This window comes from Nicotiana tabacum, chromosome 3, assembly GCF_000715075.1.
Source record: "Nicotiana tabacum cultivar K326 chromosome 3, ASM71507v2, whole genome shotgun sequence".
NCBI lineage: Eukaryota > Viridiplantae > Streptophyta > Magnoliopsida > Solanales > Solanaceae > Nicotiana > Nicotiana tabacum.
The window spans coordinates 152,984,876-153,056,964 of NC_134082.1; the positions used below are offsets into that span (position 1 = coordinate 152,984,876).

At 38.6% G+C, this 72,089-nt stretch overlaps 2 protein-coding genes and 1 long non-coding RNA gene across 21 annotated transcripts; 2 read left to right on the plus strand and 1 right to left on the minus strand.

Moving 5' to 3' along the window:
- Window positions 1-8,147: 8,147 nt before the first annotated feature.
- On the plus strand, window positions 8,148-17,309 carry LOC107813980 (protein NARROW LEAF 1-like). 2 transcript variants are annotated; one of them, XM_016639301.2, is made up of 7 exons: window positions 8,148-8,415; window positions 8,802-8,861; window positions 8,960-9,511; window positions 9,846-9,989; window positions 15,156-15,396; window positions 15,508-16,008; window positions 16,133-17,309. In XM_016639301.2, exons 3-7 carry the CDS (start codon window positions 9,032-9,034, stop codon window positions 16,531-16,533), a joined length of 1,767 nt encoding a protein of 588 aa, XP_016494787.2. In that variant the 5' UTR covers window positions 8,148-8,415; window positions 8,802-8,861; window positions 8,960-9,031; the 3' UTR covers window positions 16,534-17,309. The 2 variants fall into 2 exon arrangements, with proteins under 2 accessions (XP_016494787.2, XP_016494788.2); XM_016639302.2 differs by having other exon boundaries at window positions 9,015-9,511.
- An 838-nt stretch (window positions 17,310-18,147) lies between these two features.
- On the minus strand, window positions 18,148-23,856 carry LOC107813979 (lecithin-cholesterol acyltransferase-like 4). The gene is given in 11 exon segments (NM_001325915.1): window positions 18,148-18,564; window positions 19,248-19,301; window positions 19,426-19,480; window positions 19,628-19,785; window positions 20,046-20,228; window positions 20,808-20,908; window positions 21,461-21,512; window positions 21,634-21,769; window positions 22,192-22,310; window positions 23,374-23,465; window positions 23,616-23,856. Coding segments are annotated over 11 exon segments (1,608 nt in total).
- Window positions 23,857-24,521: 665 nt separating this feature from the next.
- LOC142179528 (uncharacterized) lies at window positions 24,522-31,529 on the plus strand. 18 transcript variants are annotated; one of them, XR_012707977.1, is made up of 7 exons: window positions 24,522-25,338; window positions 26,186-27,533; window positions 28,117-28,198; window positions 28,693-28,790; window positions 29,679-30,005; window positions 30,323-30,392; window positions 31,232-31,529. It is a non-coding gene; the product is annotated as an uncharacterized LOC142179528 (long non-coding RNA). The 18 variants fall into 18 exon arrangements; XR_012707964.1 differs by lacking the exon at window positions 29,679-30,005 and adding an exon at window positions 27,943-28,024 and having other exon boundaries at window positions 24,523-25,338; window positions 26,186-27,597; XR_012707969.1 differs by lacking the exon at window positions 29,679-30,005 and adding an exon at window positions 27,969-28,024 and having other exon boundaries at window positions 24,523-25,338; window positions 26,186-27,597.
- Window positions 31,530-72,089: the final 40,560 nt, after the last annotated feature.

Below are 72,089 nucleotides of genomic sequence, written 5' to 3' on the forward strand. Positions count from 1 at the left end.
TCAGCTAGGAAACCTTCAGGTTGATCCATATAAATTGTCTCTTCTAGATCACCGTGTAAGAAAGCAGTTTTGACATCAAGCTGTTGAAGCTCTAAGTCAAATTGTGCAACCAGCTAGTAGCACGCGAATTGAGCTATGTTTCACGACCGGAGAGAAAATCTCATTGTAGTCAATTCCCTCCTTTTGGCTGAAACCTTTTGCAACCAATCTCGCCTTGAACCTAGCATCTTCCACTTCAGGAATTCCCTCTTTCTTTCGGTAGACCCACTTGCATCCAACTGTCCTCTTCCCCTTTTGTCTTTTCACTAAGACCCATGTCTGATTCTTGTGAAGAGGCTCCATCTCTTCAGTCATGGCTAACCGCCATTGTGCGGCATCCTTGCAAGAAGTTGCTTCAATATACGAGGAGGGCTCCAGATCTTTAATCTCTTCTTGTGCAGCTACGAACGCATATGCAATCAAGTTTGCTTGATTTATAAGGCATTCCGGTTCTCGTGTCTGCCTCTTCTCCCTCCCCTTCGCAATTGTGTATGGTTCATTGACAGCAAGTTCTTCAACGCCTACATCTTCTGACTCATCTTTAACCTGAGTCTCTTGATCCTTTTCCTTGGCAAGCTCCACCGGAAGCTCCACCTGCTCGTTGTTCTTGTTTCCTGAAAACTCCACGGAAACTTTACGGGGATCAAGTATAGAGGATTCATCGAAGGTGACATCTCTACTAACTATAAATTTGAGTAAAGACAAATACCAAAGTTTGTACCCTTTTACTCCATCCACATACCCTACGAATATGGCCTTCTTAGCCCTTGGTTCAAGCTTTCCTTCATTAACGTGATAATAAGCTGGACACCCAAATACTCGTAAGTATGAATATTTAGAGGGTTCACCTGACCATACCTCATTCGGAGTCTTAAAGTCAATTGCCGATGCTGGAGATCGATTGACAATATGAGCAGCAGTGTGAACTGCTTCGGCCCAAAATACTTTGGACATTTTGGCTTGTAGGAGCATACAACGAGCCTTTTCAAGAAGAGTTTTGTTCATTCTCTCGGCAACTCCATTCTGCTGTGGGGTATGCCTGACAGTCCTATGTCTTGAGATCCCATGAACCTTGCAGAATTCATTAAACTCTTCATTGCAAAACTCCAAGCCATTGTCTGTGCGAAGATACTTGATTTTCCGCTCCATTTGATTTTCAACCAAAATCTTCCACTCTTTAAATGCTTCAAAAGCATCACTTTTTGCCTTCAAAAAATACACCCAAACCTTTCGTGAGAAATCATCAATAAAAATGAGAAGATACCTCTTTCGGCCCTTCGATGGAAGTTTAGAAGGACCCCATAAATCTGAATGGATGTAGTCTAGCACTCCTCTTGTCTTGTGTTTGCCAGTGCTGAAGCTGACCTTCTTCTGCTTCCCTAGAATGCAGTGCTCACAGAAGTCAAGCGTGCTGATCTTCTCACCTTCCAAAAGTTCACGATTGCTCAACATCTCCAGTCCATGTGCGCTCATATGACCCAGTCTCATGTGCCATAGTCTTGCCTTGTCATCCTTAGATAACTGCACTGTAGATGCATTTGCAGAGCCAACAATGGTGCTTCCGGCCAATGTGTAAAGGCCGTTCTCCAGCTTGCCTTTCAGCATGACTAAAGAACCTTTAGTCACCTTCATAGTTCCTGCTTCGCTCATGTACCTGTAGCCTTGTTCATCCAGAGTACCCAAGGAGATCAAATTCTTCTTCAGATCAGGAACATGACGGACTTGTGTAATAGTCCTCACGATTCCATCATGGCAGCGAACCCGAACTGAGCCAATGCCAACTATTGCACAAGTTGCATTATTGCCCATTACTACGGTTCCTCCACTTTTCTCGTAGCTACTAAACCAGTCTTTTCGGAACGTCATATGCAGAGTACAAGCAGAGTCTAACACCCATTTGTTTTTATAACTACTATTATTATTACACGATGTTGTTAGTACATAATCATTATCAAAATTATGTACCTGTTCAACTGTAGATGCACTCGCCTTTTTCTTAGACTTTGACATTGGGCAATCTCGTTCAAAGTGCCCCTTCTAGCCACAACCCCAACACTCTGTATTCTTCTTGTTCACACGAGACTTTGATCTGTGCTTTGATTTGGTCTTTCCCTGTTGGCTAGTCCGGCCTCTTACAAAGAGGCCACTTGCCTGGTCATCTCTATCTCCTTCAATGTGCCTCCGCACATCACTAGAGTTAAGTGCCTGCCGCACTTGCTCAAGCTTGATAGGCTCCTTGCTATACATCATTGAATTCTCAATATCACGATATCCTGAAGTCAATGAAAATAGCAAAGCACATGCAAGTGTCTCCTCCTCCTTTTTAATTCCTGCAATCTGTAAGTCCATGACAAGTTTATTAAACGTATCTAAATGATCTTGTAACGAAGTACCTGACCCCATCTTAAATGTGTGAAGACGCCGTTGTAACAACATTCTTGTTGTCACTGATCGGTCTTGGTATAGCCCTTCTAGCTTTTCCCACAACTGTTTGGCCGTCTCTTCGGTACCCGTACTCACTTCACAAAGCACGTTAGGTGCAAGGGATAGTTGGATTGCACTCAATGCATCCCCTTCAATCTTCTCCTTGTCGGGAGCTGATATATCCGTAGGATACTTTCCGTCAATAGCATGGATTGAACCTTCCCTCCGCAGTAACGCCATCATCTGGATCTTCCAGATATTGAAGTTGTTGCGTCCATTGAATCTATCAATTTCAAACTTCATGGAACTCATATTTGCTTGTTCTTTCTCCTTGGATCGTTAAAGAATCATGTCGCTCTGATACTAATTGTTAGCGGAAACGTAAAAGAAAGAACACAAGATTTAACGTGGTTCGGATCAAAATAATCCTACGTCCACCAGAGAACAATTGCCCTTTTAATATTAACTAAGGAAGGGGAGATTTCCCAATTACACTTAAGAGAATTTCTCTCTTAACTCTCTACTCACTACAATGTATTGTATTATTTTGGGATGATTTCTACAAGTGAAGGAGTGCATCTATTTATAGAGGTAAAGACCTCCTCTTGATGTCATTGGTGACATAAAACTACCTCCTCTTGATGTCATGGGTGACATCAAAGGAGGAAGCTTCCTCCTAGCATCCACACCAACTCTTTCCACCAACTCTTCCAATTGGTATGCCATTGTTGACTAAACATAAACCAACATTTTCAGCATGCCATTGTTAACTAAACATAAACCAACATTTCCAATATAGAAGCTCATCTTTTAGCTCATAAAGAGTTAAGAAGAAGGCAAGTCTCGCGCCGTCGTCGTCGCTCGCTTGGCTTCGGTGATTCGGATTCGGATTCAGATTTGGTTAAAGATCGGTTAATTGATTAATATTTTTAGACAAAATTCTTTTCAATTATTTAATTAAATTAATTAACAAAAATTCAATCCGGAATAACCCATGACTCGCGACCCGGTTTGATCCGGTCCATTTTCTTTCCCAACGTAATTTATCCCCACCTGTTCCAACAGTTATGGCTTTTCCGAAAGGTTACAAACCTTTTCAGAAAGAGTGCCAAATTGGCTATAAATATTCCTTCAATCCCAGAATTTTTACTTACGAAATTTTTTGATTATCTTCTTCTTCTGTACAATATTTTCCAGTGTGTTTTACGACCATTGAGTGGTTCGCCAATTACCAGAGTTTTTGGTACTAATATGCTGGTGAGTTAAATCGTTCTATCCTGGGAGGATATATTCCAGAACCTCGGGTACTTGAGGGGAATAATTTCCTTAAAGACACACTGTATTCAGTTGGCTCGATTTATTCCTATACTGTTTTCAGAATTTATTTTGACGTTCTAGTTCTGCTAAATTTCTGTTTCTGCTTATCCGAAAGTTTATTTATTTTATAGCAATACAATTTGGTTAACAAGAAGAAGTTGCATAACTAAATTAGAAAAGAGCTATACTTAAAGTTAGTTTCAATAACAAATGATGCTGGGAATTCGACTTCACCAATTGCAACTCAAGTTTAACAAGCAAGAATTCACTTTGCTCGTTCCACTAAGATATAAAGGAGTAATAGTTTTTCTTTGGTTCCATCCAGTACTCGGTATTAATTTTGGTCCGATTAATTAGGATTTGCATTAGGAATTATATTTTCAGAGTAAAGTGTTCTCTAGTAAAGATAATTTCATTTACAGGACTCAAACTCAAAATTCTGATTAATGATAAATAGACATATTTCAGCCTAGACCAACCTTCGACATTGAAAGAAATAATATTGAATAGAAAAGAAACACAGTATAGATATCACCTAGACTTATTTTATTTTACTTGTTATCTTCTAATTGATAATAATAATTGAATCCCAAGTAAAAACACGCCCTAGGTTGCGTGGTCAAGGCAATATTTTTATTTTTCCCCCCAAATTACTCATTGTTTAGTAGGGGAAAGACTTCTTCTATACCTTTTCATCAAAGTCGTCATTGAATTTTCGCCAGATAAAAATAAAGAAAGAAAGAAAATCAAATAAAATAATATGGTCGTTGGATGACCTCACCATATCACAATTTGATGGAATTAAAAATTAAAATTCTTAGACTATAAAACCAAAAGATAGCTTATAATAAATGGAAACAATTCAATTTGTGGAAACATTGCTTTTGATCTTTCTTTGGCAACTATTGCGAGATCATGATGAAAGATGAATCAAATGATATAAAAATATGAAAACTTTATGGGGCATAATAAACAAGTATTTTAATTTGGAGGAGTAGAGTGATAATGATTTGATAATTGAAAGGTACATAAAGAAGTGAAAGTGATAAAAAATGAGCAGATAATGAAAAGATAGTGACAGCTGCTTGACAGGGAGAGAGATTTTATTATTAACTTCTAGAAATTGAAATATTTTGTCAAAAAAAGGTTGGTCTACCAGCAGCAATTGGGAATAGGCTTCGTAAAGGGCTATAATGGATGTAGCATATCATGGACACGTGTACGTGAGGGAGAAGAAAGTGTACTAAAAGAGGGTGAAAAAGATAAAAAGTGCGATATTTTTGTCTGATTAGTGTTCATTAATATGCTATTGCCTATTGAGATAAAAAAAAATGGAGACTATATACCAAGGATTCGAGAGATAAAAAAAAAAAATTAAATTCTATTCTTGAATATAATTTTCAAATGACCAAATTTATTCATATCTAATTTCATCCAAATATTTCGTGGGACCAAAACTGGATCCTTATTCTTGTGATGAAGGAGTAACAGTTTAATAAATTAATTTTTATAATAGTTTGTAGTTTTTCTTTGTTACAATATGTTACATTTAGTACAAAAAAAGGTAGTGCGAAATAAAATAATTAATTCAACACTTTTGGATCCTCAAACAAAATGTCATGATCTTTTGCCCTTTTCATGAAAAGACCAAAAAAAATTGCAATGGTTGAATGATGAATATCTTGTCACTAGATAGAAGCAAAAAAGAATCATACTAATAATATACTAAAAGAAAAATATTTTTAGTAATTTAGAGTACAAAACCAGACCCCTACCCATTCCTTTCCCTTATTGATAAGTGGGAAATTGAATTATTAGACGAGTGAGTGTGCAACTTTTGGGGAGCAAATAAGGATGGGACCCTAATTTCACCCCACAAAAAATTAATACTATGGTATCCAAGAAATTATATTCTCTTCGTTCTTTCTTTTACTGGCCATATACAAATTTTAATACAAATAAATTTTTTGATGAATTTTAGGATAATAACATCGAGTTATAGTAACTGGTTATAAATTCAAATTTTATATATATTTGATGAATTTATTAATACAAATAAAAATTTCGGACTAAAATTATTAGGTTTGACCAAATTCGTACATCGACTTTTGGTTCCGCCCTAACAACAGATATAAATCTTGCAAAAGGGTAATCCACTGCTTGGAAAATTTAAGTTTTTCGTTGGAAATAGAACTTAAATCTAACATTAATAACAAAATCATCTGCACAAAGAGAGAAGCTTAACCTGTATTAAAAAATGAGTAAATTTCATGGGTGGTCATTCAACTTTGTGTTCATTACCCAAAAGTTTTTTTTTCTTTTGTTATGTAAAAGTCATTCAACTTTGTGTTTATTACCCAAAACTAACTTTTCTTTCTTTTGTTACACAAAAATCATTTTACTATACTCTAGTTATCAGAGCATCTCCAACCCTCCTCCATTTCGGGTGTCATAATGGAGCTCCAATGCTCTCTCATTTTGCCCGCAAAATAGGGGATGGATAGTGTTCCTCCAAATATGGAGTGACACTATTCATCTCCTCCATTATTATTCATGTTTATTTTATTATTATTTTTATTATTTAACTCTTTTAATTTATCTCTTTATATATACCTAATTATGTTTATGTAATATCTTTATAATGTTAATTTTACATCTTAATTTTGGCATATAATTTTGATAAATTAATTTTCATGCATTTATTATTTTTATGTAAAATTGTAAATTAATTTTGTTATAAGTTATAATGGTACAAAAAATATATAATCATCTCAAAAAATGAATGGTGCAAATATAAAATATTAAATGTTGCTAAAAGATAATAATATAATATTGAAGAGAGAGAAGAATATAAAATAAAATATTCTTTTTTAGAGTGAAAAATAGAGTAATGGTTGGCGTAACTTCACTCAATTTTGGAGTTTAATGCATTTTGGAGGAAAAAATGGAGGCAAGGGTTGGAGATGGCCTCACGATTATCAATTTGACCATATTTTACAAAACTTTCACCTGAAAAGTCTATTATGCCATTGACATTATAAATCCTCCCATTTATGTAATATCTTTTATATTATATGCTATATTATATGCTATATAATATACTTTAACCCAAGTATTTTACTTATAATTAAAATAACTTAATATTATTTTATTTATTATTTTATAATATATTCGTACATTTAATTTTTTTCTTAATATTAATTTTCAAGATATATAAGTAGCATTATTAAATTTGTCAATAACATTACCGTGAACAAATCTCAAGTCCACGTTCTTAAGCATACTTAATTTAAAAAATCAAAGCTCATTGATTTATCAGCCAAGTTATACCCATTAATTTAATAAATAATACCCACTTAGAAAAATGACTTTTGAGTAACGAACACAAAGTTAAATGATTTTTACGTAACAAAAAAGTAACTTTTATGTAATTAACACAAAGTTAAATGACACCCATGAAATTTACTCTTAAAAAAAGTACTAGAATTTTTTACTATTAAGAAGAATAAAATTTAAACTTTTGATAATAATTATTTTGCACTCTTTTCTGCCCTTTTCCAGTGAATGCAGTGTAGTGTAGTGATCATTCAAATGATGAGTGGCAACAAAAAATCAAAAGGGTAGAACGAAAAGGAAAAGAAAGAATGACAATGACAGCAAAAAGGGCAGAAGAAAATAGAAAATGGTTTTTAAAAAATAACTACTAATTAACAATAGGTACTTTTTGCATCAAATACATACTATTACTAGATACACTTGCTAAAAAAAGAAAGAAAGAAAAAATACGCCTGATAGTCTCCGTTTTCTTTAATTCGTGAAAGTAACTTCTCCTTTGTTATTTCTTTTAGATTTTCCTTTTCCTTTTATCACATTAACAAATAGTACTAGTTTTTTTTCTTTTTCGGTTGCATCATTATATCCTATGCCTTCTTTCATGTTGTTGTTAGTGATTGTATTACTATCGCTTCGTTTTGTATTTTTTCTAGTGCCAAGAGTCTATAGAAAACAATTTTTTTTTATCCGTATAAGATAAAGAATGTCTACCCTCTTCAGACTTCACTCGTGAGATTTTATTGAATTATTATTTTGTATTATATTCTTGTTAAATACATTTGGTAATACCTTTTTTCCATTTAAATTTTACTATTATTACACGCTTTATCTTTTTAGTAGATAATTTGTTTTAATTTTTGTTAGTGTTATAAATATAAACAAGATTATTTATACATATCCTGGTAGTGTAAATTTCTTTTGACCCTGTGATAGTATTAGTTAAACTAATTCCATTTTCTCAAAATAATAATAAAATCTCTTTGTTTTGGACTGTTTCCTCTTTCTTCTTTTTCTTTTTCTGACACCTCTCTCTCATTCACACACACACACACACACACACACACACAGAGAAAGACTGATAGGCACGCGCGCACAAGCACAAGGCAAGGACAAATAGAGCATTTGGATTGTGATTCTACTGCAGACGACTAAGCATATAATGGGCTTATTCAATTGAGCCAAACTATTTTCTTGGATGAGTGTGGAGGTGAAGAGGTGGACTTGTTCTTCAAGTCTTTAGGGCATCAAAATATCTTTTTTTCCGGGGATTTTTCAGTGAACTCACTCCATTGTTGCTGATAGGTCAGGTTTCTTTTCAATTTGATTGTAAAGTTTCAATCTTTATATGTTTTCTTCACATGGGTTTTGCTTAAATTCTATCACTTGACCTCTCTTGCTCAATATTGACTTTCTTGAACTGTGTGGACTTGTTTTATCTTTTTATGTGTGCAAGAGATGTTCTTTTCTGTATTTATTATTCGGTGCTAGCTTTAGTTATTGTGTTACATACTGAGGTGAGAGCAAATAAAGGGTGCATTTTGACCCATTGCTTACAAAGTTGCTTGTTGGTTTCTGATTTTTTTAATCTTGAAATGCACAAGTTGTTTTTCTCTTGGTTTTGGAATATTCTTAGCATTTTTTCTCTTTCTGTTCTTGCTAATGTTTGTTCATGTTAATGTAAATTCCAGGTGCAGTTTATTGATTGCTTTGATTTGTACAATGTTATCAGGTGCCTCGGTATGGATTTGGTAAGGTTAATTATGTTATTATGCTGGTATTTAATTTATGTTTTTTGCTTAGTCGAACCAATGGAACTAGTACTTCATATAGAACTTTTCCTTTCAAGGTTGAATCTTAGGGGGAGCTTTTGCAGCTAAGCAGATGTTTTAATGAATTATCAGACAGGAAAGTTAAAACGATGGATAGACTGGATTTAAGATTCAATCACTCTGGATCCGAGAAATCAGAGGAGTCAGCCCTGGATTTGGAGAGGAACTGTTGTAACCATATAAACCTGCCTTTGTCAAGTCCACCACCACTGCAAGGCTTTGCATCAGGTTGTCAGCTCTCTGAGAGCAATGCTGCCTACTTCTCATGGCCTAGCCACTTGGATGCAGCTGAGAACCGCGCCAATTACTTTGGTAACCTTCAGAAGGGGGTTCTACCTGAAACCCTGGGGCGGCTTCCCACGGGACAGCAAGCCACGACATTGCTCGAAGTTATGACCATTAGGGCATTCCATAGCAAAAACCTGCGCCGCTTTAGTCTTGGTACGGCAATTGGATTTCGTATCCGGCGAGGTGCTTTGACAGACATACCAGCTATTCTTGTCTTTGTTGCCAGAAAAGTTCACAGGCAATGGCTCAGCCTTGTCCAATGTCTACCAGCTTTTCTCGAGGTTTAATCTTGTTGGAACTCCTGTACTTGCATTTGGTAGTTGTAATGTAATAATTATATTGCTTAGGTGGCCCTCATGAATTAAGGTTTCCTATCAATTTTTCTCATTATCTGTCCTTGTTCTTCATAAGAACATGGTTAAATAGTAAACGAATTTCACCTAGCAGTTAAAAGTCCTGCGTCTCAATGTGGAGAAGATCTGCAGATTCATTTAACTTTTTTTTGTTCTTTTGATAATGATGGTGTCGGGGCCAACTTTGATTCATTGACCTTTTCAGACATCTTACTGTACTGCCAATACTTTTGGGCTTGATGAATCTTTTGTAATTGGGCAGGGACCTGGTGGAGTTTGGTGTGATGTTGATGTTGTGGAGTTCTCATACTTTGGTGCACCGGCAGCAACTCCAAAGGAACAGCTATATACTGAACTTGTTGATGGTTTGCGGGGAAGTGATCCATGCATTGGTTCTGGTTCCCAGGTAATTGACTCTTCTTGGTTATGAAAAAGTATATATATATTGATAAATGAGAATGTCCTTACATTACTATGTATCAAGATGGTCAAAAAATTACAAGTGCTTAGCACTGATCTCCCAGAAAGGGAAAATTATGAGTTGCCAGGCCGAGGGTCTTGAACTCCTGGGAAATGCGATTCAGCCTTAGAATTCAAGCTGTCGACAACTTCTAATTAAATGAGGTTTCATGTACATCCTTATTTTGGGTTTTCTGGCATTAAGGAAGTAAAAAGGGAAAAAACTCTAGCAACTACAGCTTTCAGCAGGTAACTGTTTGTATGTATGAGTATACCTTATGTAAAACCAGTTTCCATTTTTTCAAAAAAAGAAAGCACTGAGCTTCCAGAAAATCAACCCAACCACCTTGGGGACGTTTTCTTTACACCAAAAGTTAAGGTGAAATATTAGATTCTTAGTCCTCTATGATGATTTCCCTTAGTTGTAGTGTAAACTGTTGTAAATAGGCAGATGCAATTTTCACTATGCATCTTCTTGATGCTTTTTAATGAAGTCCCATTACTTCATCCAAAAAAAAAAAAAACTCTGTTGATTTCTCAACTTCATCAAATATTCATCTCTGTTTCTATTCGCCAGTTCGTCCAAAGAATGCATAAGCAGACTAGTCGCCAGAACTTCCTCATCTATTTCCCTATTTTTTTCAATCTCCATGTTACTATGGTCTCCTCCGCTGATCTTGGCGAGAAGTAAGAACTCAAGGAATACACTGAACTCTATAGCTACTGCAAATGCGCAACAAAGGAGCTGATGATTCATGTCCTTCCTGTTCCTTTTGCACATGCAACACCAATTCACCTTTAGACAGCCGTTTCTCTTCAAATTATGTGCTGTTAGAGTAGCATCTCTTTTTTTTTCTTGGTAACGTGTGCCGCATGATAACATTCCGTGCGGCACATCTTACCAAGAAAGCTACTTTTTGGAGCCTTATTCCACAAATACACTCCTATAGAGTTTCCTAACTTGTATCCAGACATTTGTAATATGATCTCCTTGAAAAACATTCCACTGCGGAACCTCTCCACAACGTCCTGTCACTGCCCTTTACAATGTCAACGTTGTAAACCTTCTGAAGGTCTCCACCTTATCCCATTCCTGAGTTTGGATGTTTTTCTAAGGATATGTCCGTGGTTTATCTTATGCATCCATTCATTGTTGGTTATGATGCAATTTTCCTTTTATGCAAGTCTTTATCCCATTGGGGTGGACTTGATTTCCGCTACACCCATTAGAGTAAAATGATATTGCTAGGTGTGCTAGTCTGATAATGAGAACGTGGTAGACATTTTGTCTTATCACTAATGACTAATCTAGTGAGAATTCCTTCTTGGTCCTTTTTTTTTCATTCTCAAAAAAAGGACGAAGAAGAAAAAAACAATTAGCAAACGAGAAAGTAAATTATGGGAGTTGGTATATGCATAACTCAGAAAAGCGGCTTTCACTTGGATATTTTTGATGCAAAAAGAAAATAAATAGTGTTTTCATGATTTATGTAAATGATTGGTTTCAAAAACCAATCATGGTTTTATAAATATAAGGTGATTAGCCATGGGAAATTTTCTTGCTAATCTTAGACAAACTCGGGATTTCTGATCCCTGGTAAGAGCGGCTCAGGATCTTCGGATCCTTTTCTATCACATGGGGAGTGTTGTAGCACAAAATGTAGTTATTAGTAATAGCTCCAGTAGATCCTATATTTATCAACATGAAGAAACTAAGTAATGGAGGGGATTGATCTATTCTGTTAACGTGAAATCCATCAATGACATAACTATGTAAGTAAAATCACATCTCTGAAAGTGTAAGTATCGTATCAAGGGCATCAATCACAGGATATCCTTGTCTCTATAGTTCAGGAATATACTATTTGTATCGACAAACTGGTGCTCGATACAATTACTCTACCAATATAACACATTCAATATGAATCTTCCAAAACCTTCATGAACTGCGAGCATCAATTGCTGTAACACTAACTGCTGGCCTTTTGAGTCAATCTATCTGATCCGTTTCGTCACTTTCTTCTGGCACTACCTACATAGGAGAGCACCAGCTACCATAAATTTCTAGATTTCTCTATAGTCTATCCAGTATCCATCACCTTACAGCACCATCTTAAGACTGCTATGACACCTCATTTTTTTAAAACGTCAAGTGCCCCTGCAACATCCTCTCCCCCTTCTTTAGGTGGGCACAATCTCCTCATCCGGTGGTTTAGCAGACCTATAATATGTATAGGACTCGACTATGCTGTAATCATCAAATTTCAAAACATTAAATAATGGTTTCCTAATGAGCAGTATACAAATATTTACATAATAAAGAGACTGTCCAAATGAGTTTTGTCAAATTGAGATATTAACATGTAAAGTAGGCAAATATTATTTATTCTATGCTCGACCTTTTGAGGAACTATTTTTTCGAGTTTTCTCATGTCAATCAGAACGAGAACCCTGTTTCTTCCACCTATTTGTTTGTTCGTTTTTTTTTTGTGCTTTTCTTATACAGTTGGAAGCATATTTAGAAGACTCTTTTGGTTACCTTGTTTCTAAGGGATGGCATTGATACAAGATAGAAGATCTTTTAATTCATGAATCTGGACATTCATGTGTATTTGGTTATTATCTAAATGTTTTGAGATAATTTCATTCTATCTTCATTAAGAAGAGTTATCTTTATCGAATCAATTTTTTTTTTTGATAAGGTGGTTGAATCAAGAATTATGTGTATTTAAATTCCTGACTCAACATGAAATAAAAGCGTAGAACTATTCTAGAGTGAGAATCTCCTTTCTAGAATGCCGACTAGAGTTCAAGAAATCAAATCTCTTCAAATGACTAGAAGATGAAGAGCTTTAAGTCGTATAAGGACGTAGTACCTTGGCTCTCCTTCACGCCATATGTGATTTTCTGGAGTAGCATAGTAGGGAACTAAAGGATGTTCAATCTGGGTAGTGGAGGAGCGGACAAGAGGAAGGAGTTCCTCAACACTTGTTTGGTGCGACATTTCAACTGCCAAACAAGGTCGATGGGAGTAATCACCAACTTGGCTATGAGAGCTTTGAGGGTAATGGCGGAAGGTGGCCTAATTTGGCAATGCTCTGCGCAGTTTTTTTGGGTCAAAAGGAAGCTAGTCGTGTGTGCAAGATATGTCACTTGCATATAGGTAACACCTATTCAATGCTTAACTGATTGTCATTTAAAGCTGGTTGCTGCACTATGAGAAGAAATACAATGTATTGGTGGTGAGTCTGGTGGGATCACCAATTCATCCGTGGTGTCTTAATATGTTTTGACAAATAGGCAATGCTTTAGAGGCTACTTGGATATCGATCTGCTTTTCTGATTGAAGCTGGGCATTATTCTTATTCCTTACTGGGATTTTACCGCAGAAATGAATTGAACTCATAACAAATCCTAGAGATGGAGCACACAGAAATAAACAAAAAGGTGGGAGACATAAACCATGGCCGATGCAATAGATGAAGAACAATAGCACCGATGAAAACGTTGACTTCAACTGTTCATTCACCTAGGGTGGTAAAGATCAAGACCAATTTGACTTAGTTTTCACATATATCAAGTTGGGCTATAATTGGGTCAATTCCGAGGACTTTTTTCCACCTTCCAACGGGTTAATAACAAAAAATATGATCAAACACCAGGAGAAAAAGGGGAACAATTTGAAAGAATATGAGCTAGCCCATTCTGCTGAAGTAGGGAAGAAATAATGCAGCTCAGACAAAAATCATTTTTATTTGAATTCAAACATCTCTACTCTGCATTTCTCGCTTCTAATCTGACTTTAATCACTTTTCTCATTGGCATGGCTTTCATACTGGACATCTAAGGCTAAGAGACAAAGAGTTACTGCTCTTCGAATTAAGGTTGTTAACTATCAAGAGGCTTTCGGGACTAACATACTGTCATTGCGGATTCGATCTTCATTACTCCCCTGTCCCATTTTATGTGACATATTTTCCGTTGTAGTATGTCCCAAAAAGAATGACATCTTTCTATTTTTGGAAATAATCTAATGTTATCATCCTTTTTACCCTTAATGAAATAGACTTGTTGGGACCCACTTAGTATAAAAGTTCATTCTTTTATGAGGAAAGAAAAAATAAAGGCATGTGGAGCTCTCACCACCAGGGTAATTTTGGTACTTTGAGTGTATTTGCCATACACGTCTAAGTTTTTTTTTTTAAAGTTCTTAAACTTCATTGCCCAGTCAAAAAACACTTAGGCGTGTATTCACTTGTTTCTATAACATGTCTCTTCACCGCAAACCTATTTCTATTTCTTGGACCTATCACGTGAAATATTTTCTTCATGGGTGGCAGGGGGATTTGAATGTAGGATCTCTATCTGTTTTTTTATATTTTAGTGTTAGACATAATAATAAAAAGATAATTATGCAATGTGGACAAATGGTTAAATGGTTTCTCGGTTGATTGATCTGAAATGGATTGCTTTTCTAGCCTCACCAACGTATGCTATTTTTGTACTTCTAATCCTCTTTTCCTTGCATATCTAATCCTAGTCATTTTTGTGATTTAGAGGCAAAAAGTGGATTTGATGTCAGCCTACTGTGAAAGTGATTGATTTGACTTTAAAAATATTCTTGAAGTTTGCAGTTTCCTCCCTTACGCTTAAATAACTTTTTAACTTCAAAAATACTAATACGCCTCTACTGTCTTTTGTCAGACTCAGTATTACAGCACTAAATCTTGTACTTTCTTTGTCCTATTTTTTCCCCTGTTTAGAATGGACCTAAATTTTGTTAGTAGAGTTAAAATTGCAAGTAATTTGAAGAGAATGGGTGCTCGAGCTGGTAATAGAGGTACTTTTATTGATTTAGAGATTTCATAAACTTAACAGTGGGACCAGTGTAACTTCTGAAGTTAGTTATAATTTTTAAAAGTTAATTCATCGTTAAGAAAAAAAAATTCTCTTTAAGAATGTTGACACCAAGCCCATGTTGAACAACCCAAAAAGGAAACTAAGATAGATGGAATAGTTACCTTTCTTGATCATGCAGATTTATTGTCTTAATTGATTTGGCTTCACATAACATTGTATTCTGAAGCAACCTTTTCTCTTTCATCTGTCTTAGGTTGCTAGTCAGGAAACGTATGGAACCTTGGGAGCAATTGTTAAAAGTCGGACTGGAAACAGGCAGGTCGGTTTCCTTACAAATCGTCATGTTGCAGTTGACTTGGATTTTCCAAGTCAGAAAATGTTTCATCCCCTGCCACCTAGCCTGGGGCCTGGGGTGTATTTAGGTGCTGTGGAGAGGGCTACATCCTTCATTACCGATGATCTTTGGTATGACATATTTGCTGGTACAAACCCAGGTAATGTGAAAAATGTCAGTTTGTACTTTGTTGTATTGTTTACTTTGAGAATAATAGTAGTGTTTCGAATTGGGTCCTGACACCCATGTGTTCTCATTGTGAATATTGCAGAAACATTTGTTCGAGCTGATGGAGCATTTATTCCATTTGCAGAAGATTTCGACATGTTGAATGTAACGACATCTGTGAAAGGAATAGGAGAGATAGGTGATGTCAATAAAATAGACCTACAGTCTCCTGTTTGTAGCGTCATTGGTAGGCAAGTGGTGAAAGTTGGAAGGAGCTCCGGTCTAACCACTGGGAACATTATGGCCTATGCCCTGGAGTATAATGATGAAAAAGGAATTTGTTTCTTTACAGATTTTCTAGTTGTTGGTGAGAACCAGCAGACTTTTGATCTTGAAGGTGACAGTGGTAGCCTCATTCTCTTGACTAGTCCAAATGGGGAGAAGCCACGACCTATTGGAATAATTTGGGGTGGGACTGCCAATCGAGGTCGTTTAAAATTGAAAGTTGGCCAACCTCCTGAGAATTGGACTAGTGGGGTTGACTTGGGGCGTCTCCTTGATCTTCTTGAACTCGATATCATTACAACCAATGAGAGTCTTCGAGGTTGGTATTTCTCAGAATCTTGGATATCAAAATTTTTGCCTTCAAATTTCCTTCTTCTGTGTCATTTTTATTATTTCTTCTCTATAGTCTCTGCGTGCGTATCTATTAACTTTCTCTAAATTAGCTGCACTGCAAGAGCAAAGAAATGCATCAGCTGCGGGTATTGGTTCTGCTGTTGGAGAGTCGTCACCAGCTGAGCGGATACAATTGAAAGATAATACTGAAGAGATCTTTGAGCCAATTAATTTAAACATCCGACAAGATCCTGTTGATGATGAGTCCGACCAAGGAATAACTCCACTACTTGGGCATCAAGAGTTTCACGTCCGGGGTGGAACTAAAGTAACTCCTAGAGTTGAGCATCAGTTTATCCCAGGTGTCTCAGGTACTTCGCTAGTATGCCAGAAGATTCAACCTGGAAATGGGGAATTGAAAAGACTCTCGGTGATAGGTGGGTCGGATGAAGAGATGTATGTTTCTTTGCAGTTAGGGGAGCGTGAACAAAAGAGAAGGAAACAGTCTTGAGGCTCAGTTCGCCATATGAGCAGCCAAAATAAAGGTGAATCGCCTCATTTTATATGCTTCATTTGTCTTCGGGAGGCTGAGTTGCAAATTTATATCAGTAGTGCCCATGCACTGAACTGTGCGTACTTCGATGTTTTTGAGCTCCTAGGAGAAATTTAAGCCTCCCACCGATATGAGTATTATTCTTTTTCACTTTTAATTCATGAAGCTACATCTATAGGTTAGATATTAAGCTGTACAATATGTAAGAAATGTGTTTAGAAGAGAACTGCACCTATTTAGTATCTGGTTGTATCATTTCTGTGAAGCTGTCATACAAAATCTATGAAGTGGAGGAAGCCCCAGAACTGTTCTATGATGAACTGCCATCGTAGTTTAGCCATTTGTATCCATCTCTTTTGCTCAACAAGAAAGATCAGAGAACGTGCAACTTTCCAGGGAAGTAATACAAAAAGGTATTTTGAGTAACTGCAATTATTCAGCATGTATATGAATCTCTGCTGCTCTATTCAACAAAAACAGTACTATGAGTTTTGAGTTCACACAGCCACGGGGAATGTCATTCGCAAAAGGCCCTTGTTCGCGTCGGTTTGGATTGTTCCCCAAATTCATGTTTAAAACTGTTCTTTAAAGGTCATTATTTTGATTAGCATAGCAACTTTCAGTGGCTTCATTGCTGTGGTACAGAGGAAAATGCCCTTGTAAAATGTTTGCACTGTTAAGTTTGTAAGTGAATTTTTTTTTAATTGAAATCATTAGTAGTATTAGCTGTTGCATAGCGCTATGCATTGATGAAATTCTTTAGTTTAACAATTGATACGTACTATTAAGAATTAGTTGGAGCAACTAATATAGAACACAGGTTGAGACGCTTGTAAATGACGGTATATTTTTTGCCCATAAATAAGGTAGGTAATACGTACTTTTGATAAAAGAATGTTTTCTTATAATCATACGTCAGACAATGATTAATGAAAAATATTTAATCACACCACAGGCAAAAATTTAAGCTTCTAAAAGAGTACCCGCTGAACCTATACTATATTGAGTTTGATCTTAGTACGATTGTTTCAACTTGAAATGCAAGAAGAAAATACTATCAGGACAAAGGATCACAATATGCGTGCATTGTGCAGATAATCGAGATCCATAATGTTTCAACAGGCCGCAACCTCTTCACAAAGAGTTAAAAGAAGTCTCTAGCTGTACCTTGAAAAGCACAATAGTCCAAATGGACAAACAATTTTCATGAAGTACAGCAAATCCAGAAAACTGACGAATCTAGCAATCAGCCTATTGGATTCAGATTCTCCATTGAGTGATCCATATGTACCCTTTAGATATATAACTCACCATTAATCGAATTGCAGATGGTGTTGTACGAGCAAGCAAGAAATCAAGTCTTATTTGACTGATAAACAATACATACATGGTTATTTGAATATACACATATATACATATATAGATATAGTTATGTTCAGCATTTCATTGCTTTTCATTTCTTGAGATCAGGAATACAACTAGTTGGTATATACAGAACGGATTGCCTCAAGAATAGGTAGATAGATACGCAACAAAAGAGCCCCTTTGACCTTTGAAGTGGTAAAAGAAGTTTCAAGCACTTGCAGAGACGGAAACAGCATTTAACTCGACGTGCTGCTTACCTTCACTCTTAGGGTGGACAATGACAGTGGCACGGGCTTCTTCCCATGTAGTTTTGTCACCTCCAACATGAGAGACAGATATAGAACCCACCTTAGGCTTTCCGCTAGCTGCATTCTCTTCGCCATCCTGGCTTTCTGAAACAATTTCCCACTCCTCTCTAAGAGAGGTTACATCCAAGCCTTTCTCATGGTGCCTTTCGATGTCAAATGCAGTGGGTAGGATAACATAATCGTTGATTGGATTGTAATAAGGATCATGATCTGCTCTTAACCAGTGTTTGACTACTCTAAACACATGGCGGTCACAAATGATTCCTCTGTGATCCCCAGGGACTCCAACCCTAGCTTCTGCATTAAGCCCATCAGCCTGAAAAAAGGGATAGCACATTAAACCATATACAAGGACCAGGGAATGACAGGATCAGTTGGCTGTAAAAGCTTATAGAGTAAACAATCACATCTTCCATTAGTCTGCAGGTTAGGTTAGCTGAAGAAATCCAATGGGCCCTTTCAACAGAGCTCTTATTCAATGAGAACTTTGTTCAGATTCTAACATCCAAAAGCAGGAAACAAAAGGATACCACGCAGAACAATGCAAAGCACAGCTCTCTCTCACAGATCTAAGATGCTCAATTTTAAACATGTAACTATGGGAAAGGATAGGATTTAGATATAAAACCATAGACATATATCCTATACTAAAATCTCGTGCTAATAAACATCTTTAATAGCAAGAGCAATTTAGCAAGGAAAGATGACAAACGAGAAAATTTTATATTACACATTAACCCTCTTAACGCAATATGTTAAGAATACATGAAATACCGTAGGCTAAAGAATCCGCTAACCAAATATATGCTTTACCCCTTCCTTCCATTCCCCCCCTAATTACATCCAGGTCCAAGCAGAAAAACAGTGCTTACCACGTTTTATAATACACTGGTTCCAATTTGGCAAGCAAAAGAGAACATACAAAGTCGGACTAAAGTATTATTGAAGATCTCTCTAGCGATGAAAAGAAAACGATTAGGAAAAATGTATATTATATACCTTCGCGGATTCTGCTGGAACTGTACCATCTCCATCAACCGAAATGTAGTTAGACTGTGAATATGCATAAAAGATGCTAGTCAGTGAGAGCAGCGTGAAAAAAAATAACAGGGAAAAATGAAGCTATATAATTACTATCCAGTCGGCCCAGTCCAAAAGTAAAATAAAACAATTTTACCTGGATAAATGGTAATTGTTGAAGATCAGAAATGGGTGCATTCTCACTTCCATAACTGCAAAGCAGCCAATTCAATGACCAGATTCTCGTGAATTTAGAACTATACACAGTATATAAACTACAAATATGTGCCATTATTCACATATAAATTCAGACTAGTGATAATTAATTGAATCCAAACATTTAGGAAAGAATATAGTACCAGACACTATGAGGCGTCTTGTAATTGGTGCCGTAGATGTTGTAAAACTTAACTTTATCAGGAACCTTGGCATGGCACAAAATCTCTCGGGTCTTGTTAGCCCAGCTCAAAAGTTCCTGGTTGAATGGCAAGGAAATTTTTTCGCCATTATAGGTAACCTGCAAAGACATGGAAAAATGAATTTTATAGTTTCCATGCAAATTCATGAAAGGATGAAACAACATCACCACTAATAATAATAAAACATGTCTGGTTCAAGGTCAATACACATGCTCAAGAGAGGGAAAAAGGAAAAGCCTAGGTACTTCAATGATGACAAGTCTATGACCTATCCACAAACCCTGCAATGTAGAGACCTCATGAATTGACCAACTTTTCAGCATAAATTGTTTGACATACTATTCCATCACCAGCTCACCTTGTTATTTGAAAGAGCTAGCTCATACACTGATACAGCTTCCAATGGAGAGTAAGACTCCAGTGTAACAGTAGACTCCCCATTACTGTTAGATTTCTCCTTCCAAATTTCTAAAACTGGCGCATGTTCCCATTGGAAATCAGGACATCCCATTAATTCATATATTGATGGACACTCGATCAACTGCAAGTCCAAATATCAGGTGTTATTGATCTATCAAAGAAAGCAATATTTTGCAACAAAAATTGTATTCAAAGTAGTTTCTTGTCCATGTTGCAAGACAAAATGGATGTCAAAATATGCAACTCAAGTCTAACCAATAAATAGATCAAAGAAATTATCCAAAAAAATGACAAATGGAACACATAATAATTAGAATGGAGATTATATTATCTAGAAAACCCACCCTTATGAACGTAGAGTAGCACAGTGGGTTAAATCACATCAAGAAATTTAAAGCCTTCAAAAATATGCAAAGCAGTGCCTCCGCAGATCATTAATTACATTTTTAGATTGACCGGCATATGTGTAAGAAATACACAACAAATTCCACAAGATGGCAGAAAAAAACAAAATTCCACAAGATGGCACAAACATAGAAGAATACTGACCAGTTTCTGTTATGATTGAAAAGGATACTCAATTAGCTAGCCAAACAGGGCAAGGGATCTAAATCACAAAAGATGCAAAGGGATGGAGGAACAAGAGAAAAGGGAAAATTTTATGATCATGGTCCAGTTCAAGTGGCACTGAAATACAAACCAGCTGATGCATACTCCATTTGGATATGAAAAACCGCTCTTCCCACCCATGCACAAATGACGTTCCATTCAATAATGCAGAGGTAATATATCCAGGAGCACCTGTAACGTGATAATTGCACATAAGAATCGAATCAATCAGGAAATCAAATTGAAAAACAATAAAACAGAAAAGGACACCATGAACAAAATCACTAAAATTGATTTCAAAACTATAACCTAAGAGATTGGATATTATCCCTTGGCAGATCTAAAGTTCCACACCAAATTGATAACGGCATAATTATACAAAATGCAAATTATTCTACAATCAGTTTCCTGGAAAGCTCCCATTTCTGAAGGGTGAGTAAGGTTAAAAGTAAAGCAGCAGTACAAACTTAGTTCTTAACTGTTTTCATTAGTAGCACGTCTATTTTCTGAGCCCCGCTCCCACCTCCACCCCAATCCCACAACCCAAATAAAAGAGTGAGAGGGGGAAAGAGAATCGATATTTACATGTATATAAATTTGAAGTGCATCTGTACGTACATGTATATGGATGGAGAGATAGATGAAATTCGGACTTTCCAAGTGATCTTAGAAAAGTTAATTTGAAATATGGAGACATCATTCCGATAAAATGCAGCTTACTAGAAAAGACAAAGAGTTGCTTACCTTGGAATGGTGCAGCTATTGCAATCCAATTCTTCACATATTTTTCAAAGATCTGTAAATACAACATTTACTACAATATTAAAACTAACATAAAGTTTTTTAGGGCTAAGAAGAGTGGTTAGGAAGTGTAGGAGGAGCAAGACCACAAATAAGAACAGGACAAGAGGCTTTACATCGCTGTGGAGGGCCATGAAACATTTAACAAGAAGACCACCCATAGAATGACTTATGATGTTTATCTTTTTGCCCCCTGATGCAGTATGTATAGATTCTAACTTTTGAGTGAAACACTCCATTGTTTCCAGAAGCCTGCAGAATAAGAAAAGGAAAGGGAAAATTTTCAGCATTAATAAACATATGGAAACATATTCAACACAAGATATAATACTTCTGTAACATTTAAAACTAGACATAGAGCAATGTTTGAGTGGGTCACTAACAAAATTAAAATAATAAACAATATCGAGATATGATAATGGAGAAACACCACGCAGACAGTTGTGGTTATTAACCTCGCTCAAATATTGTAAAGCGAGAGATCAGATCTGTAAACAACATCTCTGCTTCTATTCTTCAGGAGGATTGAGAAACAAGCACAATTAGCAATATTCTTTTTTCTTTATAAAAGCTTCAGTAGAATTAATTAACAGGAAAAAAATATTTGAAAAATAGTTAACAGCAAATTTTTTACTCGAAACCATGTTGAATATCTATAAATGACCAGCAGCTACCTGTTACTTTGCCGGAAATCATAGCCAAACCCAAAGAGAGTTTTTCCTTCTTGGTAACCCCAGCTGAGCATCTCAGCTATCATATCATGGAAATAATACACACAATCAGAGCCAATAACCTGCAAAGAGGACGAGTCAAAGTAGTCAAACATCTGATTTCACAAAAGTCATTACTGTATTTACGCTCTTTAATATCATAGCACATACAACGAGCACTGCCTTTAGTACTTAAAAGGATCATCAAGGAAAAGGTCAATTGGCTGCCAGAACACAAACCCTTTGTTCTCTCCTCTACTGAAAGGTTATGGCGATATAGTACTTTTTCCCTGCCCCTAGCCCACTGCAGCTCCCCTGATCATTTATTTTGCCTATACATCATAAGGTTCAATCTTACTGCATTCTACCTCGTGTCACCCTTATACTAAGGAACTTTAAAATGACTCCTCTTCAAGGTAGATTCCTCTTTTCAATAAACTGAAAAGAAAATCTGTCGGAAGACTGGTAATGCTGATTTCTTCAATGAATTATCTACGCTGATTACTGTTTTCATTACTGTAATCTGTCCACTTATGTTATCCCCTTGAATTAGAACACGCTTAACAGATGAAAGAAGCTTATTTATCCTTGCTGCATCTCTAACCAGAAAGAACTCAGTCAATATCTCTGTGCTAAAAAGCAAGTGGAAGATCTACACATGACCAACCCAATGCACAAAGTATTTTTGAAGTATTACCTTGAAATATATATACCAGCCTACAAGAATTCTCCATTATTCAAAATAAATGTTACTGGACAAACTGTTGCTTCCTCGAAGGTAAAATGTTATGTGGACAAAGAAATGCACAAACACAATTACTTTCAGAGAAGTAATACAACTAGGATCCTACACTAACTTAGAAACGAAAAGCAGTTTGGTGTCTTCCCCTCTCTTTGGTAAATCCCAATTTCCATCCCTCTTTATATCCTAAAACCCCAAAATATAAGTGCTTTATAGTTTAGTCTGCGATAGCGCTCTTGAAATAAGACAAAACAGTTCTTTTGATTCATCATTAGCACAAATCTCCGCACTTCTCTAATCCGGTTTTATACGTGGGTTTTCAAACACTAATGATTCAAAAAATTAACCTTCTATAATATTCAACACTGTCACTACGCATAATATAATGCACAAAGGCAGCTAACCATGTCGGGGTCCAAAGTATCAATAGCATAAAGTCCATATCTGTCTTGCGGGACCTCAATGCTTGTGTCAGGGTCTAAATTGGCAGTTCTACCTGTTTCAAAATAAATCAGTAAATTATTAACACCTAAAAAGCAGCTTCTTTTTTCTTTTTATTGTTTTACAGTAAAGATAAACATAAAAATGCAGCCTTTAAGAGTATATCACCAGAAATTTATCAAAAACGGATGAAAAGTGAAGTTACCAGTAGAAGGGTCAAAGCGACACCATAACTTGTCACAAAACTCATGGTCAGCACCAAGGATTCGGACCCAAACCCGCTCGGTTCGACCCGTTTTCTTATCAGTAGCGTTGAGGATCGATCCGGCGATACCCGGAACCAATAAAACCGGGTCAAGGGTCGGGTCAATGTACTCCTGAGGCTTCTTAATCAGCTTCAGCCACATCTCTATTGACTTCACCAGCTCCTCTAATAACACCGCCATCTCCCCCAACGACTAAAAACCCTAATAAAATTTAAAGGTTTATTAGACGAAATTGAAGAAAAAAGGTGTATATTTTTGGTTTGATTGGACGCAATTGAAATAGTGATATTTAGGGCAGCGGAATTTTGGATAAGGGAAAGAGGAGGAGTAAGGTAGCGATCGGTAACGGAGAAGAGCCGTGGATTAGACGGAAAGTGACTACGAGCCGTTTTAGTAGTGTTTGGCAACTAAAAAAAGAGCTTAAAAAAAAAAAGCAAAAAGCAACAAGCACGTTGTTTTGGACGGTAAATACAATGTTTGTTTGTTTTGATTGTTATTTAAATTTTATTGTATCGTTTCGTTAAATCCATCATTACATAACGACGAAATGTGCCACTTTATATAACGATCGATTTTGTGTGGTCGTGTCGTTATCTTGTCTTTTTCTCTCAATCTCACCCTTTATTATTATTAAATTATTTTATTTTATCATTTGCCTTACTTTTTTATATAGTAATTTTATCTTGTATCATAATTTTTTTTTATAATATTCCAAGTTTATTTTTCATATTGTTGGTGTGTGATATCATAAAACGATGACAAACGACACAATCTATCCAAACATTGTATTTATCAAACGATACGCTACAACACAATACAATATACGACCATTGAAATAAGCTGTTAGTGGGAGATGTTTGAAAATAACCTGAAGCAGGGATGAAAATTTCCAAAAAATAACCCTGAAGCAGGACGAGGAAGAGCACCTATGACAATCATCATTGAGTCTCAATCAAATCAAATAATATAAACTTCCGATTCTGGCTTAACGCTGTACATCCCTTTTGTTAAACACGTAAGCGCCAACACGGTCTTCAGTTTCTCATCTCACCCTATGTGCTCTCTCTTTAGATTCTTCTAGGTATAGATGTCTCTATTACCTTGCGTTTTCTCCCAAGTTTGGAATTAAAGATGCGTACTGTGGGCTATTGATTTTGTTCCTGGTTTTTGTTGGTATTCGAGAGTTCTGGTCGAATTGATCCCAAGCCCAAGTTGCTTCCACTATAGCTCTTCACACCAAATCAAGACTGGAGAAGATGAACATTTGTGATAGTCTATTTGTCACGTCAATCAGGTGTTGGGGTGTACTTTGCATTGTCAAACACGTGGTGTGCAATTCTTCAACCTTCCCTTGTGGTTGTCTTTCCCTCTTTGTTTTTCCTTTTAGGTTTGGAATTAAAGCTATGTAATTTGGTTTGAGTTCATTTTCATCGGATTGGAGTCAGTGCTGGATATGTATCTTCAAATAGCGACGAGTGTAGGTCTTGTGAAATGTGGCTGCCAACGCAGTTGGACTCCCTGTTTGTCTGCTCATCCTCTTCCTCACTCTGTTTTGCGCAGTTCGTTCTTCTTTTTACGGCTGCTGGGTGATTCATTTTTCTTCCTCCTGTTGTTCTTCGTGTTGGCGTTGCTGAAACGTAAAATTACGAGTTTTGTTGAGAGGTGAGATTTGCTTTTGCTCGAATTTTATGTTTGTTGTTGTGTGCTACTCTGCTAACAAGTTCGACTTGGTTCATTTAGTTAGCTTTCTGTTTCATCTTGATAAATCTTATGGCTCTAATTGGCTTATTAGCTGACACATAACCAACTATATATATGAATTAAGTTGTTAGTTAAAGCTGATATAGGATTCATGGCAATTCGATACTATAAATGAATTCAAGATGAGGTGCATTTTTGGGGTTTTAATATTTAAAAAGCGATAACCAATTGCTTGACATATTTTATCGGAATTGCTGGAGATGGATGCTGACTTAAAGGGGGTGGCAGGAAAGGAATTGGGAGTTGGTGAGGTTGGAAATATTTGAGACTCTGGCTGCTGAAATGTTGAAAAGGTCGAGTTTTCTTTGTGTAGGCCACGACAAATTTATTTTATTTAATTTCGGTTAACGTTGGGATATATGTTACCGGGAAGAAAATTATTGTCACATGACAGATTGGTCAGGTCATTACAAAGAAACAAATTTAACTTTTAGAATACAAAAGATTGGTATAGTCGTGTAATTGCATTAGATGACATTATCGTAGCTAACAATGACCCTGAAAAAGAAGAATAGTTTGCAAGGAGATGCTTGTACGTGCCCCTATGATTACTTTGTATTTGTCGATTACAAACAAGCTGAATATTGTTGTTGCTGCATTTTCTCTTGTTTCCATTGTTTTCCCACATTGGAGAACTTCAATTAAGCTGTCGATAACACCAACAGACATAATCAGGATCTTGGTATTCTCATGTGTTCAAAGGTTGAGCAATGTTGTGACTGCATTCTTACGGATTCTTGTATCACAGGAACCAAGCAGAGTCATCAGAAATGGAATAGCTCCAGACTCAGCTATGATTCTGCGATTGTCCATTCCAGTTTTCATGAGCAATCTTAGCTCATACGCTGCATGTTTCTGTATAGCTGTAGATCCTGTTTCCAGTTTCCCAACTAAAAACTTTGTTGTCATTTTCACAACATCTGTGGCAGCTTTAGTAGCAGAAATGTAGTCAATCGCCTTGTCACCTTTCTTAATCTTACTATTGCTGTTACCTTCTGAATCTGAAGGAGATAATGTAGGTTCTATTGTTGGGATGTTGTTCTCTTGGCACCACTGATGGATTAGACTTTTTAGTGCGTAGTTGGGAATGAAAGCCATATGTATCAGCCACTGACCACTTTTTGGACAAGTGTGGTGCCCTGAATTTATCCACTGAGCAATTAAATTTCGATCATAAGTATGGCCTGATGCTACTATCACAGGGTCCCTCATCAAGTCAAGTGAAGTTGGACAACAGAATTCGTTAGGGATGTCGGAAACCACTGAATAACACAAGGAGGATTGACCAGCACGAGCACTCATTAGTTCTGGCTGCTTCAAAGTTTGCTTAATCATAAGGTGTTCTTCTTCCAAAATTGTTCCTTTAAAGTTTGTCTCTAGATTGTGTGAACCAGCTTGAAAGTGCCATTTTTTTTAACAAATGAATAAGACATGAATATAAGTTTTTTTTTTTTGTCTTTTACTGATTGAATATCATATTGTATTCACTTATATGATGTGCTTGTATATGTTTACCTTCATTTTGGCTTAGAGCATTCTAAACTTTGGTTCTTAAAAGTGCAAATGGAAAATATTAGAAGCAAGATAGAAAGTATTAGAAGATGAAATATAGCTTTTTTGAAGACAAGCTGTTTAACTATGCAAGAACTTATATTAGGAGACATTGCTTGTTAACTTCTCTTATTGTGCAAAGGATGTTTGGCTTGTGAACTTACTACAGAAACACATGTTCACAACTTTATCTGACAAAAATGTATCCATCTTAAATTGGCAATTACAATTTGACGAAATGATAATCTTACACCTCCACCGGCCCCTTCCTTGGAAGGCTACTTGGCATGTTAGTTCTACGAAGATTCCATGGTATGCTCCTCTATGAATAAACAATTTGTTCTCTTGGACTAACTTTTCCCCTTTTAGAACTGGATTTCATCATTTGAAATGAATTGTCTTAGTGGTTTTCCTTCAGCTATCCTCAACTTGTAGGTACTCTACTCAAGCTCTCAAAGGACGAGGAGGGAATGACTACCTTAAACAATTCAAGTTTGCTCATGGAAACTTAACCAGAAGTCCTTTAAATTGAGCAAGTGTTAATGGTACTCTTTTCTCTTGAGAAAAAAGCTGCATATCAACTTGTCTGACCAAAAGTCCTTTGAAATTGTATGTTTTCTCTCTTTATATTTTGCTTATAGTTATAAGGTGGGTTTTGATTTCTTCTTTTCCTGATTTTTGGAATTTTAGCTGGGTAAAAATTGTTCAAATTGGGTAAATTGTTGGCTGGGACAGTTTGTGAAATTATAGACAATTTCATCTTGATTGGCCTTGCTACATCATATTTATAAATTTCTTACCATAAAAAGCTTATGGGTTTTAGTTTCCAAATTAACCAGACAAGTTTAGCTAATTATCTCATTGTTCTTCCTCCGAGTCATCACTGAAATATTAAATCCATCTAAGGAGCTCTGCTTGAAATTTATTTATAATTTGGATACTTTATTGATACAGTTGTTGAAGTTCAACATCTTCTGCAGACTCTGATAAGCTGTTGTTGCTCATCTGCTGGATTTTGTATTTCTCTTTTCAGTTGGTAGGAAGTTTTGTTAGGTCAATCATTACTTTTAGCTTTTCCCCCTTTTAATAGCTCTGTTTGATTCAATAGTTCACATTGATTCTTCGCAGAGTTTGGTGGTACGTTACATGCTTAAAATGGTTTTAAAATTATTATGAAACATCACATTACCTTATCTTGATGAAGCACAAGGTACTTTCCCTCTTGTTTTATTTGTGCACTTTTACTTATAATTTGACCTTCATGCATCTCGCTTCTACCGGTAGTTTTACTATTTTAATGGTTTCGCCAAACAGTGGTGTCAAACCTGCCATTATTATTATTATTAATTGGGTGCTTCAGTGCAGTAGCAAAACTAAGTAGAAAACTGAATAGAGAAGTCATTCTTGGATAAATCTATAAAATTGGACTACGTCTTAAAAAGAATTTAAAAAGTGTAATGTAAGTCCTTGATATACAACTGTACATAGGTCCTTGATGTACAACAGTATGCACTTAGTTCCCATATCAATTGCGCGTAAAAAGAGTAGAAAATATTGTAATAGGGAATTCTAGGATACTCATTGAAAATCTGCCGTGTAGGAAATCTTTTCTCCAAAAGGAGAATGTATTTGTATCGGTATGGTTTTGTCCGTTTCAACCTTTGTTGAATATTTGCTTACATGAAATTCATCGTGCTTTATTAGGATCTTGTTATTCATCCCTTGGGCGAGCAAGACTCTCAAAGCTAGGAGCAATTACTTAATGAAATTCCTGTTTGGTTAAATATCCAGATTATGACAATGTATGTATTCAGTTACATGTTTAACATGTCTTTAAAGTTGCTTAGTTATGTATATATAATGATTTTTTTATATGTTGCTGAAGGTGGAACGATGTAGGAAATTTTTGCTTTCTATTTTGTTGCTTTGGTATCTTTACTCGACCACTAATTGATTGCATTATTGGACAGACATATGATTTCCACTAACTGATTGTAACGACCCGGCCGATCGTTTTAAGAATTAACGCCTTGATCCCCTACTAACTGCTTTCCCCATGTTTCTTGCTGCTATTCTGATTTGCTGGGATGTTTGGTTTTGAGTTTCGGAGTGTTTTGGAACACTTAGTCCCTAAAAAAGAGCTTAATCTTTAGAATTTGGACTGCAGTCGGAGCAGTGTGAAGACAGCCTAGGAATGGAATTCTGTTGGTTCCGTTAGCTCTGTTGGGTGATTTCGGGCTTAGGGGCGTGTTCGAATTGTGTTTTGGAGGTCCGTAGCTTATTTAGGCTTGAATGCCGAAAGTTGAATTTTTGAAGTTTTCAGTTCGATAGTGAGATTTTGATATCGGGGTTGTAATGAAATTCTAGAAGTTGGAGTAGCTCCATAGTATTGAATGTGACATGTGTGCAAAATTTCAGGTCATTCGGACGAGGTTTGATAGACTTTTTGATCGAAAGCGTAATTTGAGAGTTTTTGGAGTTCTTAGGCTTGAATCCGATGTGAAATTGGTGTGAGTGTTCCGAAGGTTGGAACAAGTTCGTATGACATTTTAGGATTGGTTGGTATATTTGGTTGAAGTCCCGGGGGCCTCGGGTGAGTTTTAGGTGCTTAACAAAAATTGATTTTGGACTTAGGCAAAAATTTGATTGCTGAACCTGTCATAACCGCACCTGCATGTATGGGACTGCAGGTGCGGCGCCAAAGAAGCGGCTAGGTGACCGTAGAAGCGGAATTTGGTCCAGGCTCCAAAAGCCGCAGGTGCGAAAAGTGGAACACACCTACGAGATCGCAGGTGCAGAAAGGCAGTTGCAGAAGCGGAAATTTGGGTTTAATGAAAATTCGCAGGTGCGACTTGGTCTTCGCAAAAGCGGGACCACATGTGCGGTCCCAGGGCCGCAGATGTGGTTTTACTGGTCAGAAAAGGGCAGAAACGAGGGTTTAGTCTCAAAACTTGGAAAATTGATTTGGGAGCTCGGGATTGACAATTTTGAGAGAGATTTTCACCTGGGTGTTTTGGGTAAGTAATTCTTACTCGGTTTTGATTAATTTCCATGAATCTATGCTTAAATTCATCATTTGGAGAAAAATGGGGAAAAGTTCTTAAGCCTAATTTTGAGGTTTTGATCTAGAATTTGATGTCGGATTGGAATAATTTTGGTATAAATGAACTCGTGAGAGTATGGGAATTTTGAATTTGTAAATTTTACCCGATTCTGAGACGTGGGCTCAGGGAACGTTTTGGTCATTTTTCCTAATTTTGCGTATTAGTTTATAATTAATTAGTGGAACCAGTTACTTGAAGTTATATTTACATTATGCAATTGATTTGAATAGATTTGGGCCATTTGGAGTCGAGTACTCGTGGCAAGAGCGTGGTTTCGGGTTGATTTTGAGCCAGTTCGAGGTAAGTGGCTTGCCTAACCTTGTGTGGGGGAACTCCCCTTAGGATTTGGTATTGTTGATATTTGAAATGCCCTGTACGTGAGGTGACGAGTGCGTACTTGTGCTATTTGTTGAAAATCCGTTTTCATTAAGTAACTTTAACTGTGTTTCCTTTCCTGTTTATACTACTTGCAATTTAAGCCTGCTATTAGCTTATGGAAGCATGTCCAATTGACTTAATTGCTTTACTTGCTCAAACTGCCTTATTTGGATTATGTGTAGCATGCTAGGTTAGAAATACCTGTTTTACCTTGGTATGGAATTTGAATTAAATTGATATTCTTCGTGTTGTTGTTGTGTGTTTACTTTGGGACTACGGGACGGTATACCAGGAGATCCCCCTGCATGTTTACTTTGGGACTACGGATTTGTATTCCGGTAGATCCCCCTGCACATATATTGATTTGAACTGTAGTGCGGGATACTAAGAGATCCCTAGAACATATATTGAGAATACTAAGAGGTCCTCAGGATACCGAGAGATTCCCAACACATATATTGAGGATATTAAGAAATCTTCGGGATACCGAGAGATCCTCGAGTATTTATATTTGGACTACAGGACGGTATCTTGGGAGATTCCCAGTTGTTATCTCTGGGTTGAGTTGTATTCCTTCTGTGATTATTTTGTCTCGATTATAGTTGTTATTCTTATTATCCTGTGTTACTTCATACTGTTAACATTTATTTATATTGTCGTATTCTATACTCTTTTACCTCGTTTTTAGCTATAGGCTTGGCACTTACTGAGTACTGCTGTGGTGTATTCATGCCCTTGTTGCACATGTTTTTCATGTGCAGATCCAGGTACTTCGACCGCCCTACTACCCTTGAGGCAAGACGATTCTCCAGAGACTTCGAGGTATATCTTCCGCATCCGCAGACCGAAGAGTCCCTTTCCATTCTCTCTTATAGTATCGGCCCTTATGTATTTACTTTTGTTTAGACATTCTGGAGTTAGACACTTGTAGTTATTCAACATCTTGTGATTTCATGAGATTTCGGATTTTGAGAAGTTGTGCAGTTTGTGAGATCTTGTACTAGTATATGCCGAGCGACATCTTAAACGTTTCTATATTTACTTATCTTCAGTTTTTATTAGTTTTTCAGCATTTTGTTTCTTTTTCCGCAATTGTTAGACTTACCTAGTCGTAGAAATTAGGTGCCGTCACGACAGTTCAAGGAGGGCGCACTTGGGTTGTGACACTGATAGTATTTGCAAATGCGATTCCTTGTCATCTGAATAGTATTCACTTTTAACTTCTTTGTCGCTTATCCGTCAAATTAGTATAAGGTTATTGAATAATACTTCCAATACAACAGTTAAGAGGTTCAACACCAGAGGATCAAATAACTTCTCAAATCTTAGCTTGCCTCATATTTGATAATCTTATTAACTTTGCCAAATTTTAGATTGTGTTAGATTTGATAATGTCATAAGTAATTTCGGATGAAAAGAGGGATTGTGATACCTCCTACTATGGCAGTTAGTAGGGTTCTATAAGCACTTTCGATTGTCTTCTTTGAACATTATTTGGCTTTTAAATTTGCACTTGGCATTATACATACAATCAGGAATTCCCTCATATTTCAAATTTAGAGATTTTAACTTTTTAGTCAACGTTGAACATCAATGTGAATTTGCGAAATGGATGAATATAGAAGAATGAATATGTTTGTAAACTGCTACAATTATGAGTGCAAAAATGGCTTAAGACCTATTTTGTACCATAGCTACCTCATTGCCTGGATTCTGTTTCAGCCTCTCCCCCAACTGATTCCCTGTCTTGCTTCGTTTTTTCCCGTTGGATTGGAATTTGGTTTTCGAGAAAATAAAAATGGTTCTTCAAGAAAACTGCTTTTATCATGCCTATATTCAACAAGCCTTGAAAGTTGGTTAGCCTTTTGCTGTCGAGCTTTCAGTAAACTTTTAACTTTATTTATCTTCTTGCTAGGTTACTTCAAATGGTGCTGGAGATAGTCAATCACAATGGCTGAAATACACACTTGAAAGTAGTGAAAGCAAATGGTACCTTCAAGCTGCATTATTCTACTCCAAAGAGAAAATATGATAATGTATTTTGTGACCTGACCTTCCTATGTGACTAAAGTGATATCGTGTAAATGTAGGTGCATTGCTGTCAGAATTCATCCATTGATAGCTTGCGAAGAAGATACTACTCTAACGGAACTAAAGCATAAATTACAGTCTTTACATGACGTATTCCTGAAATATGGAATGGTAAATCAAATTATTGATGTTTATGGTCCATATCTATAAGAACTCGAGGAAAGTGACGACCCAAAGGGTCATCACCTGTTTTCTTATCCATTCCGTGCTTCCGAGGCCTTGAAAACCTTATTTGTAGTCGCCTCGATTTGCGTGTGTAGTCCGAGCGCGTAGCCGGAAAGCTTAAATATGAAATTCTGTGAAAAATGCTAAATTTTGGTGTTAAAATGAATAAGTTTGACTTTGGTCAATATTTTGGGTAAACGGATTAGGACCCATGATTTGACGGTTCCGGAGGGTCCGTAGGAAAATATGGGACTTGGGCGTGTGCCCGGAATCGAATTCCGAGGTCCCAAGCCCGAGAAATGAATTTTTAAGTAAAATTGTTTACTGAAGATGTTTAAGGAAAATTTAAATGAAATTTGATTAGAAAGTAATGGTATCGGGCCCGTAATTTGGTTCCGGCGCCCGGTACAAGTCTTATATATGTTTTGAATTACTCCTGTAAAGTTTGGTTAAAAACGGTCGTCGTTTGACGTGATCCGGACCCTAATTGGGAATTGATGTTTAAAAGGAAATATGAGAAATTTCACTGAACTTGAGGCTTAATTCGATGTTCATGATGTTATTTTGGTGATTTGATCACACGAATATGTCCGTAGGGTGTTTTTGAGGTAGTGTGCATACTTTGGTTAGAGTTTTGAGGGCTCGCGTGAGTTTCGAATAGGTTCCGAGATGCCGTAGGCTTAAAAGATCAGATGTTGGAGGTTCAAGAAAATATTGCAGGCCTCTGAACCCTTTAGCGCGACCCGTGAGGAATCGCGTGCGGCCGCGGTCGCCTTTGCGCGGTCCGCGGTGGGTGCTGTGCGGCCGCGGTCAGCTTTGCGCGGTCCGCGCGGGGCAAAGATCCGCAGGTCTTCAGGAGGGGCCAGCGCGGCCGCGGTCGGCTTAGCCCGGTCCGCGGTGGGGGCTTCAGAGGGGTATAAATTCACGCGAATTTCAGTTATTTTTACACTTTCCAAAACCCCAAAACATAAGAGGCGATTTTCTAAACAACTTTTCTTCTCCAAACGATTGGTAAGTGATTTCTAACTCATTTTCTTCACTCCTTAGCATCTTTTAACATGATTTCAACTTCAAATCAAAGATTTTCATGGGGAAATTGGGTGTTTTGGGTAGAACATAGGTTTTCTAAAATTGGGGATTTGGACCTCAATTTGGGGTCCGATTTCAAAAAAAATTAGACATTTGGATTTGTGGGGGAATGGGTAAACGGGTTTTGGTCTGAACCTCGGGTTTCGACCATGTGGGCCCGAGAGTGATTTTGACTTTTTGAGTAAAACTTTGGGAAAACTCATTTTCATGCATTGAAGTTGATTCATTTAGCACTTATTGATGTAATTGAGTAACATCTGACTAGATTCGAGCGGATTGGTGTTGGAATCAAGGGGTAAAGCTATAATTGAGGCTTGAGTGGTGTTCGAAGCTTCGAGGTAAGTGTTTGATCTAACCTTAGCTTGAGGAATTAGGAGTTGAGTCTTATTTGCTACGTGCTAATTGACGAGTACGGCGTATAGGCATGGTGACGAGTATCTATACGTTGGTGTCTAGTATGACCGTGAGTCCTTCTATTGCGGATATTCTGATTTTGTTGTATCTTCCATGCCTTAATGATGATTTTCTATATATTGAACAAGCATGTGAAAGAAATTTTGATCCGTGCACTTCGAGGAGTGGTGGCTTGAGTTATAATACGAATTGTGAAAGTGTACGAGATGATTGAACCCCTATGGAGCGTTGACTCAGGTGGTAAAGTGAGATGAGAAGTGAAAGTGAAAAAAAGAGAAAGAATTATTAAATTGCTCCCTTGCCGGGATGTTTGTCGTTTTGTTGATTATTTCCCTTGCCGGGAAGCTGAGAATATTGATATTGTTCCCTTGCCGGGATTTAGCTGCTTAATTGTATTCCCTTGCTGGGATTTCTACCATTATTTGTCTACTGCCTCGCCCCTTTGTTTGTGATTGTTGTCTGGGTGAGGAAGAGTGTTAAAGCACGAAGGGTGATGCCGTGCATTTTTTGCTATCGTGAGGAAAGAGTGTAAAACACGAAGGGTGATGCCGTGCATTGTTTGCTATTGTGAGGAAAGAGTGTAAAGCACGAAGGGTGATGTCGTGCCGCACAATGTACCATTTCGTGCCGATTTTATTGATTATATGGTGAGGAAAGAGAGTAAAAACACAAAGGGTGATGCCGTGCATATTTTTATTATATGATTGTTTTGGTGAGGACGAGAGTAAAAGCACGAATGGTGATGCCGTGCATTTGTTGATTCCTGATTCCTTATTGATATCCGAGTTATGTTGCTTCTTTCATTACTTGTTGTTATTTGATTTACTTCGAGGTTATAGATTCCCTTACCCTATTTGCCTTGTGATTGTTGTTTGGGTGAGGAAGAGCGTAAAGCACGAAGGGTGATGCCGTGTATTGTTTTGGTGAGAATGAGAGTAAAAGCACGAAGGGTGATGCCTTGCAAATTGTTGACTTTTGATTCTTGTTGATATTCTGGCTTTGCTGCTTCTTTCTGTTATTGGGGATTTCTATTTGAAACTGTTACCTCCCCACAACATGTTTTCCCCCTCCCACATTGACTGGTTATTTCTGTATCTCTTTTCCGCTGTATACATGTTTCCCCTTCCCACATTGACTGGTTATTTTTGAATATCTTTTCCGTTGTATATATATATATATGTGTATATGAACCGTATAGGTCTATTTGGAGTCTGGTCCTAGCCTTGTCACTACTTCGCCGAGGTTAGGCTGGACACTTGCCAGCACATGGGGTCGATTGTGCTGATACTACACTCTGTGCTCTTTTTCACAGATCCAGGTCTTGGATAGCAGTAGTAGCACGGGAGCCAGCCTTCAGTTCAGTGAGACACCGAGGTAGCCTTGCAGGCGTCCACAGGCCTGACGTCTCCTCTATCTTTTATTTTAGTCTGTTATCTCATGTATTCGAGACAAACAATTTATATTTTCTTTCAAACGGTTGTATTTAGTACTCTTAGAAGTTCGTGAGTAATGTGACACCAGTTCTTGGGTAGAGGCATATGTTGATTCTCGCATTATTGTTTCGTTGTATTCTTTAATTAAAGTCTTCCGCATAATTATTTAAATTCCGTTGCTTTCATGTTGTCACTGATAATTGTCAAAAGAAGAAATTGTTAATGAAGTAAGCAGTTAAGGATTGACTTGCCTAGCTCACATTAGTAAGCGCCATCACGACTCCCGAGGGTGGGAAATCCGGGTCGTGACAAGTTGGTATCAGAGCTCTAGGTTACATAGGTCTCACAACTCACGAACAAACTTAGTAGAGTCTGAAGGATCGGTACGGAGACGTCTGTATTTATCCCCTAGAGGCTACATAGTTAGGAAAAATCTCACATTTGTTCTTTCTTGTCGTGCGGATTTGTTCCTCAAATGCTAATTGAACTTCTACTCTGTTCTTCGTAGATGGCGAGAACACGCGCTTCCTCATCTACCGCTCAGCAGCCCGAGCCCCCTGTAGCTGCTCCCACTAGGGGCAGAGGGCAAGGCCGTGCTAGAGGCTGAGGTAGGGGCAGAGCTCAGCCCCGAGCAGCAGCACCAGTGGCGGAGCCTCAGGTTGATTTTGAGGAGGAGGTTCTGGTCCCAGCAGTTCCAGTGGGCCCAACTCAAGTCCCAGAGGGGTTCATTGCCACCCCAGCTCTTCATGACGCTCTGGTCCGATTGGTGGGCCTCATAGAGAGTGTCACCCGAACAAGTTTGCTTCCAGTAGCACCCACCACTTCTCAGGCTGGAGGAGGGGCTCAGACTCCTGCTATGCGCACTCCAGAGCAGGTGGCTCCCCAGGTTCAGATTCCAACGGTTCAACCAGCTGTGGCGGTCCAGCCGGGTGTAGTAGCTCAGACCGGCAATGGAGCGGCTATGTCCGTCGATGCTTTATGGAGGTTGGATAGGTTCACCAAGCTCTTCACTTCTACATTCAGCGGTGCATCTACTGAGGATCCCCAGGATTACCTGGATAGTTGTCACGAGGTTCTTCGGAACATGGGGATCGTTGAGACCAATGGAGTTGATTTTGCTACCTTTCGTCTGTCTGGATCCGCCAAGACTTGGTGGAGGGATTATTGCTTAGCTAGACCAGCCGGTTCTCCATCTTTGACTTGGGAGCAGTTCACAGCGTTGTTTTTGGAGAAGTTTCTCCCCGTGACTCAGAGAGAGGCCTTTTGAAGGCAGTTTGAGCGCCTCCAACAGGGTTCCATGACGGTCACGCAATATGAGACCAGGTTCATCGATCTAGATCGCCATGCTCTTGTCATACTTCCCACCGAGAGAGAGAGAGAGGGTGAGGAGGTTTATTGATGGTCTTATTCAGCTGATTCGTCTTCAGATGGCCAAGGAGGCCGGGAGTGAGATCACTTTCCAGGAAGCGGCCAATGTGGCCCGCAGGGTTGAGATGGTTCTATCACAAGGAGGTGGTCATGGGTCGGATAAGAGGCCCCGACATTCAGGCAGATTCACTGGCACCTCGTCTGGAGGTAGAGATTCATATGGTAGAGGCCATCCTCCTAGACCCTTTCAATCAGCACTCCAGGTCTCACATGGTACTTCAGGTGGTCGTGGTTCTCAGACGCATTATTTTAATTAGCAGCCTTACAGTGCACCACCTGCTCCCATCAGTGCACCACCACTTCAGAGTTTCCGAGGTGGTTATTCAGGTCGACAGGACCAACAGTTTCAGCAGCCGAGGGCTTGTTACACTTGTGATGATCTGGGTCACATTTCTAGGTTTTGCCTTCGAGCACCGGGTAGCTCTCAGCATCAAGGTTCTCATGCGATGGTACAGGCAACAGGTGTTCCACAACCCGTCCAACCAGTTAGGGGTGGGGGTAGAGGTGCTAGAGGTAGAGGTCCTAGAGGTAGAGCTCAGGCTGCCAGAGGTGGAGGCCAGCCAACAGCAGGCCATCCTAGAGAGGTAGTTCAGGGTGGTGGGGCCCAGCCCCGATGCTACGCCCTTCCAGCTAGGCCCGAGGCTGAGGCTTCAGATGCAGTTATTACATGTACTATTCTGGTTTGTAATAGAGATGCTTTAGTGTTATTTGATCCAGGGTCTACGTATTCGTATGTTTCCTCTTATTTTGCACCATACCTGGTCATGCCTAGTGATTCATTGAGTGTCCCTGTTTATGTATCTACATCGGTGGGTGATTCTATCGTGGTCGATCGAGTCCATCGCTCTTGTATTATGGTGATTGGGGGTCTTGAGACCCGTGTTGATTTATTGCTTTTAGACATGGTCAATTTCGATGTTATTTTGGGGATGGACTGGTTATCACCTTACCATGCCATTTTGGACTGTCATGCCAAGACTGTGACCTTAGCTTTACCGGGTATGTCTCGTTTAGAGTGGAGAGGAACTCCTGGTCATTCTACCCGCAGTGTTATTTTGTACGTGAAGGCTCGGCGTATGGTCGAGAAGGGGTGTTTTGCTTATTTGGCTTATGTTCGTGATTCTAATGCGGAGGTCCCTTCTATTGATTCTATGCCCATTGTTCGGGAGTTTCCTAAGGTTTTTCCTTCAGACCTGCCGGGTATGACACCAAACAAGGATATCGACTTTTGCATTGATTTGGCTCCGGGCACCCAACCCATTTCTCTCCCGCCATACCGTATGGCCCCGCCTGAGTTGAAAGAATTGAAGGAGCAGTTACAAGACTTGCTTGAGAAGGGTTTCATTAGACCCAGCGTTTGCCGGTGTTGTTTGTTAAGAAAAAGGATGGTTTGATGAGGATGTGCATTGATTACCGGCAGTTAAACAAGGTCACAATCAAGAATAAGTATCCATTGCCGAGGATTGATGATTTGTTCGATCAACTTCAGGGTTCCTAGGTATTTTCAAAGATTGACTTGAGATCTGGCTACCATCAGTTGAGGATTAGGGCATCCGATGTCTCTAAGACAGCATTCCATACTCGGTACAGGCATTACGAGTTCTTGGTTATGTCATTTGGGTTGACCAATGCCCCAACAGCCTTTATGGATTTGATGAACCAAGTGTTCAGGCCTTATTTGGACTCATTCGTGATAGTCTTCATTGATGATATTTTGATATATTCCCGTAGCCGGGAGGAGCACGAGCAGCATCTTAGAGTGGTTCTTCAAACCTTGAGGGATAGTCAGTTATATGCTAAGTTCTCGAAGTGTGAGTTCTGGTTGAGCTCAGTTACATTTTTGGGTCATATCGTATCCGCAGAGGATATTCAGGATGATCCGAAAAAGATTGAGGCAGTCAAGAACTGGCCTAGACCAGCATCAGCTACAGAGATTCGAAATTTCTTGGGATTGGCAGACTACTATCGTCGGTTCGTGGAGGGGTTTTCATCTATTGCAGCCCTGATGACCAGGTTGACTCAGAAGGGTGCCCAGTTCAGATGGTCAGATGAGTGTGAGGCGAGCTTTCAGAGGCATAAGACAGCTCTGACTACGGCACCGGTGTTAGTTCTGCCTATAGGTTCAGGGCCTTACACCGTTTATTGTGATGCATCTCGCATTGGGGTTGGTGCAGTGTTGATGCAGGAGGGCAAGGTCATTGCCTATGCTTCTAGGAAGTTAAAGATTCATGAGAAAAACTATCCAGTGCATGATTTAGAGTTGGCAACCATTGTTCACGCATTGAAGATTTGGAGACACTATCTGTATGTCGTGGCATGTGAGGTGTTCACTGATCAAAAGAGTCTTCAGTATTTGTTCAAGCAAAAGGAATTGAATTTGAGTCAGAGGAGGTGGTTGGAGTTGTTGAAGGATTATGATATCACTATCTTATATCACCCGGGAAAGGCCAACGTGGTGGCCGATGCTTTGAGTAGAAAGTCAGCCAATATGGACAGTCTTGCTTATATTCCAGTCGGTGAGAGGCCGCTTGCTTTGGATGTTCAGGCTTTGGCTAATCGATTTGTGAGGTTGGATATTTCTGAGCCTAGTCGAGTATTAGCTTGCACGATCGCTCGTTCTTCATTATTGGAGCGTATCCGTGATCGACAGTTTGATGATCCCCATTTGTGTTTTCTTTGGGACACGGTGCAGCGTGGAGGTGCCAAGTAGGTTACCTTAGATGATGATGGAGTTTTGAGATTGCAGGGACGAGTTTGTGTGCCCAATGTTGATGGAATTCGAGAGTTGATCTTAGCGGAGGCCCATAGTTTCCGGTATTCGATTCATCCGGGTGCCGCGAAGATGTATCAGGATTTGCAGCTGCATTATTGGTGGCGTAGAATGAAGAAAGATATTGTGGCATATGTGGCACGATGTTTGAATTGTCAGTAGGTTAAATACGAGCATCAGAGGCCTGGTGGTTTATTTCAGAGGATTGAGCTTCCCTAGTGGAAATGGGAGCGGATCACTATGGATTTCGTTGTTGGGCTTCCGCTGACTCGGAGGAAGTTCAATGCAGTTTGGGTCATTGTTGATAGGCTGACCAAGTCAGCGCATTTCATTCCTATGGCAGTCTCCTATTCGTCTGAGAGGTTAGTTGAGATCTATATCCGGGAGATTGTTCGCCTTCATGGTGTGCCAGTATATATCATTTCGGACCAAGGAACGCAGTTTACCTCGCGCTTCTAGAGAGCAGTTCAACAAGAATTAGGCACTCAGATTGAGTTGAGTACAACATTTCATCCTCAGACGGACGGGCAGTCCGAGCGGACTATTCAGATTTTGGAGGATATGCTCCGAGCTTGTGTCATTGACTTCGGAGGATCGTGGGATCAGTTCTTACCTTTAGCAGAGTTTGCCTACAATAACAGCTACCAGTCGAGCATCCAGATGGCTCCCTTTGAGGCTTTATATGGTAGGCGGTGTCGATCTTCGGTTGGATGGTTTGAGCTGGGAGAGGCTCGGTTGTTGGGTACAGATCTAGTTCAGGAGGCCTTGGGCAAGGTTATATTATTCAGGACAATCTCCGTACAGCTCAGTCCAGGCAAAAGAGCATATCGTAAGGTTCGAGACATGGCTTTTATGGTTGGTGAGCGGGTGTTGCTCCGAGTGTCGCCTATGAGGGGCGTGATGAGATTTAGGAAGAAGGGCAAGCTTAGCCCTAGGTTCATTGGTCCATTTGAGATTCTTGATCGAGCGGGAGAGGTGGCCTATAGACTTGTATTGCCGCCGAGCTTATCAGTCATGCATCCAGTTTTTCATGTGTCTATGCTTCGGAGGTATCACGGCGATCCATCCCACGTGTTAGATTTCAGCACTGTCTAGTTGGACAAGGACTTGTCCTATGAGGAGGAGCCGGTAGCTATTCTAGATCGGCAGGTTCGTCAGTTGAGATCCAAGAGTTTCCCTTCTATTCGTGTTCAGTGGAGAGGTCAGCCTCCTGAGGCATCGACCTAGGAGTCCGAGTCCGATATACGAGACCGTTATCCTCACCTTTTTCCCGACTCATATACTTCTTTCTTCTGTCCGTTCGAGGACGAACGATTGTTTTAGAGGTGGAGAATGTGACGACCCAAAGGGTCATCACCTGTTTTCTTATCCATTTCGTGCTTCTGAGGCCTTGGAAAACTTATTTGTAGTCGCCTCGATTTGCGTGCATAGTCCAGGCGCGTAGCCGGAAAGCTTAAATATGAAATTCTGTGAAAAATGCTAAATTTTGGTGTTAAAATGAATAAGTTTGACTTTGGTCAACATTTTGGGTGAACGGACCCGGACCCGTGATTTGACGGTTCCGGAGGGTCAGTAGGAAAATATGGGACTTGGGCGTGTGCCCGGAATCGAATTAAAAGGTCCCAAGCCCGAGATAAATTTTTAAGTAAAATTGTTTAGTGAAGATGTTATAAGGAAAATTTAAATGAAATCTGATTAGAAAGTAATGGTATCGGGCCCGTAATTTGGTTCCGGTGCCCAGTACAAGTCTTATATATGTTTTGAATCACTCCTGTTAAGTTTGGTTAAAAACGCACGTCGTTTGACGTGATCCGGACCCTAATTGGGAATTGATGTTTAAAAGGAAATTTGAGAAATTTCACTAAACTTGAGGCTTAATTCGATGTTCATGATGTTATTTTGGTGATTTGATCACACGAATATGTCTGTAGAGTGTTTTTGAGGTAGTGTGCATACTTGGGTTAGTGTTTCGAGGCTCGGGTGAGTTCCGAATAGGTTTCGGGATGCCGTAGGCTTAAAAGATAAGATGTTGTAGGTTCAGGAAAATATTGCAGGCCTCTGAACCCTTTAGCGCGGCCCGCAAGGAATCGCGTGCGGCCGCGGTCGCCTTTGCGCGGTCCGCGGTGGGTGTTGTGCGGCCACGGTTAGCTTCGCGCGGGGCAAAGATCCGCAGGTCTTCAGGAGGGGCCAGCGCGGTCGCCGTCGGCTTAGCGCGGTCCGCGGTGGGGGCTTCAGAGGGGTATAGATTCACGTGAATTTCAGTTATTTTTACACTTTTCAAAACTCCAAAACATAAGAGGCTATTTTCTAAACAACTTTTCTTCTCCAAACGATTGGTAAGTGATTTCTAACTCATTTTCTTCACTCCTTAAACTCTTTTAACATGATTTCAACTTCAAATCAAAGATTTTTATGGGGAAATTGGGTGTTTTGGGTAGAACCTAAGTTTTCTAAAATTGGGGATTTGGACCTCAATTTGGGGTCCGATTTCAAAACAAATTATACATTTGGATTTGTGGGGGAATGGGTAAACGGGTTTTGGTCCGAACCTCGGGTTTCGACCATGTGGGCCCGAGAGTGATTTTGACTTTTTGAGTAAAACTTTAGGAAAACTCATTTTCATGCATTAAGGTTGATTCATTTAGCACTTATTGATGTAATTGAGTAACTTATGACTAGATTCGAGCGGATTGGTGCTGGAATCAAGGGGTAAAGCTATAATTAAGGCTTAAGTAGTGTTCAAAGCTTCGAGGTAAGTGTTTGATCTAAATTTAGCTTGAGGGATTAGGAGTTGAGTCTTATTTGCTACGTGCTAATTGTCGAATACGACGTATAGGCATGGTGACGAGTATCTATACGTTGGTGTCTAATATGACTGTGAGTCCTTATATTGCGGATATTCTGATTTTGTTGTATCTTCCATGCCTTAATGATGATTTTCTATATATTGTAACAAGCATGTGAAAGAAATTTTGATCCCTGCACTTCGAGGAGTGTTGACTTGAGTTATAATACAAATTGTGAAAGTGTACGAGATGATTGACCCCCTATGGAGCGTTGGCTCAGGTGGTAAAGTGAGATGAGAAGTGAAAGTGAAAGAAAGAGAAAGAATTATTAAATTGCTCCCTTGTCGGGATGTTTGTCATTTTGTTGATTATTTCCCTTGCTGGGAAGCTGAGAATATTGATATTGTTCCCTTGCCGACTGCTTAATTGTATTCCCTTGCTGGGATTTCTACCGTTATTTGTCTACTCCCTTGCCCCTTTATTTGTGATTGTTGTCTGGGTGAGGAAGAGTGTTAAGGAACGAAGGGTGATGCTGTGCATTATTTGCTATCGTGAGGAAATAGTGTAAAACACGAAGGGTGATGTCGTGCATTGTGCTATTGTGAGGAAAGAGTGTAAAGCACGAAGGGTGATGCCGTGCCGCACGATATACCATTGCGTGCCGATTTTATTGATTATATGGTGAGGAAAGAGAGTAAAAGCACGAAGGGTGATGTCGTGTATATTTTTATTATATGATTGTTTTGGTGAGGACGAGAGTAAAAGCACGAAAGGTGATGCCGTGCATTTGTTGATCCCTGATTCCTTGTTGATATCCGAGTTATGTTGTTTCTTTCATTACTTGTTGTTATTTGATTTACTTCGAGGTTATAGATTCCCTTACCCTATTTGCTTTGTGATTGTTGTTTGGGTGAGGAAGAGCGTAAAGCACGAAGGGTGATGCCGTGTATTGTTTTGGTGAGAATGAGAGTAAAAGCACGAAGGGTGATGCCGTGCAAATTGTTGACTTTTGATTCTTGTTAATATTCTGGCTTTGCTGTTTCTTTCTGTCATTGAGGATTTCTATGTGAAACTGTTACCTCCCCATAACATGTTTTCCCCTCCCACATTGACTGGTTATTTCTGTATCTCTTTTCCGCTGTATATATATATATATATATATATATATATATATGAACTGCACAGGTTTATTTGGAGTCTGGTCCTAGCCTCGTCACTACTTCGCCGAGGTTAGGCTGGACACTTACCAGCACATGGGGTCGGTTGTGCTGATACTACACTCTGTGCTCTTTTGCACAGATCCAGGTCTTGGACAGCAGCAGTAGCGCGGGAGCCAGCCTTCAGTCCAGTGAGACACCGAGGTAGCCTTGCAGGCGTCCAAAGGCCCAACGTGTCCTCTATCTTTTATTTTAGTCTGTTATCTCATGTATTCGAGGCAACCAGTTTATATTTTCTTTCAAACGATTGTAGTTAGTACTCTTAGACGTTCGTGAGTAATGCAGTTCTTGGGTAGAGGCATATGTTGATTCTCGCATTATTTTTTTTTGTATCTTTAATTTAAGTCTTCCGCATAATTATTTAAATTCCGTTGCTTTCATGTTGTCAGTGATAATTGTCAAAAGAAGAAATTGTTAATGAAGTAAGTAGTTAAGGATTGGCTTGCCTAGCTCACATTAGTAGGCACCATCACGACTCTCGAGGGTGGAATATCCGGGTCGTGACAAGGAATGCCTTAATACCAGATACCTTTTTCATCTGCAAATATGTTTCTCAATATTCACAAAATCTAAACATAGCCTAACGGCTTTGATCTTGTGGTAAGAGCGCAACACGTGGTGTACATTAGGTGTATGCCATAGGTTCGAATCTTGCCGAAAATAAAAGCTTGGATTTTAAGTGGAAAAGAATAGAGAGACAGACACATTATCTAACGAGGTTCGAACTGTGCACCACTAACCATCAGAAATTTCTTGTTTATAAAAGAAATTTAATTAACCTATATTGTTCTTGTTTTACTTTTTCCTGTTTAGGATGCAGATATAAGTGGACAAGATTGTGCTGACAATGTTGAGGAAAGGCCTACTGCAAAATCCAAAATTGGAACTGCCCTTTGCTGATTAAAGTGAATCAGAACTTGCCCTACTATCATTACTGACTATGTGAGTATTTCTCTTATTATTCAGTACACTTTTGAGACTAAGTCTACCTTTTATACTATCATTGTATAACATAGTCTCTTCATTTTTGGTTTTCTTAGGCAACATGTATATGGATTCCTACTTCACAAAGTTAGTGCTCCAGAGATTGTGAGTATATTGCATATGGTTCAACATTTCACATAAGCACCTTATATAATGTTGTTGATGTTAATAACAATTAGTATTTCTAGCAGGTATCCTACTTTTTCACCTTGGAAGATGATATTGTGCAGAAAATTTTTCTCCATCAAAGAGGCAAAGAGATTATGTAGATATACCGTGAATATTGATATTTATATTTGTTATTATTGTCATGAGAAGGAGTGAATAGAGATGCAATCAATTATTGGTGATGAATCCAACTTTGTTTCCATCTTCGGAGTAAGGGGGAAAGGGCGGGAGGGGAAGAGAAGGGACCGAAAAAAGTGAATTCAACATTCGTGATAGCTGCAGTTGTAATCATTTGATCTAACTAATAATTTTTATTTTATTTTAATCAATTTTAAATGCTGCAATTGGGTTGAAATTTTGAGTTTGTTACATTCTTAGTTTAACAAGTATTAGCAATCTTGAAGAGGGTCGTGTGTTTGCAACTTTGCATGGTCATTTTTATCTTTTCTTTAATTATTTTGACAGTGGATATTGAAGGAGAAAATGTATGTAATGAAGAGGGTGTTGAGGAAAGTATTGGTATTTGGAAGGTCAAAGTGGGTTGGAAAATAAAGTAGGTGGCCATCAAGAAGATAAATTGTTGTGAACTTTTTTCTTCTGGCTTCTGTATAGTTATGTTTTGTTATTATGTGGTAAAAGTGTGGGGTTTATTAGATATTAATATTTTTCCTTGTTAATTTTTGATGCATAGAATGAATTGCAGAGTAATCCTTTGATTTAACTAATACAACTTGTTCATTTGATCAATTTTGAGTGCTACACTGAAGCTGATTTTAGTTTAATTGAAGTACCACTCTTGAAGAAAGCCATGTATTACATACTTTGCTTCATCTTTTCTGAATTTAGCAGTGATTTTGATCAGGTTCTTTAAAAAATGCATTACAAAAAGCGGAGAGTAAAATCTTTGTCCATTTTTATAATTTTAAAATGTTTTAAACTAATCCATGTTCCATAACAAATATTGCCACTAAGATTAAATCTCAAACAACAGTTTATCAAAGCTCCCGAAACTTATGTATCTCAATCCTATAAATTGATCAAAGTATGCTTTATGAGAATTTATCCACCCCTTTATAAAATAATATAAATTAATAGCACCGACAACGTATTTTCTGCTTGTTTTGGAAGCTTGAAATGATAGACAAGTGGCGACTATGAGACGACCTTGCTAAGGAGCTTCTTGTATTCCATCTTTTTTTAATGTGGGGTCTGCACAATAAGAATAAGAGCGTTTTCTCTTTCTTTTTCGCGTATCATCAATATTAGTAGCATTTATCTATACTTCTCCACATTGTCCTGGTCTCATAATGTGGATCGAACCTCTGCCCATGAGCCTCTTATCCATTCTCATTGAACGATGACGGGGAGAAAGTTCAACTAGAAAAACTCACATTGGGTTTAGGGGCACGCCGCTGGTGTGCTTCTTGCTCGCGAGGAAAGAAAGAAGAGCGACATGGTTCAATTCAGATTTGACTATTTGCAACATGCAAGCAGATTTCCCAAAAATCCTTGGAAACAATGAAAAAAAATATATCTCGGTAACGAAAACTATACAGGGTTGTATTGGCGAGATCCAATCCAACGGTGAACAGCTGCCCAAAAGAAAAGCCGTTTGGAAGCCCAAGGATCTTTAGTACTGTACTCTACCCCCGAACCAGCAGCCTTCGCGCCAAGCAAGATCGTCTTTTGCTCTATCTAAAAACCATTCTTTCTTTCAGGCCGGAGTGGGAATCCTGGGTTGGGCCTACCTCTATCCCTAGAGGAGCCGTATGAGGCGGAAGCTTCACGTATGATTTTGAAGCCGAGCCTTTCCAGCAATGGGGCCTAGGTTTGGGCCCGGGCTCAACACGGGCCACACCTCTAACTAGTAGAACTATAGAAGTGAGAGTTAGATATGATGAACACAGCAATAGATAATTTGTAATAGCCCAACCCACTAATGATAGTAACCGCTCTAGGCCTAGGGCCTCATCGGTTTAAAATGCGTCACTAGGGTCTAAGCTGTTAACTTATATACCCAATATCCCTTTGAGGTTTGCCCCGCCTAACAGGAATTTGCCTAACTCAGTTGAACTCTGACCCACATCAGCATGATTGACACAAGAGTGGCTCTGATACCATATGTAACAGCCCAGCCCGCTAGTGATATTGTCCGCTCTGGGCCTAAAATGCATTACTAGGATCTAAGGCTTGTTAACTTATATACCTAGCATCCCTTTTGTATTTTGCCGATGTGGGATTCTGTCTAAAGTTTGGGTGTTACGCAATTGTACTAGATTTAACATATGTGGTACTATTATATTGGACCCACTTCATTAAATAAATACCACTTGGTAATTGCAATTATACCTGTATCATCTATTCTTCTTTGAACACGTGTATTATGCTTCTTATTTCTCCACTGCTACACTCATAAAATACAGAATCTCCCATTCATCTTCTACATGCACTTCTGTTGGGGAACTATTCATGTTTGGTTTCTTTGATGATTTTTCTCCTTCCTCTTCCTTCATTATTTTTCATTCTCCTCTTCATTTTCTGTTACTTCTTTTCATTTCTCAAGTGTTTCATGTCGGTAAATTCTTTTACTTTATAGTTTAATTAAGCGTTTAAGATTTTAACCTAAATTTTAAAATTGGAGATTTTTACAATTCAATCAATCTTCAAGCGGTTAAATATTCTCAAATACAGATAGTGTTTCTTGGAATTTCAAGGGAACAAATTGGCGAAGACTACAATAAAGATGCTTGATAGTGCTATGTGGGGCTCATATAGAGAGGTAAGGAATTGAATTTCACATCCTGGGTAAGCTATAAGGATTCCTTTGCCAACTTTGATCTTTCATTTATTGGGATTTTAATTTTTGCTCTTTCTAATTCTCCTCTTTCTCTCTCTGTTGACTGTTGTTGGATTGCAATTGTTTGAACGGTAAATGATAATCAAATCTTTGCTACTTCTTCATTTCTATAATCTTTTTTCCTGCAATCTCAGTATAATACAACTGCCTCGCCGAACTTGTTCTCTTGGCTATTGAAAATCTTAGTCCTATTTGCTATATCTCACCAGTTATCTTTGATTTTTGCAGGTTTAATGACTTTTGATGAGGAAAAAATATTGTTGGGATGTTAGTGGCTAAATTTATTCTCCCAAATCCCATTCCATTGCCTCATTGTGGTATGATATGGATGAGTTGTTGTGACTTTAAGCTTACCCCTCCTCTTTTCCTCCCTTTTTTTGTGGCTATATTTCTTTTATGTGCTTCCATTTTTGGGTGCATGTCGGTTCACTTTGTCTTCTTTAACAATTGCGCGTATGATTTTTTTCACGGTTTGTAACTTTGATGATCTGGCTGTGGTATGAATATTCAATTAATTAGACAATTGATCATTCCTTCCAACTTGGCATGCATATCTCTTCTACTTGATTTTCCTAGAGCTAATAGTTGAGTTGACATTGGATGCCATTGGTGATTACTTAAGTTCTTTGTTAGTTGGGAGATAGAAATTGAAACAAGTTTATATTGAGAAGAGTTGTTTTGTAGTTTCTGAGCAGCGAAAGTAGTTTACAAAGTCGTTGGTTTACTCTTGAACTTAAATGCAAATGCAAAAATTTCTTTGGTCTGAAATGTTTCAGATGTATACTAGATACCTTGCGAATCTTTAAAAGAATATTAATCATTTCAAGACTTGGTTGTATTTTGTAAATATGTAATATTTACACATGATTTTATCGTTTATATTCAAATTTGTTTCCCATAATTTATCATTTTAAAATAGAGAGGCTAGGTGGATAAGAATACTAGACAATCAAATGGTATTCTGAAATGTTCAAAGACTATGCTACTAAGTTTTGTTTGAAGGAAGGTGAAGCTAAAAAATAAAGGTAAACATCTAATGGTGAAATGCTAGGAGTGGTATAGAACCAAATTTGCATTTAATATTTGAATATGGGCATTTACCTTTTGCATCAAATATGTTTGACCTAATTCCGGTTAGAGATGTTGTGTTGTCACGACCCAAATCTATCATGTCATGATGGCGCCTATCGTAGAACTAGGCAAGCTGACTCTTTTACCAAAACAACCCAATATTTCAATTTAATGATTACTTCTAGCTATTTAAATAATAAAACTTTATAAGATAAGTCTGAATGGCAAAGTTCGGAAAGAAAAGTCCGACATCGGGGTGTCACTAGTCATGAGCATCTACTAAGAACTGCCCGATAATGCTAAGACTAATACAGTTTGGAAACCAACTAATGATATCTTTAGGAAGATAAGAGAGAGAAGAGCAGGGCTATGATCGCCATGTAGCTGCCTTGCTAACTCCAACAGATCCGTGACGGATGAAATCAACACTCACAAGCACGTCCATAGACCCCTGGATCTGCACACAAGGTGCAGGGAGTAATGTGAGTATAGCAACTCAGTAAGTAATAAAAGTAAATAAAGACTAAGCAGTAGTGACAAGCAATAAAACATATAGAGTTCATATCATGAAATCTCACCAGAATACAACAGGTTTTTAAAATCAGGGTTTTGAATCAACTCAGCTCATTTAAATCTAGTTTCAGTAAAACCATTTAAAACATCTTTCAACAGTTTTCAAACAAAGTGATGAAACAGTGAGTAAAAATGATGAAAACATAATCAGCCCCTCGGGCAAACATCACTATCACTCATATACAAACCCCCGGGCATACCTCACAATCACTCGTAAACAGCCCCTTGCGCACAACATGAATCAAGAACAGCCCCTCGGGCAAAACATCATATCACTCACTGAGGATGCCCGCGCTCACTAGGGGTGTACAAACTCCGGAGGGGTTCCTACAACCCAAGCGCTATAACAAGCTACCTCATGGCATAAGTCAATCAGGCCCTTGGCCTCATAACAAGCCACCTCGTGGCATAAATCAATCATGAATCAGTAACAACATGCTGCGGCGTACAACCCGATCCCATAAATATATCCTCACAAAAATAAGACCTCGACCTCACTCAGTCATAAACCTCTCAAGCCACTCGGGCTATCAGTAAAACAGGATGCTCAACCCAAAATAATATTTTATGCATCAAAATAGAGTAATAAAGACTGAGTTTATGAAATCAGTAAACATAGCATGATTGAGTATAGATCTTAAATAAAAACAGTGAGAGGATAATAAGAAAAGGCCCCCAAGGGTCCAAACAGCTTTGGCACAAGACCCAAATATGACATTCAACCCAATTTATAGAAATTCTTTCTAAATCACATAAGTATCATATAGTTTCAGTCAAATATGCAACTTTATAGTTGCTACGGGACGGACCAAGTCACAATCCCCAATGGTGCACGCCCACACGCCCGTCACCTAGCATGTGCGTCACCTCAAAGTAGTAAAACAATGTGAAATCCGGAGTTTCATACCCTCAGGACTAGATTTACAATCATTACTTACCTCCAACGGGTCAAATCCCTACTCCGCGATGCTCTTGACCCTCGACTCGACCTCCAATCGCTCCCTATTCACAACCATAACAATACCATCAATATATGCTAATGGAATGAATTCCACAAGAAAAACTATGAAATTGGGCACAAATCCCGAAATCCCCTCAAACCCGGCCACCGGGCCCACATCTCAGATTCCGACATAAATCACAAAACTAGAAAGCCCTTACACCCACGAGTCTATACACACAAGATTTACCAAAATCCGACTCCATTTGACCACTCAAATTCTCAAATCAAACTCTCCAATTCCCAAGCCCTAATCCCTTCACTTTCATCCCTAATTTCTACTAGTTACATGCTTTAAACAACTGAAAATCATCAAAATCATGAGTATTAGGGCTCAAATTACTTACCTCAAAGAAAACCCACTTGAATCCCTCTTTAAATTACTCTCAAAAGCTCTAAAACTAGATAAAATGGTGAAGAATAACCCAAAATTCGCGTAGGGTTTAATTTATACTCTCTGCTCAGCAAAACCGCATCTGCAGTCAAAATATCCTCTTTTGTGATGACGCACCTGCGGTGGTTGGATTCCACTTATTCCTCAAGATCCGCATCTGTGGCCAACATATCGCATTTGCGGTCTCGTAGGTGCGCTCCAATACTTGCACATGCGCTTCCAGCTTAAACCACTCATTCCCGCATCTGTGGGCCTCTTTCCGCTTCTACGAAACTCACACCTGCAGTCTCCATTCCGCAGGTGTAGAAACACCAGCAGAATCACACCAGCAGTCTTCATCAACTCGCCAACACCAAAAACCAATCCGTCAACCATTCAAATCATACCCGAGGCCCTCATGACCTCAACCTAAAATACCAACAAGTCACATATCAACATACGAACTTAGTCGAACCTTCAGAATACTCAAAATAACATCAAAACACTGAATCACTCTCGGATTCAAGCCTAAGAACTCCTAAACTTTCGAATTCTGCAAATGATGCCGAAACCTACCAAACCTCATCCGAATGACCTGAAATTTTGCACACACATCAAACATAACACTATGAACCTATTCCAGCTTCCCGAAATCCATTCTGACCCTTACATCAAAATTTTCACTGCCGACCGAGAAATACCAAATTTCCAATTTCGCCAATGCAAGCCTAAATCTACCACGGACCTTCGAATCACATTCCGGACATGCTCCCAAGTCCAAAATCACCTAATGGAGCTAACCAAATTATATGAATCCAAATCCGATATCGAACACTAAAGAGTCAAAACTTGGTCAAACCTTTCAAATTTAAAGCTTCAAGCTGAGATTTGTTCTTCCAAATCTATTTCGATTATCCTGAAAAAAATTGATGATTTACATAAGTCATAATACATCATACGGGGCTAGTCATGTTCGAGAACTGGCGAGCAAAGTGCAGATGCTCAAAACGATCGATCGGGTAGTTAACATTCCCCCACTTAAACATGTTCGTCCTCGAACGTATCTAGAGTTATTCCAAAAGCCAACAAATTTCTGTATAACCTTACCATGCACATACTCGGGGGTGATACCACGTCACCCTATCCTATATGGGTATGATAGCACAACATAACTGAAATTTTGCAATTCAACCTAGCCCATAAACCTTGGAACCAAATTTTCACTTCCGAAATTATCTATAAGATTAGAATTTTACATCTATGCACTGTATAAGTCCAAACAAGCTATATCAAACCATATCCGTAATCCAAGATGTAATTACATGATATACCATATAACTCAGACACTCGTAGCGATAACTTCTAATCACAACAGCTGCTCAGAACAACCCAATACTGATAATAAACCTTTTATCAAACAAAGCCTCGTTCCAACACTTTCATATACTGCCAATGATGAAAGTAACACGCAGAAATCATAACCATTCCTCTGATCAACCAGTCATGGAGTACCTCTCCTTCGGCAAGGACTATAGTAAATTTCTAAGCCAAATTTCGATATTATCCTTCCAACATACTGCAGTCGAATCCGATGGTATTCATCCTAGGTCCAAATGACCTCATCTCATCCAACACGACTACTCTAGTGACATGACACATCAATACCATCTAAAGCCACAACCCGTGTAAATCCGCGCACCAATAAGCAACAGTCCAAATGTACTCAAATTGTGGAAAATGACTCAAATAAGAGAGTTGTACCACAAGCTCCCCGGTACCACCACAACACAATGCTAAGAACCCATCATACACCATAGAACCAGAACCCACAAATCTAACCTGAAGGATCATACCTTCACATAACTCCACTACAACGCGTGACCCTATCCAAACACTAGTCCACGTGAAATACCTCAAGTCACCATGCTCAAAATCATCAACCCTGCACAATTTGATGTCTAGTACCAAAAGTGAATCACCATAACCACGAAGAAGTAAATGGCGCAATGCCATACCAGCCCGAAAGAACATATCCGATGCGCAATCAGTCATGCAACACCCAAATACCTGTCTCACTCAAACTCTGTTATGAAGATGAAATAGAACCATATCATTTGTGCATCAAATCAACGAATCACAATCTTGCGTAGCTCACAAGAGTAACTCACAAATAAATCTCGGGACACAATAAGCTTATCAACAACCAAATGGCACATCTCTCAACAATAGCATTTCAGAGTCAACAAAGTTGACTCGATGCAGAACACACATCCATATTGGCCTACCAATGAATCCCTTATCAAGGAATTCCTGAAGCTGCTCCTTCAACTCCTTTAACTCTGCCAGTGCCATACGATATAGTGGAATAGAAATGGGCTGAGTGCCTGGCACCAAATCAATACCAAAATCAATAACCCTATCTGGCGGCATGCCCAACAAGTTTGCAGGAAACACATCCAGAAAATCCCTCACCACCGAGACTAAATCAATGGTAGGAGTCTCTGCACTGACATCCCTCACGAAGGCCAAATAAGAAAGACAACCCTTCCCAACCATCCGTTGGGACTTCAAAAATGAAATCACTCTACTGGGAACATAATCCGTCGAACCTCGCCACTCCATCCGTGGCACCGCTGGAATGGCCAACGTCACCATCTTAGCGTAACAACCCAGATTAGCATGACACAAAGACAACCAATCCATACCCAATATCACATCAAAATCCACCATACTAAGCAACAAAAATCCACTCAGGTCTTCAAACCCCCAATAGTCACCACACGAGATCGATATATGCGGTCCATGACCATGACATAACCTGTTTATGAGAACTCCCAATCTCCAAATCCATAAAGCACACAAATCACCATATCCGATTCCAACTCCACCTCCCGTACATCTAATGCACCTATGATACTCGATCATTCCACGAGGGATACTCCTATAATTCTTCTGTGCCACCAAGCAAACTCGAATATCAGTAGTCGATCAAACAAGAGAGTGTCGTAATACTAATGAAGTATCCATAACTCAAACACATCGCCCTTTCTGAAATGTATACCCTCATCAAGCTACACCAATTAGTAATATCATTTACCTAGTCATCTGCAACTGCCCAGTGCACATGCTGCCTAAGAATTTATGACCCTCCTTTCAAAATTGAATCGTGACCTTACACATGTTATACCCTGCAATATTATGATGATATTACGTCCTGCAATATTATTTTACGATGATATTACGCCTTGCAGTATTACATTATGATGATGTTACACTTCGCAGTATTAAATTACGACAATGTTGCACCCTGCAGTATTACTTTACGGTTGCTTCACAGTATTAAATTACGACGATGTTGCACCCTGTAGTATTGTACGTTGAATTTGTCGTAAGGTAATTGACATCAGTCCAAGGAAAAGATTATTTGGAGATTATAAGGATTATGCTATTTCAAACAAGTGATGAGTAAATTCGTGAAGGTAGGGTAAGCAAATCGAAGAAAATGAATTTCGTCGAAGTTGGATATTTTGGGATAAAATACAGCCCGAGCTAAAATATCTGGTATTTATGGACTAGTACCATACAAGGTACCACATAGCCATAATAGTAAGGTGTATAAGATGTGTTAAAAGTGAGTAGTATTTTAAGTAGTTTGTGATAATTTCTAATTATGTGGATAATTGGGTAATTATTAGTTAATGAGGGGTTAACAAATTAATTAATAAGTTAAGTGGATAATTTTTGGATAAACCTTATAAACACCAACGTGGAACCCCATGCCATTGGATAAACAATCTGGTGACTCTTGAATCATATGGAAAGGTGTCACATCTATAGGATTATATGGCTTAGTCATCAAAGGTGTGGGGCTCACACCTAAAGACTTAAAAAAAAAACCATTCTAGTTCATTTTTGTGTCTCTACAAATCATTGAAAGGATCAGCAAGAAAGTTTCATCCAAGGTTATACATGATAGTAACGTGCTTCAACAAGAATTCATATGAAACCTTTACAATGCTATAACAACGTGAGATTTGTGATTCTAAGAAAGTACGGTGCAATCTTTCCCAAGAATATCAGACGAATTTCCCCCCTACTTCAATTCACTATTACGTGATGCCGCAATAGACGTGTGTCAGAGGAATTATCAAGAGAATCGGTCCAGGTATGTCAAGGCTATCCCTTCTTTCTTTTGGTATGATCCATATGATGCAAACGAAACGTGCAAATATACAACTTACATAAATGATTCTATTCATAGAAATGCTAGAGATGCGTATGTTCTTGATTCTCCATGTGTCATATTATTCTATCATCTATTCAAGGGTCTCAGAAAAATACGTAAGTTGAAAAAGTTTACTTCATGATATTATTCAAAGGCATAATGGTCTTATGACACTCCAAGAGATTCTATTAACGTACTTTTCATGCATTGCATTCATGTACATTGACCCATGATCAGATGACGTTATATACACACACACACACATATATATATATAGGATATGGGAAAGGTTATGGCGTTATATACGCACCACCACCTGATCAGCTGATATACATTGATGATTTTGCCCACAGTGGCCGAGATGATATGATGGGATGACCTCAGAGGCTGATGATGTTATGAAACATGTACCTATGCACGACATGACATTCATACGCACATGCATGACACTATAATTATTTAATAATTTACAAAGTTATACAGACTTACAGGTGGAGTCATTTACTATATATTTCCTCCATGTCTGTTATGTACTTATTTATATGCCTTACATACTCAATACATTATTCGTACTGACATCCTTTTTTTCCTGGGGATGTTGCGTTTCATGCCCGCAGGTCCCGATAGACAGGTCGAGATCCTTGAAGTAGGTTATCAGCTCAGCAAAATATGTTGGTGCGCTCTATTTACTTCGGAGTTGCTTGTTTGGTTAATATGAGTTAGATGTGTATTGTTTGGTATGGTGGGACTATGTCCCGACCTTTATGAAAATTATGTATTCTTAGAGGCTTGTAGACATATGTCATGTACGTAAAAGATCATATGGCCTTGTTGGCCTATGTTTAGTGTTCAAGTGATTATTTTGGTCTTAGAGGCCCATATGTCTTATGTATAAGTTGGTATTACCTGTTGTATTCTACCTATTTCATGGCAGCCTATCCAACTCAGTTATTTTATGATAGTATGACATGAAAAGATATGTTATGTTGGTACTCGGTTGAGTAAGGTACCGGGTGCCCGTCGCGGCCCATCGGTTTGGGTCGTGACAACACATGCAAATCTCAACACTACACAACATACCACATATACCATGCCATCTTATGATAAACACGAGAACTTCATATCCATTCCGAGCCTCAAGAAACTATGTACTCAACTAACCAAGAACTTTCCATTTGATCTAATCTAGAAGCAAATCACTATACATCACATGCTTCTCATGCCAGTAGGAAATGTACATCTCTAACCGTGGTAGAAACCACCAAGAACTCTCTAAACACTATTTGCACAAAACCAAACCATCAGGACTGAATCCTTCTAACTCAACCAAGCTATGCAGGTTACTAAAAACCCAAGAGCATTGCCACAAAACACCTATAGAAACTCATTACCTCATAAGCACCCAAAGAACTAATCATATCTCTTACCATACCGATTCGACCTACTATCCAGCTATCCTATTTATCCAAGTCCCTTCTGATTTACCTTCAAATTGATACTTCTTCTTGCCATAATACCGCTATCCTCAATCCAGACTTACCACATGATACCCCAAGCATAAAACCACACCGTCTAAGGCTCATAAACCGCTGAATACTCTCTTAAATATCCCTAAAAGCACCGCATTCAAAATACTTACCCTGAGGAGACTTCCTGCGAATCTAAGTCCATTATATTCACCTTCCTGATACTGATATGTAGAATTTATACCGATATAAAAATGCCACAATTCTTGACACACTCCAATATAAATGTCAGTTTCTAGCCAAATACACATCCTGAAGATCCTAAATTATTACATAAAAATCTTGAATCCGTTAAAACCATTCTCGAGAGTCATCCATTCTACTCAGGTTTCAATTAAACTGATCAAACGAGCCGAACGACCTGTGCCCCATTAGTATAACAACACCTAAGGAAGTAACCCCACCTTAATGCAACCAGATAGATTTATGCTCCATGCACATTACATCCTTCGCCAATAACACTCAAGTCATTCTGTGATTCTCATGCGCCCATAAAGCATAACACAACCCTTATCCAAAGTTTTCTTTACTCGAGTTATCCTCGATATCAACCCCGTTAAGCCACAACTGATTCACCAGTATACCTCAAACTGAAACTAATATGACACTTAGCCTCACAAACAACTTGTCAATGGCAAACTCCCCCACTTGGCTCAAAGACATAGGTCAAAACACACAGGAACTCACAATGCCCATACTCTACTACTGCCATAATACCATAGTGAGATTAAACTAAATCTTTTATAATCTCATGCAACACAACCCATCTAGTACTTCAAATCATTTGCAAATCTCGCATTCACCCTCGTAACAGTCACGACAAATCTCATACGCGGTCCAAACTCAAATTGTAGCACATATAATTCACTAGTAAAGGAGGACTCATTTCAAAACAACATAGGGATTCACACGCCCTCAGGACGCCCCGCAGGAGATAACCCACCTGTTTCGCCTCAAGTTAACATCTCTTTATACCTCTCCACCATCATAAATATCACGCAGTCACTTAATCTTCCTGAGTCTGAACTCATATCATGACATGAAATCTACTCCATTCCCCAACAAAACAACATGAAAAGATCCTTCAACACACCCATAACTTGGAGCTATACATCAAATCAAGATGGAAATCAAGCACCAAGTAGTTCTTTCTACCCTCAAGCAGACCCTTCTGGTCACATCCAAATCACATGAACACATCTCGCAGTCACATCATACTCATCAAGTAGCCATCCAGCCATCACTTTCACTAATAGGGATATTGTCAAACATATAAATACAAAAGCACGTGCTCACACAATCAACACCTCAATGATCAAGCTATAGACAAAGCCCAGCCTCAAGTCCTCCAGACTAGCCCAACATCAACACACAGAAATCACATCTCGTCCCTCGTTCAGGGGATTACAAGTCGTCGATGCACAGCTGATACCGAGCGCTCATGCACACATACTAATGCGTGGAAGGAACTCAAAGAGTTACATTTCAAGCTGAATCAATGTCGCACACGATAAGAATTCAAGAATGTGGGATTTCCTAAAGGTTCTGCAGCCTCTCGAAGATAAGTACAGACGTCTCCGTACCGATTAGCGAGACTCTACTAAACCTGCTCATGAATCGTGAGACCTATGTAACCTAGGCTCTAATACCAAATTGTCACGATCTAAATCTATCATGTCGTGATGACGCTTATCGTGGAACTAGGCAAGTCGACTCTTTTACCAAAACAACCCAATATGTCAATTTAAGGATTACTTCAAGCTATTTAAATAATAAAAATTTATAAGATAAGTCTGAATAGCAAAGTGCGAAAAGAAAAGCCCGACATCGGGGTGTCACTAGTCATGAGCATCTACTAAGAACTGCCCGATAATGCTAAGATTAATATAGTCTAGAAACCAACTAATGACATCTATATGAAGATAGAAGGGAAGAGCAGGGCTACGATCTCCATACAGCTGCCTTGCTAAGTCCAGCAGATCCGCGACGGATGAAATCAACACTCACAAGCACATCCAGCAACCCCTGGATCTACATAAAAGGTGCAGAGAGTAATGTAAGTATGCCAACTCAGTAAGTAATAAAAGTAAATAAAGACTGAGCAGTAGTGACGAGCAATAAAACATATACAATACATATCATAACATCTCAGTAGAATACAACATGCTTTTAAAATTAGGGTTTTGAATCAACTCAGCTCATTTAAATCCAATTTCAGTAAAATCATTTAAAACAACTTTCAACAGTTTTCAAACAAAGTGATGAAACAGTGAGTAAAAATGATGAAAAGATAATTAGCCCCTCGGGCAAAAACTCACTCGTATACGGACCCTCGGGCAACATAAATTATAAACAGCCCATCGGGCAAACATCACTTGGATACAACCCCTCGGGCAAATATGAATCATAAACAACCCCTCGAGCAAACATCACTATCACTCATATACAACCCCTCAGGCATACCTCACAATCACTCGTAAACAACCCCTCGTGCACAACATGAACCAAGAACAACCCCTCAGGCAAAACATCATATCACTCGCTCAGGGTTATCGGGCTCACTAGGGGTGTACAGACTCCGGAGGGGATCCTACAGCCCAAGCACTATAACAAGCCACCTCGTGGCATAAGTGAATCAGACATCGGCCTCATAACAAGCCACCTCGTAGCATAAATCAATTAGGCCCTCGGCCTCACAAAATCATGAATCAGTAACAATATGCTGCAGCATGCAACCCGATCCCATAAATATCCTCACAAAAATAGGCCCTCGACTTCACTCAGTCATAAACCTCTCAAGCCACTCGGGCTATCAGTAAAATATGGTGCTCAGCCCAAAATAATATTTTTATGTATCAAAATGGAGTAATAAAGACTGAGCTTATGAAATCAGTAAACATAATATGACTGAGTAGGGATCTTAAATCAAAACAGTGAGAGGTAATAAGAAAAAGCCCCTAAGGGTCCAAACAGCTTTGGCACAAGGCCCAAATATGGCATTCAACCGAATTTATAGAAATTCTTTCTAAATCACATAAGTATCATATAGTTTCAGTCAAATACGCAACTTTATAGTTGCTGAGGGACGGACCATGTCACAATCTCCAACGGTGTACGCCCACACACCCGTCACCTAGCATGTGCATCACCTCAAAGTAGTAAAACAATGTGAAATCCGGGTTTTCATACCCTAATGACTAGATTTACAATCATTACTTACCTCCAACCGGTCAAATCCTTACTCCGCGATGCTCTTGCCCCTCGACTCGGCCTCCAATCACTGCGAATCTATTCACAACCATAACAATACCATCAATATAAGCTAATTGAATGAATTCCACAAAAAAACTATCAAATTAGGCACAAATACCGAAATCCTCTCAAACCCAACCCCGAGCCCATGTCTCGGAATCCTACATAAATCAAAAAACTAGAAAGCCCTTACACCTACGAGTTCATACATACAAGATTTACCAAAATCCGACTCTATTTGACCCCTCAAATTCCCAAATCAAACTCTCCAATTCCCAAGCCCTAATCCCTTCACTTTCCTTCTTAATTTTTGCTAGTTACATGCTTTAAACAACTGAAAATCATCAAAATCATGAGTATTAGGGCTCAAATTACTTACCTCAAAGAAAACCCCCTTGAATCCCTCTTCAAATTGCTCCAAAAAGCTCAAAAATCGGATAGAATGGTGAAGAATAAACCAAAATTTGCGAAGGGTTTAATTTATACTCTCTGCCCAGGAAAACCGCATCTGCGGTCAAAATATCCGCTTCTGCGACGCCGCACCTGCGGAAAAACTATCGCAGGTGCAAATTCCACTTATTCCTCAAGATCCGCATCTGCGGCCAACATATCTCACCTGCGGTCTCGCAGGTGTGCTCCAATACTCGCACCTGCGCTTCCAGCTCAGACCACCCATTCCCGCATCTGCGGGCCTCTTTCCACTTCTGCGGAACTCGCACTTGCGATCTCCCTTCCGCAGGTGCAGAAACACTAGCAGAATCACACCAACAGTCTTCATCAACTCTCCAACATCAAAAACCAATTCGTCAAACATCCAAATCATACCCGATGCTCTCGGGACCTCAACCAAAAATACCAACAAGTCACATATCAACATATGAACTTAGTCAAACCTTCGGAATACTCAAAACAACATCAAAACACCAAATCGCCCTCGGATTCAAGCCTTAAAACTCCTAAACTTCCGAATTCCGCAAATGATGACGAAACCTACCAAACCTCGTCCGAATGACCTAAACTTTTTCACACACGTCACACATGATACTATGAACCTATTCCAACATTTGAAAATCTATTTCGACCCCGACATCAAAATTTCCAATGCCGACCGAGAAACACCAAATTTGCAATTTCGCCAATTCAAGCCTAAATCTACCACGGACCTCCAAATCACATTTCAGACGCGCTCCTAAGTCCAAAATCACCTAACGGAGCTAACCAAATCATAAGAATCCAAATTCGAGATCGAACACTAAAAAGTCAAAACTTGGTCAAACCTTTCAAATTTAAAGCTTCAACCTGAGAATTGTTCTTCCAAATCTATTCCGATTATTTTGAAAACCAAAACCGACGATTTACATAAGTCATAATACATCATACGGGGCTAGTCATGCCCGAGAACTGGCAAGCGAAGTGAAAATATTCAAAACGACCGGTCGGGTCGTTACATGTGTCTTCAACATGTTTGACAGCACGGTTTACAAAGATGTGGTAGTAAAGGATTTGTTTATTTGACATGCTGAAATATGTAGTATCGAGGAGTAAAATCCTTGGTTTGTATACTTCTTAATGTTCTTGCTAGGTTCAGGAGCTTGTTATTTAATCTGATAGAAATTGTATTTTTATTTGAAAACTGATTGATAATTCTTCAGCGTCCTGGATAATGAACGGTTTGATGTAGCTAATTCATATATTGAGACTCATGAGAATATAATTACTGGAGAACTAAGTATAAAAATATAAGTACCAGAGAAAAACATATAATTACTGAAGAATTAAGTACAAAGTTTTAACCTTTTAATAGCATAATAGTTGACCCAGAACAGCATACCAAAACAAGGAGATTGAAAAGAACCAAGTCTAGAATTATAGTATTATGGAAACATTTAAAGTAGATGTATGGTTTGAATCTTTATTAGAGGAAGGGTAAACATCACAAAAGCAACATGGATAACTGATCACTGAACGACATAATAGCAAAACACGAGTAAAGAAAATTAATCCAAAAGGATTTTTGTATAGAAAGAAGAATAGCTGTTAGGAAATGCAAGTCATAGTAGTATTGTTAGATAATGTACTAAAAATATTGGTAGAAAATGAGCATAGAAATTAGAATGTAAATTGACTCCCTACTATAGTGTGATGATATAATGAGCGAAAGTATTAGGCAAAAGTATTATATACAGTAAAACTGGAATAACTTCCTTTTTCTTAATAATTCCCCTTATGCATTGATGGTGTTGTATTTCAGAATATCATTTCTGTTAACTTCCTAATACCTATAATTTGAGCTACTATGAGTTAAAACTATATGATTCATGTTAGTATTCCTTTATCAAAATTTTGTACTTTCTTTTCAAATAAGGAATTTAGGATTTATTTTAAATCTTTTTTTTGTAAATATGAACTAAGTTTGATTTGGTGTTCCCTATGACGGATAAAATTTGTTTGATTGGTAGAACAATATATGGCAGAAGCTATGGTGTCTATGAGTAATAAAAGGTAAGCTAAGCTCTTGGAAAAATGACAACAGAGAGATTAGAGTGATTATATTCTTTTATGGTTCCCTACATTTTCATCAACTTGCAATGCTATTGTCAAAGAAAAAGGTGTTAGTAGCTTAAATATAAAAGAAGCTAATATAACCGTTTGTGAAAACCTAACATAATGTAAATGATAAAAGAAATTGTGTATTTACTTCATGGCACATTCTCTTTGATTTAGAAATTTATGTATCTTAGCTTTAATTTGAAAAAAGATTCACTTACAAGTCCAGTAGATAAAAGGTCCTGATCCAGTAGATAAAAAAGGTCTTGCATCAATCTCCATACAATTTTTTTTTTTTTTTTTTTTTAATTATTCTACGCTAACCTGCTTTTATCCTCAAAAGGACAAGAAGCAAAAGTAAGTTATAACACAACTAGATACAGAAACATAATATGACAATGATATCACTCTCTTAATTGTTGAGAAACCACTTAGAATAAATTGCGACCTAAAAAAATAACTAGAACAAAGATGATACCTGTCATCCGGCGTCAATGCTAATAAGATCTGAATTAAAAAAACCTCGGAGAAGACTGATTGGAGAGAGGCCTGGCTATATCTTCGCACATTCATTGGCCATACCTTCAATGTGATTAGATAAATGTGATTTTGGCATTTGAATTGATTTAGCATGTGCAATGATGATAGAGGAGCTATATTTAGTGTCTTCTCCCAAAAAATATTAGTTTGTTAGTGATGTTAAATTTCAGTAACAAAATTAGTGACAAAAGGTGCGAAATTGTATCATTTTGGAGCAGAGAAAGACTTTTTTTGCTAAAGAATGAAAAAGATTTATAGAGTGTCCCTGATCGGAAATTGGAAGAAGTTAGTGATTCTTTGCATTCAAGAACATTTAGATGGTTTTGAACTGTCACCTATATTGGCCAATGGTAACTACATGCTGAATTATTTGTTTTTTAATCATAGGTGATTTCATTTGGTCTGGCTCACAGAGTTGATTTATGTGGACTGGGATGTCACTAGCTTTGTCTTATAATCTGAGAAGTAGGGCAGTGATTTATAATTTAGTTGAGAAAGACGCAGATGAAAGCAAACAAACAAGTCTAGCCAAGGTTCGTGGTTAATGAGTACATAAAAATATTTTGGACTGAAGTTTGAGGCCAAAGAAACCAAGGTGGGAAGCCAAGCAGGTCATGGAAGCTGATGTGAGAAGTGATATAAATGCAACTGCGTAGGTTCTAATTCAAGAGGAAAGATGCAGTTCGAAAGATGATGTGATAAGTGATACAGTTGCAACTGGTTAGAATCTAATTCAAGAGGAAATGTGCGGTCTGAAAAGAAAACGATTCCTTCTATAAGTTCATATTATTTACCGTTTCTTTTATGATGTAGATTTAAGTTATTCATGAAGGTCGTGTCTTGCTGATATGATGAGTCTAAAGTTTGTAACTAATTTATGATTATGCCAAATCTTTCCCTTACGCGCATCCCTGTCTAGTCATCATTAAAAGACATCAATTCTATTTTAGTTTTATAGCCTGTTCGGCCAAATATTTTTTAGCCAAAAGTATTTTTTTTGTCAAAATTAGGAACAATATTTGAAAAGTAAAAAAATAATGGTATCTCTCTAAAAGTACTTCTTTGTCACGATCCGGATTTTTCACCCTCGAGAGCCGTAATGGCGCCTACTAATACGAGCTAGGCAAGCCAATTATTAGCACAATTTACCTTTTTACCCATTTTATATTCATTAACAATTTCGAAGTAATAGCATTTAAACAGTGGAATTTAACACAAGCGAAAGAAAGAAACAATAAGCTATCTGAACATGAATATCTAATACAACTGTTTGAGTATCGACTACCCAGAACCGGTGTCACAGTTTCACAGACGGTCTAAGAATACTACAAATAAAGGTCTGAAAGAATTAATTACAACACTATTTCTGGAAATACATGTAAGAAACAGGAAAGTAAATAGAAAGAGACGCCAAGGCCTGCGGACGCCTACAGGACTACCTCGGGTCGCCTGATGATCAAGAATCAGCAATCTCATTGCGGTCCGAAGTCCACAACACTGGGGTCTGCACAAAAGAGTGCAGAGTGTAGTATCAGCACAACCGACCCCATGTGCTGATAAGTGCTTAGCCTAACCTCGGCGAAGTAGTGACGAGGCTAGGACCAGACTACCAAATAAACCTGTGCAGTTCAATTATATACAACGAGAAAGAAATACAAAAATAAACAAGTAATGTTGGGAGGGGGAAACATGCTTCGGGGAATAGCAGGTAAAACAAAATATCAAGAGAATTATTAAGGAATCGAAGCCACCCACTAACACGAAGAAGGGAGCAAAGACAGATTTCACTTTCTTTTCATATCTCATGGCAGGCGTGCCATCGCTCCCATTTTATTATATCTTGTGGCATATCACCCGTTCTCATTTCATTATATCTTTGTTGCGGCATGTAATCCGATCCACATATAATATTGTTGCGGCGTGCAACCTGATCCATGTATAATATTGTTGCTGCGTGCAACTCGATCCACATATAATATTGTTGCGGTGTGCAACCCGATCCACATATAATATTGTTGTGGCGGGCAAACCGATCCATATATAATATTGTTGCGGCGTGCAACCCGATCCATATATAATATTTACAATTATAATGAGAGTCCCGACAAAAGATTAATAAGGTCTACACTGTCCCGGCAAGGGATTTGACAGCATAAGCAATCACGTCCCGACAAGGGAGAAACAATTATAACCAAACTTGATACCACACCTAACTACCTCAGCTATAACCAAACTCGTTACAACATCTAACCACCTCAGCTATAACCAAACTCGTCACCACACCTAACTACCTCAGCTATAACCAACCTCATTCCGACACCTAACTACCTCAGCTATACCCATAATCCCTACCCAACACAAAGAATCCTCAACCTACGCATCCGTAATATCAATTAAGAACACAATGCAAGGGAACCACAATTCAACAATAGCCTGGAAAAGGGGCAACATAATAATCTCTTCTTTTTCTCACTCTTACTTCACAATTCACTTCACAACTCGAGCCAATGCTCTAGAGTTTCAATTATCACTTATACTTTCACAACTCATTTCACAACTCGAGCCAATGCTCTAAAAGTTCAGTTGTCACTTATACTTTCACAATTTTGCTATACAACTTGAGCCAACGCTCCTCAATGTTCATAGGTCACAATTCCTTCCACAAACTTTATACAACAATTAGAAATCTTCACCAAGGCATGAATGATACAACGAAATCATGAAAATCATAATATATGACTCACGGTCATGCTTGACACCAACATATAGATACTCGTCACCACGCCTATACGTCGTACTCAACAAGAATCAAATAGCAAATAGGACACAACTCCTAATCCCTCAACCAAAGGTTAGACCAAACACTTACGTCGATGCCACGAACACAATTCACGATTCAATTATATCTTTGCCCTTGGATTCCACCACCAATTCGCTCGTATCTAGTCACAAGTTACTTAATTACATCAATAAATGCTAAATGAATCAATTTGAATGCATGAAAATGAATTTCCCAAAGTTTTGCCCAAAAAGTCAAAAATCGCCCCCGGGCCTACATGGTCAAAACCTGAGGTTTGAACCAAAACACGATTACCCATTCCCCCACGAACCCAAATATATAATTTATTTTGAAATCAGATCTCAAATTGAGGTTCAAATCCCCAATTTTCGAAAAACCTAGGTTCTACCCAAAACACCCAATTTCCCCCATGAAAATCATTGATTTGAAGTTGAAATCATGTTCAAAGATGTTAAGAATTGAAGGAAGTTAGTTAAAACGACTTACAATTGATTTGGAGAAGAAGAAATCCTTGAAAAATCGCCTAAGTGTGTTTATGTTTTGAGAGAATATGAAAAATGAGTTTAAAATCATCTAAGTATAAAAGTTGCAGGTCTCTGATATGGAAATTGCGAACAGGGGTTCGCAATTGCGAACCCCGAAAATTGCGAACCCCGACCTCTGTTGGCTTGGGAATTGCGAACATGGGTTGGGAAATGCGAAGCTTGGGAATTGCGAACATGGGTTTAGGAATTGCGAACATGAGTTTGGGAATTGCGAAGCTTGGGAATTGCGAACATGAATTCTGGAATTGCGAAGCCTGCAGGCATGCAATTCCTTAAGTCCAAAATTTCACCCCGTGGCCTATCCAAAACTCACCCGAGCCCTCGGGGCTCTAAACCAAATATAAACACAACCTCAAAACATCCTACAGACTTATTTGTGTACTCAAATCACAAAAATTATATCATGAACATCGAATTAAACCTCAAGATCAATGAAATTTCTCAAAACTTCTTTAAACATCAAATTTGCATTTAAGGTCCGAATCATGTCAAATGGATTTCGTTTCTTACCAAACTTCACCGAATTATCTTAAATCATGTATAAGACCTGTACCGGGCGTCTGAACCAAAATACGGGCTCGATACCAACATGTTCTAATCAAAATTCATTTCCAAACCTTATAAACAATTTCAGAAAATAATTTCTTTCAAAAATTCATTTCTCGGGCTTGGGACCTCGGAATTAGATTCTGGGCATACGCCCAAGTCCCAATTTTCCTACGGACCCTCCAGGACCGTCAAATTACGGGTCCGGATCCGTTTACCCAAAACGTTGACCGAAGTCAAATTAATTCATTTTATAGTCAAAACTTATCATTTTCACAGATTTTCATATTTAAGCTTTTCGGCTACTCGCTCGGACTGTGCACGCAAATCGAGGTTATGCTAAGAGAGGTTTTTAAGGCCTCAAAATGTAAAATTTCATTTTGAAAAGCACTTTTGAGAATTTTTTTGGCCAAACACTAATTACTGCTCAAAGTACTTTTTAATTTATTAGTTAAAGACAAATTGTTTCTCCTTAAAAATATTTTTCGAAAAATATTTTTGAGAAAAATGCTTTTTAAAATAAGCTGAGTTTAGAAGCTTGGTCAAACAAGCTATTAACTTGAATTCAAGTTGAAAGTGCTCAAATTTCAAGTTATCATGACCTTTGTCTATTCAAGAATTCCAAACGTTGTTCTAATATAATTTTTGCTAATATCATATTAAGCAACAAAAAAACCAATGTATTTTTTCTCTCTCTCTCTCTGAGATGAAAACCACCAATAACACCACCTCTCAACAGCCAATTACAACCTTCACTCCAAGGAAACCTCGGAAATTGAACTCTTAGATCAAGAGACTGATCAACTAAGTCGTAGCATTGAAAAACCTAAGGAAGCTATAAACAAATCTAAGGAAACTATAGCACAATCATGCAATAACCCCTTTGGCAAGGTAAGCTTTCGTGACACTCTCTCCCCACCTTCTCCTCCTCCTCCAATCGACCCCAATCTAGAATCTAATTTCCTGAAAAAACTAACTCTAGATGACGAAAACACTAATCCATCCCATCACCCTTTTTTCATTCCTATCTCCTCAAATGATAAACTTAAACTCTACCGTCCTTGGCATCAAGCCATTATCATCAAATTCTAGGGGCAAAAAAAAAATCATACACCAACCTCAAAATTAAATTGAGCTCCCTTTGGCAACTCAATGAATCATTTCACCTAATTGATTTGGGATACGACTATTATCTTATTAAATTCCAACACTTTGAGAATTTTAATAAGATACTTCAAAATGGACATTGGTTCATAGGATCCCAGTACCTCACTATCTGGCAATGGGAACCTAAATTCAATCCAGCTCTAACTCACATAAATTACACCACCGTGTGGATTCGCCTACAGAAATTATCCACTAAATACTATGATATACAAATCCTACAAAAAATAACGGAATTTATTGGTACACTCATAAAAATCGACACATGCACAGTTCACACATCCAGAGGTCAATATGCTAGGCTTTGTATTTTGGCTCCACTAGGGAAAATCCTTCCCTCACATACTCAACTAAACTTTTATGAGGACTCAACAGTGATTTGCACAAACTGTGGATGCTTAGGGCATAATCTCCATTATTGTCCAACTTTTTCAACCCTTCTACTTCGAATCAATCACAGAACATCCCTCCAACATCCTCTTGTGATGAAGATCAACCTAGTCAGTGGAAGATAGTCTCATATTCAAAAGCAAAAAAACATTACAAAAAATAAAACAAAAATTCCCCCCCCAAACCATCTCAATGAATCAAAATCACCTACACTCCCCAATACCACTCCTCAGGAACCCAAGGTCCCACCTGGCCCCCACAAATCCACATATTCAACCAATAGTATTCCACTCCATAACCAATTCGACTTCCCAAAGCTAAACCCTGCACCGGACCCACCCCCCATGATAACCAAAACCTTGCATACCAACCCTATACCACCTACAACCTACTCAATTAACCATACCTCAATCCCCTTCACACCACCATCATCACCTTTCCAAATACCAACACTTACGCCCACTGAAGACCTAGGAAAAAACCATCAACACAATCGATCACCTCCCCGACACCCCTTAATTAGAAAAACCTTGTCTAAACGTCTACCTCCAAAATACAATGCCAACAAGAAACCTTCTAAACTAGCCAACCATCATGACACTACCACATATGATGCCCTTACTAACGATGATACACAAGAAAAACACTCAACTAAATGCCAAAGCTCATCTACCCACAATTACACCAATCCAAATAAGCCATAACCTTCCTACAACACCTAAACCAGTGGCCCCTCTCATCATATCTCAACACCCCCTATACACTACTCTTCATTATCATCATCACTCCAAAAAGAGTGCTCAATAGATACTAGCTTCAAAAACCTTGCATCTTCATCTCAACATGCCACACCATCGTGTGAAGAAAATCAAATTCTCATACAATGGCCTGCTCCATCAACCAATCATTGAAATAACCTCCATTTCCACCCCAAAAACTCTTCAAATAATACTCCAACAAATCCTTTTATCACAATAATTCAACCCACACTTCAACCTACTAAATCCCCCACAAACACCAACAATGTATTATCTACACAACCACAGGCACATGCGCTTCATCAACAATGTCCATATCAACCACTATCATCACCCCCTCCCCCACACGTAATCATCCCATATCATCACCCTCAGGCACACCACTAGGTAGTATTGCAACCAAACCGCCCAGCCATGCAGCAACCTCCGCCTGCCCCATAACAACAAATCCCTCCCATGCATTAACTACCACAAATAGACCTCCAACTACTACAAAACCATGTCTCACTTCTATTAGAAACATCCGAGGAAATGACATTCTCACTTTAAGAGGGAATTCCAAATCAAACAAAGCAAGACCAAATCTTAAACTTAATTCATCAACAAGACATCACCATTTGGCAGATGCAATAAATCATCACTCAATATCAACAATGGCAAGCTCAAGAACTCCACCACCCCTTTATCTGGAATATACCCTTAGAAAACAACTTGTGGCCATAGTTAGCTCCTCAACGACAATTAGAGAGGCCCCACCCTCCACTACTAGGACCAACTCAATAATAAGTGATCAATATTCAGAATATCAACTCGTCACCACCTTCACCATACCAAGAAAATTGCCAACATGTAGAACAAGACAACGGCCTGCTGGAGATATTCATGGAGTCAATGATACTGAACGACTTCCTGACGATCTCCATGCCAGGAAACATAGAAAAAAATATCTCATCTTCATCCCCCCAAATCTCTAGAAAAACTCATTGAATATATGCCTAGATTTCTTCTCCTTGGAGGAGAGATATGTGATACTCATGATCCCAACTTTGCATGACAACTTGCTACTGCAGCACTATACAACCCTCCGTATCTACTAATGCATTTGGAACTATCACTAGCTTCGGAGGGTAGCAATCTATACCATGAAGGTCTCATGAAGATAATGTTTTGGAACTACCGGGGAGCTCATAATTGTGATGACCCGGCCAGTCGTCTCATGAGTTATCGCTCCGTTTCCCCCATTTCTGCTTTTTTATGCTTTGTGTATCTGTGTTATGTGGTATCGGGTTGGTTGAATCGAATCCAGAATGATTTTGGTAAGGTTTGAGACACTTAGTCTCTTTTGAGGAAGCTTAAGTTGGAAAAGTCAATTGGATGTTGACATATGTGTTAGAGGGCTCGGATGTGAGGTTCGATGGTTCAGATAGCTTTGGGAGGTGATTTAGGACTTAGGAGTGTGATCAGAATGAGTTTTGGAGGTTCAGAGTGGATTTACGCTTGAATTGGCGAAGTTAATATTTTGGCGATTTTCGGTTGGTAGGAGAGATTTTGATCGGAATGGAATTTTGAGAGTTGCAGTAGTTCCGTTATGTCATTTGGGATGTGTGTGCAAAATTTTAGGTCATTTGGACGTGGCTTGGTTGGGTTTTTGATCAAAAGCGGAATTCCTAGGATTTTGGAATCTTAGGACGAGGGCCTCAGGTGAGTTTCGAAGGGTTGAACGGATCATTTTAAGTTAAAGAAAAGTTGCAAATTTTGGTTTCAGCTGTTGCAGGTATTTTGCTCTTCGCGTTCACGAGTGGACCCTCGCATTTGCGAAGGGTCAGGAAAGTATGCATCAGGTTTGGCCTTCACATTCGGAAAGGGGAGTCCCACGTTCGCGAAGGGACGAAATGGTAAGCACCGCGTTCGCGAGAGACCTGGCCGCATTCTTGAAGGTTGGTGAAGCTAAGGCATCGCGTTTGCGATGGTGCGATCGCGTTCGTGAAGAAGAATTTTGGTCAATGGAATTTTTGTGCTTCGCAAACACGAGGCTTTGACCGCGTTCGCAAAGAAGGAATGAAGGCCTGGGCAGAATGTTTAAATACTCGTCTTGTCCGCGATTTTGGGGTTTATTTCTTCCATTGCTTGTCGTTTTTGGAGCTTTTTAAAGGGGATTGAAGAGGGATTCAAGGGGAATCACTTGGAGGTAAGATTCATGGACTTAAAATTCTATTCTAATGTGAATTTCACCTAAATAATCATGGAAATTAATCCAAAAATTGAAGAACTTTTGATATATATGAACTCGTGGGGAGATAAGGAATCTATTGATGCAAAAATTATCGAATTCCTAGATGTGGGCCCGGGGGTCGGGTTTTGGTAATTTTGGAATTTATGTTGTAAATTGATTATTTTCGCTTGGGCTTCATTACCTTAGCGTATTTTGACACCGTGATTCTGATTTTGGATAGATTCGACATGAGTGGAGGCCGATTTGAGGGGCAAAGGCATCACAATCTAGAGATTTGACCGGTTCGAGGTGAGTAATGATTGTTAATGATGTTCTGAGGGTATGAAACCCCGGACTTGCACATCGTTGTGCTATATTGAGGTGACACACATGTTTGATGACGAGCGTGGGGTCATGAACTATTGGGAATTGTGACTTAGTCCATCCCGAATGACTATTTTACCGCGCATTTGACTGAAATCTATTTGCTATCATCATGATTTGGGATGAATGCCCTATTTGGGCAATGTGCCAACTATTTGAACCCTTACGGGGATTTTTACTGGTATTTCCTCACTGTTTTGACTTTATACTTGAACTCAGTCATGTTATATTTCATTATTTTTGTACTTAACCATGTTTACTCTGTTTTAACACTTACATGATCTTTTAAATGATATTTTTGGGCTGAGAAT

Excerpts from the sequence above, each read along its gene's own strand:
- LOC107813980 (XM_016639301.2), top strand. The coding sequence starts at position 9,032 with ATGGATAGACTGGATTTAAGATTCAATCACTCTGGATCCGAGAAATCA. Across the intron at positions 9,990-15,155 it reads GCATTGGTTCTGGTTCCCAG|GTTGCTAGTCAGGAAACGTA; the intron begins GTAATTGACTCT and ends CATCTGTCTTAG. Across the intron at positions 15,397-15,507 it reads ATTTGCTGGTACAAACCCAG|AAACATTTGTTCGAGCTGAT; the intron begins GTAATGTGAAAA and ends TGAATATTGCAG.